General features: G+C 35.9%; 2 protein-coding genes and 1 long non-coding RNA gene across 7 annotated transcripts; 2 read left to right on the forward strand and 1 right to left on the reverse strand.

Annotated features, from left to right (window-relative positions):
• The first annotated feature begins 25357 nt into the window (after positions 1-25357).
• LOC114278580 (uncharacterized) lies at positions 25358-25963 on the forward strand. Its single transcript, XM_028220657.2, has one exon. The coding sequence runs from the start codon at positions 25358-25360 to the stop codon at positions 25961-25963; it is 606 nt and encodes a 201-aa protein (XP_028076458.2).
• A 168-nt stretch (positions 25964-26131) lies between these two features.
• Positions 26132-36588, reverse strand: LOC114278609 (putative protein FAR1-RELATED SEQUENCE 10). 5 transcript variants are annotated; one of them, XM_082887177.1, is made up of 8 exons: positions 36441-36588; positions 34915-36040; positions 34377-34820; positions 33721-34269; positions 31527-31673; positions 31259-31392; positions 26346-26385; positions 26132-26235 (listed from the first exon to the last, which is right to left on the reverse strand). In XM_082887177.1, exons 2-5 carry the CDS (start codon positions 35932-35934, stop codon positions 31641-31643), a joined length of 2046 nt encoding a protein of 681 aa, XP_082743303.1. In that variant the 5' UTR covers positions 35935-36040; positions 36441-36588; the 3' UTR covers positions 26132-26235; positions 26346-26385; positions 31259-31392; positions 31527-31640. The 5 variants fall into 5 exon arrangements, with proteins under 5 accessions (XP_082743303.1, XP_028076484.1, XP_028076486.1 ...); XM_028220683.2 differs by having other exon boundaries at positions 26132-26385; XM_028220685.2 differs by lacking the exons at positions 26132-26235; positions 26346-26385; positions 31259-31392 and adding an exon at positions 32997-33066 and having other exon boundaries at positions 31532-31673.
• Positions 36589-62604: 26016 nt separating this feature from the next.
• LOC145798669 (uncharacterized) lies at positions 62605-70874 on the forward strand. Its single transcript, XR_014340020.1, has 2 exons — positions 62605-64012; positions 69547-70874. It is a non-coding gene; the product is annotated as an uncharacterized LOC145798669 (long non-coding RNA).
• Positions 70875-72089: the final 1215 nt, after the last annotated feature.

A 72089-nucleotide genomic window follows, 5' to 3' on the forward strand; every position in this document is an offset into this window, starting at 1 on the left:
AAAAATGTTGGAGTTCTTGATCACACAAAGGGCATAAAAGTGGATCCTTTTAAGATCAAAGCTATCCTAGAAATGCCTCAACCAAGGATTGAAAATGAGGTAAAAGCTTTCCAGGTAAGATGTAATTCATAAGTCGATTCATTGTAAAATTGGCATCAACCTGCGAGCCATTGTTTAAGCTTCTGAAGAAAGGAACCCTCTTGGGACGAAAGGTGTCAAATGGCTTTCAAGCAAATCAAGCATTACCTGCAAACCCAATCGATTTTGTCACCACTAGAGCCTAGGAGGCCTTTGATTCTGTACTTATTTGTGACCGATTCAACCATGGGGTGTATGCATTGCTGGCACAAAAGTCAGAGGCAAAATTAGAAAAGGGCATCTACTACCTCAGCAAGAAGATGTTGGACTATGGAGCCCGGTACACACCATTAGAGAAAACCAGTCTCACATTGGTGTGGGCCACTAGGAAGTTACGACATTACTTGCTCACCCACTCAGTGGCGTTGGTTTCGAGACTAGTCCTATCAAATATCTCTTTGAAAAACTAGCACTAACTGGTAGGCTAGCACATTGGTTTTTGCTTCTAGCTGAGTTGGACTTGAAGTACGTCACCGGGAAATTAGTAAAGGGTAAGGCAGTGGTAGAATTTCTAACCGATCAACTAGTCAATGGATAAGATGGCTCAGAGTTCTTGTTCTCAAACGAAGAAATCATGCAAGTGGCGGAAGAAGTTTGGAAATTATATTTAGATGGGGTCGCAAACCAAATCGACTATGGGATAAGAGTCCTCCTTATTACCATCAATGAATCCCACGTGCCTCTGTCTTTCAAACTTTTCTTTGAAGTTTCAAATAATTAGGCAAAGTATGAGACATGCATCTCTAGATTAGAAACAGCCCTCAAACTAGGGGCAAGGAAGTTAGATTTTGTCAATGATTCAAAGTTGTAGTCTCACAAACTAAAGGGAATTGGAAGTCAAAAAAAAAAGATGAAAGTATACTACCAAACTCTGGATTATCTGCTACCAAGGATTAAGAAAGTCACATTTACTCACATGGTGAGAGAGAACAATCGATTCGCCGACGCCTTGGCTACTTTAACTTCAATGGTCGATATTCTAAAAGGTATCAAAATGAGACCAATTACCATAGAGCAGAGATATGCACCAGCCTACGAATTGATTGCCAGAGTGGAAGAAGTCCAAGATAGGCACCCTTGGTACTAGGACATCTGAAACTTCATACAAAAAGAGGATTTTCCACAAAAGGCAACAGAGAAAGACAAAAGAGTCATCTGACGCCTAGCTATCCAGTATATCTTATGCGAATGAAGGCTATACAAAATGGGTAATCTGGGAATGCATAAGCTATGTGTAGATGCAAAAGAAAGGGAAAGGATCATGGAATCAGTACATGGTGGAGAGTGTGGGGCTCATGTAAATGGAGTTATGATAGCAAGGAAGATCCTCAGACAGGGGTATTATTGGTATACCATGGAAAGTGATTGCATATAGTTTGTCAAAATGCGCCACAAATTCCAGATTCATGCAAATCTCATGAACGTGCCACCCTCACAGTTGCACAACTTGATCTTGCCTTGGCCTTTCTTAGTATAGGATATTGATGTAATTGGGGCAGTCACGCCAATGGGATCAAATGTGCAAGAGTACATACTAGAGGCCATTGACTATTTTACTAAGTAGGACGAAGTAGCATCTTTCTCGATCCTTAAGCTTCGCATGTGGCCAAATTCATCATAAACAATATCATTTGCAGGTATGGTGTGCCAAATAAAATAGTGTCAGAACATGGTTCCCACTTCAAACGAGAGGTGGTAGACTTGCTTGAAAAAATATGGTGTAACTTTCCATAAGTTATCACCATACCGACCACAAACCAATGGAGCTATTAAAGCCGTAAATAAGAACATCAAAACCATTCTGTGAAAGACAATCGACAGATACAAGGATTGACCAGACACGCTATTATTTGCATTATGGGGGGTATCGAACATCAATTAGAATTTCAACTGAAGAAACTCCCTATCCTCTAGTCTATAGGATGGAAGCTGTCCTATCCATTGAAATTAAGATCTCTTCACTACACATGTTGGTGGAATGTCAAATTGAGGAGGATGAATGGCAAAAGAGTAGGTTCAAGGAATTGATGCTCTTTGACGAGAGAAGGCTACAAGCATTGTACCATGTTCAAGGTGAGGGCCAGGCATTTAACAAAAAGGTGAGGGCCATAAATCTAAAAGAAGGGGATCTAGTGCTAAAAAAAAAAATTGAGCTCCAGTGCGTGACCCAAGAGAGAACTTCAAGCCAAATTGGACAGGGTCGTATATCATCAAAAAGATCATGACTGGAGGGGTAGTTATTCTAATGGATTTGGATGGGATAGAGTTCACACAGCCTGTCAACTTGGACAAATTAAAGAAATATTATCCTTGAGAGAGCTCGTTAGATCGAAAACCTAAAAGGGCGACCTAAGCAAAAGTTAGTGTGATGCCCCAAAATTTAGGAACATCAAATAATATATTAACAAATAAATACAGTGTTTTTTAAATGTTATAAGTGTATGAAACGTCACTACTGAGTCATTTGGTCTATAACTAAGTAAGATTCCAAGAAAGATTAGAGGAGTCAAAATAACCTCCCTTTTAAATCCAATCTTCTTAGATAGCAAAGCTACCTTTTTGACAAATCATAACAAGGTATTAACAGAAGGTCTACATGAGTTGACAGAATGTAAGGATATGTTACAAAAGATATAGATTGATATATAAACAAAATAATAATTACAATAGATATTTCTTTATTACATCAAGAGTTTTGACACTTACAACCTCAAACATGGTTACAAAAGGGACTTGACAAAACTAGTGTCTAATTTTTCTAGGGTAACAATACGTCCTCATATGCTTTAGCTTCGCCTTCGACTGGGTAATAGTCTTCAAGACCTGGCATGACACGCCATGAGCTTTGAATGCCCAGTAAACGCACCGATCTGTATCAATCTGCACCGCACCGATCCACATCAATCTACATCGCTCTATCCACTAATCGCAGTTTAAAGTTTAAAATTTCTAATCTGCCTTTGAAACCATTCCACTCCGTTATAGTTAATACATATATATTTTTTAATCTATAGTAAAATATCAAAGTAAAAATGAATGTGGGAGAGATTTAATACGTGAAATTTATTACAACTTAGTAGTTATATATATATGAAAAATATTATGTAAATTAGTGTTATATATTATGCAAAGACTTGATAATTAGTTAGAATATTTTTCAATCCGCCCAAAATAGCTCAAACCACAATTGGCCAATCTGCCAATCCACTAATCTATTATTCGGTTTATAATTTCACTCTCAAACTGCCCAAACCACACCACGCACACCCCTATGCACACATTCCATGTCCTTTTTTCCCAATCCAATACACAATTACAATTATACAAGTAATAAAGTGTGTTATTCAAGTAAACAAGAAAAGGTTTGTAAAGTTAGATGTTAGTAATCTAGAAATCTCTCAAAGAGATGTCATCCTTCTAACCACAAGAATTGGACTCGAATTATTTGGTATGTGTAGACACCTCATTTTGACCGACCTTAAGACTTGGGCATTTCATTCCGAACACCCAATGATGAAATGTTACACTGTGAGATCTTTTGAACTCTGAGTAAAGAAATCCGGGTTCAAACTCTAAATCCCAATCTTACACCCCATTTTGACCAAAATGTTTTAGGCCTCAAAACCCTATTTTCAAAGCATTTCTCCAACCTGCACTGACCATACAACAGTAGGACAAAAGGCAACTTTTAGACCCGACCATGGGTTATTTGGCCTGTCCATGGGCATTTAGACCTAAGTAGGTCTCATTAGCAATAGACAGTGTATCTGGCGAGATTTCACCAGCTGTCTTTTATTGAAGATATTTTCAACTAAAAAATCTCAAATTTTATAAATAGACCCTCTCCCTTCAGAATTTAGGGTTGAAAAAAAATATCAAAAGGCCTTGAGGTTATTAAGAGCTTAGAGCATACCCTTTCCTTGCAAAGACCTCCATACCACCTTTAGCTATAAATACATAATACATACACCATTAGAGCTTGTTCTTGAAGCTTTTTGCTAAAGTTTCAAACTGTATTTCAAATACTTGAGGGTGTTGGGATTGAAGTTTAATAACTAAGAAGTTGCCTTTCTTTTCAAAAGGTGGAACTTTGCATCCTTTTCATTTCCTTATCTTTTGAGTTGTTTTGGGGCTGAAATATGTGATTAAAGTTACAAAAAGGAGAGGAGTTAGCCACCCTTCCTTAGGCTTGATTGCTAAATGTTCATTATAACTTCTCTTTACTTCTTTTTTTTTCTTTTTGTTTTCTCTTAGTTTTAGCACTGTTTTTTGTGTATTTGTGGACTGTTTAGTATGTTAGTTAATTATGCTTTGAATATTATAGTTGCACTGTTGTAATAGCGTAATAGTCATCGCGGGTATGGTGTGTTTAGGATGTAGCCGCCAATCCATTTGAGTTGATAGCTTTTCTTTTGTTTTTATATTTTTCTTAATAGCGTAATAGTCCTCGCGGGTTTGGTGTGTTTAGGATGTAGCCGCCAATCCGTTTGAATTGATAGCTTTTTTTTCTTATGTATATTGGAACCTTGTAGTCATGGAAGGTTTAGAGCCTAGCCACCCCGCCACAAGTTTGATTAACTAGTTGCAAATCTTTCGATTCCATGATATTGTTGTTTACCTTGAAGCTAGGTGATAGCTTCCGTGTTAAAAGTGTTGAACAACTCTCATTTCGATCATTTTTGGAACATGAAAATGGATGTCTCATCTTTATTCCATGAATAAAATAGGAGTTGTCAATAATTTTGACGAGTTGTGTGTTTAAGCTTTGATAGTTAGCTTGATTTTTGGAGTTTCTCCCTAATTTCCATTGTTGCTCATATAGAGCTCTTTATCAAAACATGTTGAAAACTCTCTTCTAGTTCCATTTTGAAGCATGAAAATGGATGTTTCATTCTTATTCCATGAGTAAGAAGAGGAGTTCGCAACAATTTTTGAGTTGTTAGAGTTTTTTTTATTATAGTCGCTTCTATAATCATCACATACTATCTTGTGATGTTTGACTATTTGCGAAGCAAGTCTACATCTTCCTTAAATTCCTTCATGATAGGAAAATGTAAAAAGAATAGACTTTTTTATTATTATTATGTTTATTAGAGTCTTTCATCCTATTGCTTCTAAGATCATCATGCAACAACCTTGTAATGGTTGATGATTTGAGAAGCTAACCTATTCCCTCCTTGAATATCTCCATGATATGAGGGAGTTGGAAGGATGAACATCCTTTAGAATAACTCTGTCTGCACTGTTATTACCTCACTGCACAAAATAGGATTTTTTTACTGAAAATTAAGCATGGTCATCTTTTATTAGATCCAGTCGAACCTCATTGTGGAATGGTCGGGCTTCAAAGTGGGTAAACAGAGTATTGTTGTTAGCAAAACAGAGCAGTGGCTGAGGGTAAAACAGAACAATTCTTCAAAAGGTAGATAGAGCAGTTTCTGAGGCATGGTGCACATGTGGTTCATGTCCTTTTTTTTTTTTAATATTTGCTGTAATATTTGCAAATGTAATAATTAGGTAATTATTTATTCAGCGATGTAATATTTAGTTAATTAGGACATTCGGACGCTCTTGTAAGAGGGAAAATTTGTAAACACTTGATGAATGTTTTCCAACCCCCATTTCTTTCTCCTTTTTATTTACATGCTTATCATCGTTGTTTATAGCATCATGTTTTTGTTTCCATCATCCACATGCCTCACAATGCATTAAAGTTCGGCTAATCATACTTGATGTTGTTATCATTTTCTACTTGATTATGTGCGCTACCTCATGCTTTGAGTTGCCTCACATGTCATGTTAGTAGCCGAATTTATTAGTCACATTTTGCATGTGTTGCATTAGCCATTTTGCATACTAGGATCATTTATTTTTCTAAATTATCTTCTTTTCTTTAGCTTGCCACGGTTGAGTACTAGGTGAGTATTTTTTACTTTAGCATATCATATGCGTGTGTTTGTATTGCCATGTCAAGCATACTACCATGAGGCTACTTGCTTACTTGAAATATCTCTATGAATGCTTGTGGATGAAGGCTATTTTTCTTAAATTGGAATGACTTTGGTTGTTATACATATGAGCTCATTTTTCCTTTGAGTTGCACATATTCGAAAACTCTTTCAAATTGAATAAAATCAAAGCATTCCGAAATAAGTGACGTGGTCTATACTTGTTTGCCTCACATAGTCATGTTAGTTTATTAATAATCAGAACATAAGTATATAATGTCTATAAAATTCACATCATGATTTAGTAAAGGCCAATCTCTGATTGGGTGAGTGGGGTGCTCAATTCATGACATTCCCCTCTCATACCTAAATTCCAAACCGAGACAACTTTGGTTATTACGAACAAGTGGCCTTCGGCACGAGTCACGGGTTTCCTAATTCTCTCAAAAATATTAGGTGGCGACTTTGAAATCTGGCAATACGGTCCATTTTTTGCATCTTTGGTGATTAATGGATTTTTCTAAAAATTGCCAGATCTGGACTCTTATTTTCTTTTTCTTCACATTGCACTCATGAAAACAGATTCAAAACTACGGGAGTCCGAACTGTAGGGAATCACATCCGAGGAGATTAAACCCCTCCGAGAAACACGAAAATCCAGCTACAGTATGCCCCATTTTTTGCTGCTTTGCAGACCTTACTTCGGGTGCCTACAACAGTTACATATCGCGTAGCGCCAACCGAGGACCTCAAAAGAGACGGTAAAATAAGGGTCTTACCCATAACCTTCTCCAACCTTATCCATTATAAACACTTAGGGTCTGAATATAACTAGTCCATTCAAGGATTTCAAAATAGCCACTTGCGCAAGACTTAACCTACAATTAGGCAACATGTTCCATCAATCTATACGTGAAATGATCACAATCACTATCTCATAAAATTATTTAAGAGATTGAAAACCATTACCACCTTATTAAGTTTCCCGTTAGTTTAGGTGCTTTAATCAAGGTTAGTTCAAGCAATTGAAATAATAATTTCTACACGACAATGGACATTCATGTCATAAGATTAAGGTAGTATAATCACAAACGTATGTAGATGTTATAATAAAGCTTGAACAACCCATAAGAAGCACATTCAAGAAATTAAAAGTATGAAATCATCAACAAAAATAAAATTTCAAATTAGACATAATTTAAAGATCACAAAGCTAAGAGACATTTCCAGATTTTTCCCGAACTCGGCCTTTCTAAAGTTTGTAGATAATTTTATCTAGTTTCTAGATCATATTTCGGAAATGGGTTCGCTTTCCTAGACTTTTAGTTATTAAAGAAATACTCCAGCATTGTCCAGATTCGTCGACTGTTACGAAAATCAAAATTTTTCTTAAACCACTCATTCTTTTTCAATAAAACCATTTTTACATGGAAGATAACACTTTAAGGAAATTTGTTATATTAAAATGAGGTCAAGAGGAGTTTTTTGCATTTTTCTATAATTTTTGAAAGTGAGCTGAAAATACCGATCTTTCTTGCACAAAACTTGAAATAAGAAGAGTAATAGAAAAATAGGGCAACCATGAGTAATTTTCCACTTATATTATGATGAAAACATGACAAATGGTATATAAATAAGTCAAAGTTTTAGAATAAAGGAATGCCTTTGAAAATAATGTGAGAAATTGATAGAAAAAGATAGCCTTGTTTCATTTTAAGGAAGAACTCATTCTTATTTAAACACATGAGCATCATATATAAAATCTGAAATTAATAATTTAAGCCTCTAATATCATGAATTTGAATGAGAAAATAAAAGAGATGGTTGTGTTGTGGCTTACTTGAATGCCTAGTAAGGTATTGCCAAAAATTTCCTTCATTTTTCTCTCCTCTACCACCAAAGTTTTCTCTTCTCTCCTCTCCCTCTCTAACTGTGTGAGAGTGTGTGTGTGTGGTGGTGTTTGATTTGTGAAAAAAATGCAAAGGGGTGGTGGGGTATTTATAGGAAAAATGGTGCGAAACTTCTATAATGCCCATTGGTTGGAAATGAATTGAATAGTTTGGATTTAGTTTGAATTCAATGGAATATAGGATGCTTAGGGACCTTAATTATGTACTTAAACATGATCTAGTTTTGATTAAGTCAATGTAGAACTAAATTGATGCAAGGTACAAACATAATCCCTTGATCAAAATCTTTCCATATTTTATGAGATTTGATCACAAAAGTACCTATATATATAAAAGAAGGGGTGGCTAGCCATAGTACTTGGATTTGGGGGGATTTTCTTTGATTATTTGTGTACAAATTGTAGATTTTTTTGAAGATATTTTATATATATAATTATTTTTTTGAGAACAAAAAGTACAAGTATATATATGTATAATGGTACCAACTTGGGGTCAAAATGAAATTCTAATATATTGTGAGGGCTAAGGCATTAATTTATGAATTGGAACATTTATTTAAGTGTATCAGTTAATTGGATTAGGGTTTGGGAATTTAATTCGGTTTAGGTTTCTTCATTTCGAATTAAACAGCGATTTATTGAACGGGCATAGTGAGAATTAGAAATGTAGGCTTTGGGTAATCAGCCCTTAATTAGGGACTTAATTAATTAATATTAGGGTATTAAAAGTGATTCCTAAGTTATTGGGATTGATTAGGGTTTCATGGTTCCGATCGGGACGCATTCTAAATTCCAGGGTTGAAATTGCAAGTAAACGAGGAATCAAGGGTTTTCATTGAAATAATCCAAAAGTGATGGCCTCAATGGAAATACAAAATTCAGAGGCCTCACAATTAAAGCGTATAAAAAAATTAACAAAAAAAAAAAATGGCTCACAAGATTGAAAACTCGAAATAGCAGTCTTGGCAAAAGTTAGAGTAAAAAAAGAGAGTATCAATACTCGAGTGAACTTGATCCTAAATTACGAATGACTTGATTCCCATCCTAGGGATATGTAGGCAACTACAATCTAAAGTTATCTCATCCAGATCCTGTCTTTTGTTGGCACCAGTCATCAGCATCTAGGACTAGGTCTTCAAATATTAGGGGGATTTTTAGTTGTACAACTCATGGAATCGATTATGAAAACTACCTGATTAGTGAGCTTGTAAAATTATCATTTGGATTATTTTTAATGAGAAGGGTGAGTGATTCGTGTTCCTTTCTATGAACATTTTCAAAACAAAAGGAATTACCCTCATTGCATTGTTTTATTGATAATAATCTCAAACATGACAAGTAAAAGCAAAGAAAACTAAACTCCATTCAAAGAAAGTCTTGAAATGCCAAAAAGAAAGTGGAACTAAAGTTATAAACTAAGGGCACTGCAAGTCAAGTCAAAGTCATTCAGTTTTTGTTTTCTTATATGCTCTCTTGTTGAGTGTCTCGATTTATTGGGTTCCATGCTCTAACCATCAAACTTGTGCATCCAATAGCCTGGAACCAAAATCATCTTTTGCAATTATGGGTGATTTGCTTCATGAAACCATAATGAGTAAACAAGTCAAGCAATACTTGGAGAATCTAATTGCCAAATTGTTACAGAGAAGAGTAGAATAAAATGGGAGGGCATCTCTCGAGTCATGGAAAAAAGTGCTAACCAGGGGCAACGAAGAGCTATGTCTTGAAAATCTGGGAACTCACCCAACCATACCAATCTTCAACTGAGTCCATCGTCACTAGCTGGGCATTGATGTGGTATGAAATCGCCAAGTAACAAGGACGAGCTGCTTGCACCTTCAATTTGTGCATATCTGGGGAAAAGAGAGGAATGTGATGAGTGGAAAAAGCGAGTTGGGGTGCGCAAAATAGAAAATGAGAGATAAAAGAATAGAGAGGTGAAATGTGAGAAACCAAGCGAGATGGGTGGTACCTAAAGTAATAATGAACTCCCACCAAATTTTGCAGTCCTACTAGCACTAACCTCATCAAGCTCCTCCTATCTTTTCAACTGAGGCTAGCTATCCCAATTACTCAGCACCACCAAGAAACAGGTAAGCAATCAAAAACACAGAGCAGTCTACTAGAAGATGATTGAGTTAACCTGCAAGCATACAAGGCATGACAATTTAATTTGTTCACCTTACGGTAGGGCACACAACATTTCAAAAAGCAATAGGGGCATTCCGATATAATTGTTAAAGTCTGTTTTAGGTGGTTAGGGTGTTTGTAAAACTTTCTTTTTGAGTTGTAGTTTTCTTCTAATCATACTTGATTATTGAATCTGGCAGACTCTTTGTACAAGATTTCACAAAGGCGTAAAAGAATATCTTTGAACTCTATTTCATGAATTATGAAAAATCCTTTTTACGAAAAATGGAGCCTCCCCTCCCCCAAGTATCTTACACAATGGTTCCTAAAAAGGGAAAGCGGCAAAAACATTTTGAGTGAGTACAAAATGAACCCTCAGGACATTCACAAGTTCAAAGGCATCAAAAAGGTGGCACACCTGAACCGATCATAATGGAAAAAAGGGCTCATTCTTGTCATCATCATCGCCACTATTTTCCATTATCAAGCGGATCAACTGCATGGGGAATTACTAGGACTTATTCCAAGATAATGAGATAAAGAAAACTTTCCCAAAGTGAAGCCCAAGAATGAAAGTAGTACTACCAAATCATGGGATTGGACAAGATTTCAATACTAAAGGATGTGGACATCTTAATATGGTCAACAAGCTCGAAGAAGAAATACAAAGCCCCAATCATCTAGTAAAAGTCCTACATCACAGGCCATTTTACTCATCCCTTTGGAACATGAATAGAATTGACATGTAAGACTAGTTGATGAAATCATGGAACCTTCTAAATAACAACATTGGTTGGGATGCCAAAAGTAGCCTTGGTATAATTAGCTGGTATTGGGGCCTTTTTTTTTTTTATCACGCATGAAAAAATCAAAAAGATCGAAGAAGGAAAGAGAGCTTACAAAATTTTGGACAAAAAGCTGGACAAGCAAGGCACTTCAGTTATACCAGCTGGCAAAACATTCAATAAAAGAGAAGGTTTCTAAAAGAGATTGGCAATGATTGGAAGATATGTTCAACCTCTCATTTGAGCAGTATGGGAGTGGCAAGTGGATTGGCATAGGAAATCAGGAGCTTCTTGATTCCTTTGGTTCACATGTTGCAAGGAAGACCCACTTGCCTTGTACGTATGGCCAACATATGGCACAGGGGCATCCTAAACTCAAACTCAAGCATTGGCACACCCTTCAAGGCAATCATTTTATTTTGAAGTTTAGTTATGGTATCACGCAACATTGGAACACGAATCATTTGGCACCCGCATGGAAAAATAACCCCTTAACTTCCCTCCAGTTGGGTTGTTAATTAGGAATGGCAAAGTACTTTTCAAAGTTACACTTGGCACCACTAGAGAAAAAGAAAAAAAAAATTTGGCAAACACTTGGACACCACTTGGAAAATTTTGGCAAACACTTGGCATCACTTGAAAAATTTTGATAACACTTGGCACCACTTGGAAAAAAAAAATAAGGGAAAATTTGGAAACAGTTGGCACCAATTTATAAAACCCCATGCCACGTCGATACGAGTACGACATGGTGTTCACTAAACCCCTATACCTTGTCAATACGAGCATAGAATGCCATTTAACTCTCGTGCCTCATCGATACGAGCATGAAAAGATACCTAATAAACCCCAATGTCTCATTGACACAAGCATGGAAAGGCACTCTATAAACCCTCATGCCTCATCAATACAAGCATGGAATGGCATCTGATAAACCCCCATGTCTCAATCGATACAAGCTTGGAATCGCACTGATTCATAAACCCCTATGCCTCATTGATACGAGCATAGAATGACACCCAATAAACTCTCATGCCTCATCGATATGAGCATGAAATGGCACCCGATAAACCCCTATGTCTCGTTGATACAAGGATGGAAAGACACCTAATAAACCCCCATGTCTCATCAATATGAGCATGAAATGGCACCAATTTATAAACCCCCATGCTTCATCGATATGAGCATGGAATGGCACCCGATAAACCCTTATGTCTCGTTGATACAAGGATGGAAAGACACCTAATAAACCCCCCCATGTCTCATCAATATGAGCATGAAATGGCACCAATTTATAAACCCCCATGCTTCATCGATATGAGCATGGAATGGCATCCCTCGTCGATACAAGTATGGAATGGCACTCAATAAACCCTCATGTCTCGTTGATACGAGCATGGAATGACATCTAGCAGACCTCATACCTCGTCTGACATGAGCACATGGAATGGCATACATCGATATCATAATGGCATCATTCTAACTACACTGCGGTGTGTATTATTATTTGAAATGGCTTTCTTTGGAAAATTTGTAGGAGTGACACAACTTATAAAAGAATGGAAAAGAACTTGGCATAAACTTTGGCGCAGTAAGGTGAGTATGGCAGGTATCGCCCTCTCTCCTCCTTTTACATTACATTCTTGGATGAATGTTTAAGTACTTGTTGCACACACCCATTTACATAAGAATTGTTGCACAATCACCCCCAAACTAACTAATATGATTCCTTGCATCAACGATATATAGAAAACTTGCGGGTTCGATCACTTGCATGAATGTTTGGCACTACTTTAAGCCTTAGAGTCATGTCAACTATGTAGGTCTCGGCTCTTTGACATTCACTCCACATCATTTCATGATTGCTTGAATTATGTCAAAGAGGGACAACAATAGACACCCCATTTTGACGGTCCTAAGACTTCGAGCACTTACAAGTCTCCCAATGATGAAACGGTGATTACTTCATCTTTGGAATATTTAAAATTGTTTGCAATTGCTATATGAACCCGTTTTGGCCAAAAATTAACTTTTTGCGAAAACAACCATTTTACCCTTGGACCCGTTTGTAGTCAAAAACCAACTTTTTAACCCCGAGAAAGAGATAAAGGCCTGGTTGTACTTTGATCAAAAATATTTTTTAAAATTAGCGACCGATTTTATCAAAAACATTGATCAAAAAGCAATTCAGGTTTACTTGAGCCACAAGCAAGCTACAGGTTTGGAACCCCGCACTTTTGCATGCATGCACGGCACGTATACCAAGGCAAAACGTGTGTGTGCACATCCAAATATGACATATTTGTTTTTTGTAACTCAATCTTAGTGCATTTTTTTAGGAGGCAGAAGGAAAAAGCGATGAAACCCTAGGAGGGGTTCCAGAACTTTCTTCTCTACCTATATAAGGAGCCCTCCCTCTTCCTTTCAAGGGGTTAAGATTATTGAGCCACTTTAGTGAAGTTTAAGAGCAAAAACACTTTTTTCTCCCCTCTTATTACTTTAGCTCTGAAATTCCCACCCTCATAGCAACTCTAAACACCTAAAAACATCCCGAGGACAAAAACACTTGAACCCTAATTTAGAACCAAAACTTGAAGGCTTGCAAGCAAGGAACTTGGCTTTTCTTACTTTGCTCTTCGTGTTTTCTTTAGTTTATTCAAACCAGAAGGTAAACCGTCTTCATTCATTAATTTCAGTATCTTTTTAGTCTTTATTTCAGTATTCAAGGCATGCTAGTTTATTAGTTCATCATTTCATCATGCAATTTCTTTATTTTATTAGCTTTTTCGCCTTTGTCTGCAAATTAGTATTATATATTATATTAATGTTTGATAATTGGTTAAGAATATTCTTCAATCTTAAAAGTAGTTTGTGTTATATATATTGAACATATTATGCAAATTAGTGTAATATATTATACACATACTTGATAATTAATTAATAATATTTTTCAATTTGCCAATCTGCCCAAACCATGATTTGGTTATTTGCCAATTCGCCATTTGGTTTATAATTTTAATCTCAAACCGTCCGAATCGCACTGCACACATCCTAAGTTGTAAGGACTTAGTGTGGTATGAATAAGATGACCTACAATATCCTACATATATATATATATATATATAGATACTATAGCTCTATTTGGGAAGTGTGGTTTGGACTAAAACAGTCAATAAAGCAAAATTTGTTAAAATAATCAATAATACAAAATGTCACATGCAATAATTATTTTACTTTTTTTCTTACAATCATCAAAATCAACTAAAAATAAAATAAAATAAAAAATATTATTTGAAACGCAACTTTTTCAACAAGCTAAAATAATCAAAAAAAAAAAAACTAAAATAGTTTATTCTCAAACAAGACCTATATATGCATACAAAATAAGGGAGACATAAAACAAATATTTTAGAAGAGCTAAAGTCCATTTAAATGGAAATTAGGGAAACAAAAAAAAAAATGGCAAGCCGGAGTCATTAAAATGGGGAAAAAAAGTTTTTAAATAAAAATAAAACAATAGAATATTTAGGCACTGTTTGGCATGTGTTAAAATAATACATATTATTTTAACATATTATCTTATTTATGTCACAATTATTTTATTTGAGTTATATCACATTTCTATTACATTATTTCAAACACAATTCATATTTCACTTTTTTTTATATATATAAAAAGTCAAAATTTATGTTAATTTAGCACACCTCTTACACTGTATTTAATTAAAAAATTTTAAAAAATAATAATAATAATAATAATAAATAAAATATACTTATATTTTATATAATTTCACGCACTTTTTTTCCTCCTCATTTTCCTTATCAAACACAGTATTAGAAGGATGAAAGCAACATGCTGCGTTATGGTATGGTGGGCTCGGCGAGTCTTCGTTGAACCAATGTTGAAACTTCTCCCGACAAATTAAACTTCAAATGTTGACCCTTATTTTTGGCGCTTCTATTGATTGAACACGGTTTAATAGACTGGTAAAAGCTGTTGCCAGGCCGCCATAACATACCAGGTCTCATCATGCACCAATTATAAATGTATGTTTTCTATTATCTTTTAAAAAACTCAACATTGTTAAATTCAATCCCAATAAAAAAAATGTATCAGGTGACATATATTATCCTGACATCTGATCTTTGCATCCTATACTTAAAATTTAGAATTAATTACAAATATACTTCATAAGTTTTGTTAAAATACGATCCGTTCCCTGTAATTTTGAAACTACATCCTATTTCTTGAAATTTTTAATTTCATAATAAATGATCTATTTTATTAATAAATCATCAAGTCAATTAATATTTTTTAATGATAGTAGAAATTTATTTCAATTAATAATTTAAGTAATTTTATCATTCTATAGGAGAGCAGTTAGCAATTTAATTTTTCAGTTAATTATGTTAAATAAAAATTCTAACAATGGGATATTTGTAATTTTCTAAACCATATGAGATAATTTATATTTTAAACAACCCTTAAAGGGTGTATTTGTAATTTACCCTAAATTTTATGGCAAATTAAAACACGTTATTTGAGATTTGTTTAAAATATAAATTGTTTCTTTTGGTTCTAAAAATTACATTTCGTCCATTCAAATTTTTTAAGTGCTCAAGAGCAACTCCAAGACATTAGAACTGCTATTGTTATAAAATAGCATGTAGTTCACTCTTTTCATTTTTAACGGTGAGTTATCAGAGTTGCTAAATTATACATTTTCTATATCTTCCGTCAAATTTGACACTAATTTTATCTATAATTAAAGTTGTCAGCATAATAATTTTGGAAGGTTGATGGTCGACCGGGGGGATGATCGAGTGGTCGACCAGTTGATGGAAGTTGTAAAAAGTGCTAAGCTGGAATTTTGAAGCCCTTTGGTCGTCCGGTTATGCTAAAACAGGGCAATTTCACCGTTGGAGCAACATTTGCTATTCTATAATTTTTATTGCATTATTCATTGCTAAATTATAGTTTTAACTATCCTTTTTACCAATTGACCGTTGGAGTCGCTCTAACAAATAACTCATTTTATTAATAAATTATTAAATCAATTAATAATTTTTAATGATGTCAGAAATATATTTCAATTAACAATTTTAATAATTTTTTTATTACATAAGAGAGTAGTTTGGAATTTTATTATGTTAATTCTATAAAATAAAAAAATTCTGATAAATGAGTATTTGTAATTTCTAAAATCACATGAGACAATCTGTATTTTAAACAAATATAAGAGATGTATTTATAATTTATCTTAAATTTATTAAGATTGTATTTACATCTTAAATTTATAAAGAAATATATATATATATATATATATATATAAACCAAAAAAATTACCTCTATTAGACTTACATTTTTTTTTTTTTTGGCTCATCACAAATTTTAATATCCAAATAAATTAGTATTGTGACTGGCATGTTGGGAATAAGCTCTTCTCCATACTTTTTTTATAACTTTTTTGTGGATTCCAATCCGGATTCACACTGATGATTCGAACCATATATCTATCGGTCTATCTACGAGAAAAATTAGTTTCATCAAAAAAATATACACATGGATAGATTGCATTTTATTTTATAAAATAAACGACAAATATAGTTGTAAACTTAAATCGTCCGTTTTATAAAATAAAATATAATTTGTTAGTGTAAGTTCGAATTGAGATTTACAAGAAAGATATGAAAAGGTACGGAGAAATGAGATATAGAGGAGGACTCTTTGCACATGTGCGTGGTGATCATGAATAAATTGGTAGCTCCCATCACATAAATGTACTCAATCAGGGCTTATTTGGTAATATCATAAATAAATATTTATTGACTTATTTGAGTTACATTACTTCTATATTTTTTTGTACATTTTTTTTTTATAATAAATAAAATATCAATTTATAAATCATGTCCAAAACAGCCCTTAAATTGAGTAAGATTACATCAACCTACTTTTTATAATATTTTCATACGGCCTAACATGTGATGATTTGGAGTCCATACTCATTGTAAGTGTTGAGAAATATTATAAAAGAAGTGTAGCTGCAAATGTATGAATAAAATTAGACTCCTCCCAAAAGGAGAGAAGGACAATAAAGATGACAATGAAGAATCAACTTTTACAAATCTTGCCATCTTATTGATATATGCTATATTGCAGATGGAGAGAGATTGTTCAGGGTTTAACTAAATTTTTTATGAATTTTCTAATTACGGCATGTATAACTTGCTTTTAACTGAATCGGAAAAAAAAAAATTAAAGTACGCATAAATTGACCCAAATATCTTTTACCATTGAAAAAAGAGAAAAGGAGATAGAAAAACTTGAAAGAAAGGAAACTTTTTTTTTACAGCATCTTTCAAGTCAATTCTTCAATTTTGATTCTGTCTCCCTCATATTATGGCAATTGACCGACTTGGGGTCCAGTCTCCTCTCCAAAAGTAATCCTCTCTCTCTCTCTCTCTCTCTCTCTCTCTCTCTCTCTCTCTCTTCTACAGCTCAAGTGCCCTGGTGTGAACCATGTATGCAGAGTGGTTGAGCCTGTCTCAGATTGGGTGAGCCTTCGACAGAGGATAATGGCTAAATAGTGTTATATAAATTAGAATAAATTACATTTTGCTCCCTTAAGTTTTATGATTTTTTTATTTTAATTTTTAAAATATTTTTTCCTTGACTCTTATGTATTTTTTTCAGTTTATTTTAAATTAATTTCTGCTAAATTTTGGACAAAAAATATCACGTTAAATACATTATATATAAAAATTTAGATAAATTATATTTTGCCTCTTAAAGTTTCATAATTTTTTTACTTTAATCCTTAAAGTATTTTTTTCACTTCAACTCTTAAAGTTTGTACTTTTTCTCAATTTACTTCCAAATTAAAAATTTAAGATTAATTACTTAGAAGTCCTATTGGTAAGGCAACCCACGTCCAGCTTTTGCAGGTGGATTAATTCGAGACCATTTAGGCCATGTTTGTTTGGATAGACTGGATTAAGTTAAATTAGTATTCTCATGACTAATTGTTTTAAGATTATAAATCCCTTTGGATTGTGTATTATATACTATGTTTGGATTGTGTTAGGATTATAAGGAGGGACTAATAGTCCAGACTTTGGCTTAGTCTTTCTATTTTTATCTCACCTCCCTCTGTGGGATTGAATAGTCCATCATATGTGGGATATCATATCCAGATGGATTGTTAGTCCGTATTTCAATTGTTTAACCAAATATCGGATTAATAATTTTATTAGACTATTAGTCCAATTACAAACTCATGTCCAACCAAACAAAACAAATATAGCCTTAGGGTAGTGGGTGACTGATTTTAGCAAGAAAATTGGGGTCACTACAAGTGTGGAGGCAGAATTGTGGACTTTGAGAGATGGCTTAAACCTTTGCAATGGAGCGGAACCTTGTTAATGTTGAGTGAGGTCAACTAATCATATTTATGGAGAAGTTAACAGTTGTATGGACATCCTTGCAAATCAAGGAAATAACCTTCCAGAAGGATTTTTTGTTTACCCGTTTTCTCCTGGTATTTCAGCACAAATGTTTGATGATCCTAGAGGGGTTGTGTACCCTCGAATGATGTATTCTCATACTTGTCTTTAGCTTTATATAATATCTCCCTTTTACCACCCAAAAAAAAAAAAAATGTTCCATTAAGTCCTCATTCCATTTTTTTTTAACTCATAAAGTCTTATTTTTAAAATATTTATGTATCTATAAGTGTTTTACCCTTATTAAAAGGCAAAAATAATTGGGAAGTGTCAATTTATTAACAAAAAATTATTAGGTGTTACAAGTGCACCACATGACAATGTTATCTACCAATCACCAAGTATTATGCATCATGCTTCAATGCAAAATTGTGAGTCCAACCTTTTTTACTAATCACAAACCTAACCATTCTTCAAGATATTTTTTGTTATTCAAGTGGTATAGCTGATGTGACATTTTACTTTTGTGTTTTTTTTTTTTTGGTTTTTTTTTTTTTTTTCAAACTTAAAATTTTCATAACTTTTATTATACACATTTATTTTTAATAAAATTTATATTTTTGGAGTCTACATAATGAGATCTATCAAACAAAATCAATATTGAATATAAAATTTTATAAAACTAAAATATTAGTTTTTTAGTTATACAAAACTAACAATTTCTCAATTTGCAAAATTATTCAGTAAAATTGAAAATTTTCTCAATTTTTTTCAAGTATTAACTGAGAATATTTTTAATTTTTGAGAAATTTCTCAATTTTTTTTTCAATTTTAAAACTAAGTCAGTTTGTCTAGTTTTAAACTAAGAATATTCTTAATTCTAAACTTGAAAAAAAATAAGAAAAAAAATTAGACCAATCAAATAACGTTAGTCAAATAAGCAAAGAGAACTTACTATTAAAAATGGTTTAAATTATAAATTCATAATAAAAATGTATATTTTTATTTTATATAATTTAATATTTAATATTTATCTTATTTGATAGATTTTGTCGTGCTGATTGTAGAAATATAAATTTTATTAAAAAATAAATGTATATTGTAAAAAAATTATGATGATTTGAAATTTTGAAAATCAAAATAAATGTCATGTTACCATACTTTCTTTTTATATAGTTATTGTATTCATATATTATCAATCCGTAATACTATATTACTATTAGATATTTTAATTTTCTAATATGTATCGCTTTAATAATATAGAAATATTTTACTAAGAAAAAATTGTGGAATTATATATTATTCTCCTATCAATTTATGTTTATATACATATATACAAATCTGTCACACAAACAAATAGGGATGGAAGCAAGGTGGTTGCGGCCATGAGACTTTCAATCTGCCATTTGTCTGCCAGATTGGCAGATTGGAGAAAATCAATCCGCATCCGTCCGCCAATCCAGCAGATGTGGATTTAGCGAATTGGCTAATGGATGCGAATCGGTTTGGCGGTTTAAAATTTTATAAATTTTCAATATAATTAAACTTGTGCACTTACTCAAATATATATATATATATATATTACAGTCAATGACTTAAAAAAGTATTACAATCACTGTATGCTTCATCCAAAGAAAGAAAGTTTGAAACTTTAGAATATTACAATCACTGCATGCCTCATTTACATATTACAATCACAACATGCCTCATTCACACAAAGTATTACAATCTGTGGTTCTTAAATATAAAAACAATTCAAACCACCAAAATCATGAACAGAGCAGTAGTAGAGATTGTATGTCTCTGTATTGTTACATTTATATGTGTTTTTGAAAATAAAAACCAACCAGCATATATCATCATTTTTATTTATTATTTTTACAGTTAGATTTAAAAATCAAAAAATATAGATAAATAATACATTTTATTTTTTTCAATTCAAAAAATATATTCAAGTTGAAAACTCTTTTTCAACAAAATATGTTTAATAGAATATTTAAACTCTCTTTCAATTGAAAACACAAACAGAATATCTAAACAAATTAAAACACAAAGTCTTACAAAGTACTAAGGATACTCGCGATTTGGCGATTCGGTTGCGGCCAAAGGAACCTCAAATTCGCCATCCGTCCAAAACTAGGCGGATTGAAAAAAAAATCGATTTGCAATCTTCCACTCGACATCACGCATCTGTCCAAAATGCGACAGATTGGTATATCCGCTGCTCACCCCTATAAACAAGTGTTCTTAATAAACACTTTCAATAACAAATCAAGACTTTGCAAAACGCCTCCATCACGATAATAATTTTATTTTTTTCCCTTCAAAAAAAAAATTACACTATTGAGGGAAAATAAAATTTTGAAATTCATAATAATATGATATCACCTTAAACTCTTACTCATCAAAATATTTTTATTACAATGAGTTATAATGGTGAGTAAGAAGAAAAACAAAAAGATGGTGAAACAAAAATTACAGAAGATTTATTGCAACATGCTCTCCAAGTAAAGTTAGACAAGCTGAAGTATGAATTGTCCTATCTATTGTGAAGTTCAAGAAAAACAATATACTTCATGCACAGATTTTAGTCAGATTACAAGGAACAACAAAATGATGCCCAAATATTATCGTAGCAACTCAATAATGTAGAAAGTAAGTACATCAAATAAAAAGTTTCGATTAATTTTTGTCATATGTTGATTACTAACAGATAGCATAATAAATTATGTAACTTGACTGTTTCATAACAGTGACCATGCAAACAGTTATAATCATTGATCTATAAACATCCTGAAACAATTATGAAATTCCTATATCGATTGAACTATTAAAATACAATATCATTCTATTTTCTTAAAAAAATTATTCAATATTTTCTACATAAATGAAAATATACTAATAAATAATATTATATTTTTCATCATGCAAGATATTTGGTGCACAGGAAATGAGAATCAACAATTCGTGATATATAAAAATATATTACACATTGATATTAATGCATTCTTACACCAATAATATGTAAATAATATGCAATAGTGGGTTCAATAAATTTGTATTATGAGATTAACTATTAAACAAAATTGTGTAATTGTGTAATGAATTTCATACCTTCAATTGTATTACAGGTACGGATTATGAAAAATTGAAGTGTGACGTTGATAGAAAAATATTTGTATAACACTATATATTTAAAGGACTTGTTTATTATTTATTATTTAAGATAAAATTGTGATCCCAACAATCTAATTATAAATTAATATTTATGTTTATAAAATTTCTCATTTATCATTTAAATTCTTCAACCGAGTATGTATTCATTTCTTTCTTAGTTGTATTTTGGATACAGATCAATTTACTTATACAAGTCTTCATATTTTGTATACATATCACATACTAATTTAAGAGACACATATAATTACAGTACTAATAAACAGTTGATAAAAATCACGTATAATTCTAATAGCCAAAAATGATTTGTACTCTGATAGACATGTTGGTGGATAAGCTTCCGTCCATACTATTTTTGTGGGTCTCAATCTGGATCTGCACTAATGATTTGAATCGTCTATATCGTAAACCCTGTAATAATGGTCCATCTATGCAAAAAAAAAAAAAAAAAAATCAGCTCCATCAAAAAACACATTTTATTTTATAAAATTAACGACAAATATAATTACAAATTTAAATCATTTATTTTATAAAATAAAATATGATTGGTTGGTGTAGATCCAAATTCAGGTCAAGAAGAAAGGTATGCAAAAGTATACAGAGATGAGGTATTGAGGGGAACTCTTTCCACCTATGGGTGGTGATCATGAATAAATTGATAGGTCCATCACACTTGTTCCCGTTTGTTTTGAGTTATAGGGAGGGGATTGGGATTCATAATGAGGTGAGATCTATGTGTTTGGTTTGTGTTTGTAGAGTAATTTTTGAGATAAAAAGTACGAAAACTTGTTTGGTTTGTCTTTTTTCAAAAATGGTTTTGGAAAATTGTTTTGGAGAGAGAGTTTTAAAAAAAGTGATTGATTTGATGTGTATGAGAGAGAGAGTGATTTTGAAAAGTAGGTAACCAAACAAAATTTTGAGATTTTTTTTGAAAAAATTTGTTTGGTTTGATTACTCTTAAAAATTTGTTTGTAGAGAATTTTTCCCAAAAATTTTTCTGAAAAACAAACCAAACAAGGCCGATGGAGAGGGGATTTGTAATCTCCTTTGGACTACGAATCCCCTTGGGGAGGGGATTAGAATAGGCCCGTGGGACTTAGTATTAGAAATTAGTCCGTCATACTATTTTTTATTTTTAATTTTTTTTTTACATGTTGGGCATTTTATTTATTTTTTTGAACATTAATGATTAATTTTTTGTATTTTTTGTTAAGTAAAAATCATTGTTTTCTTTTTTCTTGAAATTTTTTATTTTTTTTTTATTTTTTACATGTTGGGCATTTTTTTTTAACATTAATTTTTAATGTTTTTATATTTTTTTATTTGTTTTATTATTTTATATAAAAATAATTTAACAATCCCTACACTAACAACTATCATCAAAACAAACATAATTTTACTTAATGCCCTCACTATTAATCCTCTCACTATGAATCCCCTCCATTCTACCTCTGAAAACAAACGAGGCCTTAAATTGAATAAAATTACCGTCACACACTTACCTTTTTCACAATATTTTCATACCTCTTACTCATAACAAAAATAAGTCCCATGTGATGATGGCCTCGTTTGATAGAACTGTGAGAAAGTAATTATAAATTATAACTTAATAGATTATAACTTACAGCTGTGAACATAAGCTGGTAACGTGTTTGATACAACTGTGAGATTATGGATTTAAGCAGTAGAGTAGTGTTTGGTAAACAAGCTATAAAATAGCTTTTTGTTGTGTAATTGTCATTTTTGCCCTAATGAATATAAAAATTGTAATTCTTTTTCTTCGTATTTTCTTTCTCTTCTTTCTTTTTCTTTTTTTCTTCTCTTCTTTCTTTTTGTTAATTTTGTTTAATTTATTAATTCATTACAATTAATATCAATTAATATCCATGTATTTATATTAATATTGTAATGTCATTACATAATATTTTTCTTTATATTAATTTCAATTAGTTATTTAATAGAAGTTATAATATTCATTTTTTTATTTCATTTAATATGAGTTATTTCATTTTTTTTCTTCAATTTTAATTTTTTTTAAAAATTGTGATTCTGTTTTCATTAAATTTTTTTTCATTACAATTAATAATATAACAATTAGTATTAATTAGTATCAATTAATATAAAAAATAGAAACATTTGATAAAAATGTCATGGTTGCAACAAATTTTTTCCATTATAAATTAATTAGTATCAATTAATGGTAAAATTATTAATTAGTATCAATTAATATTAATAATCAACAATTGTTATTAATTAGTATCAATTAATAATTAATTTATTAATAAATAATACCAATATAAAAATTGCTGATTTTTTTAATTTATTAATTAGTGTCAATTAACATTAATAATTCAATTTTATTATATTTTTTAATTATAAAATAACAATTTTATAATAACAATTTGCTCCTCCTCTTCGTCCGTATGTCACCGGTGGCAAAACGACAACGGCGAAACACGATCCAAACGACGGTGAAATGACGGACCAGAGACAAACAATGGTGGTGAAACAACGACGGCGAAACAGATCGAGATGGCGATGGCAATGGTGATGGCGATGGCGATAGCGATGGTGATGGTTAGGGTTTCAGATTGAGGAGCTAAGTAGATCGAGGAGCAGATCGATGCTTGTGCGATTTCCAGTAGCGAAATAGATCGAGGAGCTATGGTTTCACCGCCTTTGGTTCATGCGAGACACAGAGTGAGAGAGAGAGGGGGGAAAAGAGAGAGGTCTGAGAGAGGATAAGAGAGAAAGCTCTGGTTCGCAGAAAATCGCTCAAAAATCGTCCGAAATCGCTAAACACCTTCGTGTAAGAGACAAAAATGAGTGTGTTTTGGTTTATATACATGGTACACTTGTAATAACTTGAAATTAGGAGGGGCATTTAAGTCATTCAACCCCCTCCCCCAGCTGCGCGCTTAAGTTGAAATCTTAAGCACCCTCTGACCAGCTTTTGAGATAAGCTGAAAAATAGCTTGATTTAAACTATAATCTGGTTAACTTAAATTGCACCAAATACAATATTTTAACTTAAATTAAGTTAAAAGTTGAAATAAGCAACCCTACCAAACACCCATGATGTAAAGATTAAATTGGGTGAAATAAATTGTAAGTGTTCGCTAGAAAATGTTGTAAAAAAATATATAGCAATAAATGTGTGAACAAAATTAGAGAGAGATGGACCATAAAGATGAGGATGAAGAATCAACTTTTGCAAGTCTTGTCACTTATTGATAACAAAAATGTTAGGGTCCTAAAACTTACTCAAAATAGGTGTGTTGTAAAGATTAAATTAATTAAGTGTAAAATTTGTAAGTGAAATAAATTTACATCATTAATTCTTATTTTTAGATAAATTCTAAATAAATAATTTTGGGTTAGTAATCTTGCTGTATTGATAAACGCTGTATGCAGAGGAGAAACTTCAAAGAAAGGAAACTTCTATTCAAAGCATCTTCCAAGCAAATTCTTCAATTTTGATTCTCTCTCCCTCTCATATTATAGCAATTGACCGACTTGGGGGGTCCAATCTCCTCTCTCTCATAATTATGGCAATTGAATTGACTGACCGACTGACTTGGGGGGGTCAGACCCAAGTAAACTTATTCACACATCCTATGCAACTGTAGCTGTTCAAAGACCATGATGTGAATTTGAACCTTACATTTTATTTTATGTTCACATTTTTCTATCTTCATAACTTTTCTCAAACTCGTATATAAAGACACCAAACCAAAGTACTGATCACTAAACACATAGTAAAGTATACATACAACCCTTGAGAGCTCTAAAACCTCCTTTTTTTGGTTAGAGAGAGAGAGAGAGCCAAAGATGGATGAGAATAAGAAACAAAAGCTGCAAACTACTACTAGTAGTCAGTTCAACAAGCACCATCAATTCCTTAAGATGACTTTGAAGTTTCTTGTTTGTGTCTCTCTTTTATCAATCCTACTTTCTTACTCCTCAACCTTGTCTCACCTCTTCTACTACTTCAAATTTCACTTCTCGACTTTAATTTTCCCACTTTTTAGCCAGACTTTTGAGAGAAAGTATATGTTCCTTATTTGCAACGGAATCATTGCTTTTCTCGCCAAAAACTTGAGCTTTGCTAGCTCTTCTTATGAAGATGGTGTGAAGCCATTGTACACAACCGAAGCACAACTCCAACATAAGGAAGCAGCCATGGAAAGTACTCTAGGGACTCTGGAGAAGATAGAAAAACAAGAAAATGAGTCTATGGATATAAAGGTACATGGAAGAGAAAGTCAAGATATGATCACTGAAACTGAAGATGATGAAGAACAAGAAGCAAGTGGGTCATTGATTCCACAATTAAATATGAGTTCAGAAGAACTAAACAGAACATTTGATGAATTCATAAGGAAGATGAAGGAAGAAATCAGGATTGATGCTCTAAGACAACCAATTGCTGTGTAATGTGTGTTCTGAACGATGAATGATCTTCATGGATTCAGTCTTTTTTTTAGGCATGGCATCATTATGTGTTTTTTTCATGATCACTGTAATTTCATGATTACTTGTTAAACCTTTTTTTTCCATAAGAATAGAAGATTACTGGATATTAATTTTGATCTTGTAATATACAGAAATTTCAAACTGCTACACAGAATATAGGGATTTATCTGGAATTGCAGCACAGGTTCTTATTAGCTCACTGTTGTTGAGTTCAAGGTCAAGCACAAATATTCCTGGAGCAAAACAACATTCTGACTATAATAGACATTTGAGGGACACTGAATTAGAGGAAGATACAAAAATTTAATTATACTTTCACAATGATGGCAATTCAAAAACTCACATGATTTTTTAGAGTAATTACCAAGATTTCTGATCATTACCTGCAAAACCATGTTAGAGAAGAAAAAAATCATTTAATTATTCTACTATTTAATGATTTTTAGTTTTTTTAATTATTTTATTATTTTAATCAAGCAGCTAAACTCATTTAGCATAACCTATGACTATAAGACAGGTAAAAGGCACCAAATGACTCTTAAAAAAAAAAAAAGATACCGGTTCATCTCTTAAAAAAAGATACCGGTTCATCTCTAAATGATTGAGGTAATTATAGAACATCATTCACAGTTTGATGCAGGGGTCCTACATCTCCCAACCCAAAAATGTAGTTCAAGAAATACAAGATTTGAGGGCAAACAAACAGAAAGAAATAAAAGAAAATAAACAAATAAAAGATCTGAGTACATGATGTTTTTGTGACAATAATGCAACAAGGGTTTTCCTTTTGTCATCTATAACATAGTACTGTGCCAGACACTGACCATTTATCAGTGAGAATATAAAATTATGTGGTTAGAAATGAGGCTCTCCTTGTCATTAATCTATCATTAGGTCTGGGAACCAGACTTGTACACCTAGATTTTTCAGGATGCGTGGTTGTTTGATGGAGATTAAATTTGTATAGTGTGGAGTCTTAAATTTGAATTATAAGATGATAATTTTAGATAATTTCTGAGTAATTAAATCTGGATTCGTAGTATTGTTATTAATCTATATTGCTTCATTTAAATAATAATTTAATAGATATCATGAAAGGGGTTCTCTACACGAGAGGGACCCTCTTCAGAATGCGATTCAAAATGAATAATAGTCACTCCTATCCAATGAAGTATCAACAATTCAAAATGAGTGTCTATGGGACACTGACACCCCAGGGACACTTATTCACGTGTCGGACATGTCACTTGGCATGTCAATTTTTAAAATTTTCTTTTCCAAGACATGCTTCAAGACACCTTCACAAGCTTCTTTGTTATAATTTTAGCAAGGTGATTTGAGATCAAAGTAAAATATATAAACAAAGAGGAAAGAAAATGAAAAAAAAAGAAATAAAAATACACCCACATATACATTGATATCTCTTATATTTTTTTGCCCTAAATTTATATTCATATACAAAGAAAATAAAAATATGCTGGAAATTGTGTTCATGCATATAATATGATAGTGGTGTTGGTGGTAGATAGTGGCATGTATAGAATATGATAGTGGTGTTGGTGGTAGATAGTGGTATGTATAGAATATGATAGTGGTGTTGGTTGTAGATAGTGGCATGTATAGAATATGATAGTGGTGTTGGTGGTAGATAGTGACATGTATATAATATGATAGTGGTAGATAGTGGTAATATATAATATGTAAGTGGCATATAATGGGTTATGATGATGTTTGTAATATCTCCTATATAAGGAGTGTCATTTGGTCTTGTAAGATAAGAAGTTTTGAATATAACAGAAATATATTCCTTCTTCCTCATATTTTCGGAGTTCTTCTTCTTCATATTTTCTAAGTTGGTATCAGAGCAACAAAAAACACAGCAGCCCTAAAACCGTCATAGCCATGTCGGAAGTCACGTCCGGAACCACTTCAACCCATTATTCCTCAGATGAAATCGCTTCCTAGTATAAACCTGAAGCTCAGGATTTAGATCATTTTGTAGTACTTCTCCCCCTAAACAAGAATCTTCTTGACTAGGCACCATAGAACTTGGTTCTCCTAAGTGATCATTATCAGACATATGTGGTTTTTGTGTAGGATAAATGACATTGGGGAGCGGAATAGAAATATTCCAAAAACGGTCTTCTACTCCACTTGTCTCCCCCTGAAGAGAAGTGTTGGGGAAATAGGATTTTGTTTCCACAAATGACACATCCATACTCACATGAAATTTCTTGTTTTGAGGATCGAAGCACTTATACCCTTTTTTGTTTGAGGAATAACCCAAAAAAACACATTTTATAGCACGGGGGTCAAGTTTTGAACGAAATTGACTGGGAACATGAACATAGGCAGTACATCCAAAAACTTTGGCGGGTAAATCAGAAAACAACCTCGTGTCAGGAAAAAAAGTTTTGAGACAATCAAAAGGTGTTTTGTATGTTAACACCTTTGTAGGCATCCTGTTTATCAAATAAGAGGCTGTTAAAATTGCTTCACCCCATAAATATTTAGGAACATGCATGTAAAACATTATAGCACGTGCTACTTCAAGCAGATGTTTATTTTTTCGTTCTGCAATGCCATTTTGATGAGGGGTATCCCGACATGTAGATTGATGAAAAATTCCTTTTTTTTCCAAAAACTCACCCAACTGCTCATTGAAATATTCTGTTCCATTATCAGAATGTAAAATACCAATTTTGGTTTGAAATTGGTTTTCAATCATATTGTAAAAATTTGTGAATAAATTTTTCACGTCAGATTTTTTATTCATTAAATAAATCCAACATAAGCGGGTATGGTCATCAATAAATGTAACAAACCATCTTTTACCAGAAAGAGTAGTGATTTTAGAAGGGCCCCAAACATCACTATGAATCAAATAAAAAGGTTTTGAAGCCTGGTAAGGTTTTGGCAAATAAGTAGAGCGATGAAATTTTGCAAAAATGCAACTTTCACAATGAAAAGAAGAACAATCAATCCCTTTAAATAATTCTGGAAATAAATGTTTCAGATAAAGAAAACTAGGATGTCCTAGCCTATAGTGCCATAGCATTATTTTTTCTTGAACAGAGATTGAACTGGTACTATTAAAGCTCTGAGCTTTTTTATTACTAACAGGTATTTCATCAAAGTAGTAAAGACCTTCAAGCATCCTAGCACGCCCAATCATCATCCCCGAGTTCTGGTCCTGAAATTCACAATGGGATTCAAAAAATGTAACACGACAATTAGAATCCTTAGATAGTTTACTGACAGACAAAAGGTTACAGGCTAAGTTGGGGACGTGAAGAACAGCATTGAGATTAATTTTCTCAGTTAGTTTAATAAATCCTTTTCCTGCAATAGGTGAAAAACTACCATCGGCTATTCTGATTTTGTCATGACCAGAACAAGGGAAATAGGTACTAAATAAATGGGAAAAACTAGTCATGTGATCGGAGGCACCGGAATCTATGATCCACGGAGAGAAGTTTAGGCAAGAGAAGGCTTTAGGATTTCTACCTGTTTGTGCCAACAAAACACTAGGAGTACCGGTTGAGGAGTTGGATTTTATCAGCTTTAAGAGTTGATCAATCTGCTCTTTGTTGAAGGGACCTGAATCGGCTTCATTAGCGGTAGGAAAGCCACGATTCTTCTCTCCTTGTTTGCTGCTTTTCCAGTTGATAGGTTTGCCATGAATCTTCCAACACGTTTCGCGTGTATGGCGAGGCTTGTTGCAAAAATCACACCAGACCCGTGGCTTATCATCAAACCTGCGCTGGTAATTTGCAGCCTTGTTGGCCGCAGCATCGCTAATTAAAGCAGAAATTTCAATTGATTCACCATTACCTTTTTTCTTAAGCATGACGCTCCTTCGGCTCTCTTCCCTTCTGACTTCGGCAAATACTTCGCCAATGGATGGGAGAGGAGGTCTGCCAATAACTCTTCCTCGCACTTCATCGAACTCAATGTTGAGGCCGGCAAGAAACTTGTAAATACGGCTGTCTTCCACAGTTTTCTTGTGGTGGTTGCAGTCGTCAACCGATTTCCATTCGTATGTGTTGAAGATGTCAAGATCCTGCCACAACCTTTTCAACGAATTGAAATATTTGGTGACGGAATCATCTCCTTGACGAATCTCTCCCAACTTCAAAGTTAATTCGAAAACTTGAGATTGATTTCCTAGGTCAGAATACATCTGACTAACATTATCCCACAATTCTTGTGCAGTAGTATAGCACATGTAATTAGAGCTTATATCCTCCTCCATGGAATTGACCAACCATGTCATAACCATGGAGTTTTCAGCGTCCCAATTGTCGAACAGCGGATCATTAACAGCAGGAGCCTTCTTGTCACCAGTGATGTAACCGATCTTTCCTTGCCCACGGATATACATCCGGACAGATTGTGACCAGCGGAGAAAATTATCACCATTTAGGCGGATGGTGGTGATTTGGACAGAGTGAGAGTTGTTGCCCATGGAATCTGTGAAGTAATGTGGATTAAAAGAATTCTTGAAGAATTAAAGCTTTCTCACCCGACACCTATGAAGGTCTATTGTGACAACAAAGCAGCTATATCTATAGCTCATAATCCAGTTCTACATGATCGCACAAAACATATAGAAGTGGATAAACATTTCATCAAGGAGAAAATCAATGCTGGCATAATCTGTATGACCTACCTTCCAACAGGTGAACAATTAGCTGATGTGCTAACGAAGGGACTACACAAGAAGCAATTTGATAAGCTGACTAGCAAGCTGGCTATGGAAGATATCTTCAAACCAGCTTGAGGGGGAGTGCTGGAAATTGTGTTCATGCATATAATATGATAGTGGTGTTGGTGGTAGATAGTGGCATGTATAGAATATGATAGTGGTGTTGGTGGTAGATAGTGGTATGTATAGAATATGATAGTGGTGTTGGTTGTAGATAGTGGCATGTATAGAATATGATAGTGGTGTTGGTGGTAGATAGTGACATGTATATAATATGATAGTGGTAGATAGTGGTAATATATAATATGTAAGTGGCATATAATGGGTTATGATGATGTTTGTAATATCTCCTATATAAGGAGTGTCATTTGGTCTTGTAAGATAAGAAGTTTTGAATATAACAGAAATATATTCCTTCTTCCTCATATTTTCGGAGTTCTTCTTCTTCATATTTTCTAAGTAAATATATAAAATATTTTTGTTGTCGTATCTCTATCATGTCCGTATCTTATTTTTTTCAAAATCGATGTGTTCCATCATGTCCATACCTGTGTCCGTGCTTCTATGTCTAAAATTATTACCAGCAACTGCAAGTACAATTCTGAAATTGAGATGCAGGAGGGCCTCAGGGAGTGATTGACGATAGGCCTTGTGAGTTTGAGAAAGCCAGTTCTCTATCTGTCTGCAAGTGGAAACGGGGTAGTCAAGCCAAGCTTGTCAATAATTGTTGTATAAAACAGTTAAAACATTCACTGACTAAAAAACAGCTTGAGTTAAAGAGATTGTGATAGTTTTAAACAAGTAGAATTTTTCTACCTTCATTTCTTTTTTTTGCTGTTGAGGCGCGCAAATAATGGGTCTTCGTCATCCAACTTGAGGATCATTTGCATTCAGAGCATCAATAATTCATAGATCAGTTGAATGGAGATATTAACCATGTCTGAATCTTGTGTGCCAAATAACCTGTAAGTTTGCACAATGGATCAAACCAGAAATGCATGATGCTTTACTCCTATGGTTGAGATGAGAAACTAAACATTATAACCAGCCAAAAAAAAAAAAAAATACTCACCTCATATATCTCTTCTTTTCTGAAAAATAGTAAAAAAAAACAGAGAGAGAAGATGCAAACAACAATTATATTCCATTCTAGACCTTGTGTCTGAGAGTATACCTCCCACAGAATCACAACAGCAAATTTGAATCTCATGCCACTGAAACTTTTATTAGCAATCATCCTCATGAATGATAACTAGGAAAATGAAGGGAAATTGCTTGAAGATGCTATAGGGGTGAGGGAGAGGCCATTTTTGATCATTTTCTTCTCTTTCCTTGTTCTTTACTAGATCCAATTGGAGTTTTGATGATCAACTATTTCAGGGGCCCTAGGAAATGTCATTAATTAATTTTTTTTTAAATCTAAATATTCATATGATATAAGCTCACGCAGGGGGGGAAAATCAAGGATTGAAAATTGCGAGATTTCAGCTACTGGTTTGAAACAAATGAGAATTCCTTGGAATAATTTGGCTGCGCAAATCACTATAATTCATAATCAAAAGATGAATAATAATCAGAATGCTTCCACTTTCATTCCATGTATTATCCTTCACATGTCTGTTTGAACATTATAAATATCATTTTCATCAAATTGCACCAGAGATGTATTTGACATTACCAATATTTTTGAAATTTAAATGTGTGACGTGACTACAATAAAATTAAAATTAATTAGGATAAATTACACTGACCACTCCTAAGATTTAAAAAAAAAAAATTACAATAATTACACTGACTCCTCTTTTAGTAAGGCAAAGCTACAGAAACTAATGTAGATACTTTGTAGACATAGGTATAAATAATGGTAAAATATACATATTAATGCAAAACATATGATTGTATAATTTTTCAATCCATATCACTAGCGAATTATTGATGAAAAGAGGGCTAAGTGTGATATGAATAAAAACTTTAAGGGAGCCCAATGTAATTATGCCAAACTTATGGAGCTCAATATATTTTTTCAGACTCAAGGGAGGCTAGTGTAATTTACCAATTAATTAACACCACAGAAAGTAGAAAATAAAATATTAGGACTTGAGTCTTGACCCTATAACAAGATTGAGGCACTTCATGCAAGGAAAATGCAACATTCTAGCAGTTAGGAACCAATTATCTCCAGATAAAGCTTGACTGCAAGTCTGCAAATGTCATAACTTCAAATATTGTAGTAGTAGTAGTAGTAGTAGTAGTAGTATTTGTAGTTAAAAATATACAAAATCTTACCTCATGTGACCATTAATAGAATTTCCATCAGAAAGCTTATACAGCCTCAAAAGAGCATGGTTTAGATCCACTGAAAAGGAAACTAAAACTTCTCATAGAACTGGTCCAGGAAACGAGCAAATAGCTCAATGTAAAGAAGCATGGACACCATGGTTATGCAGCATGATTCAATTTAACTTTTCACCTATTTAAGTTGAAACATACAAATAATCTGTACTGGTCTGAATTCACTACTTAAAAAAGTCTTTTACATGAAAAGAAAATGAAAAGCATTGAAGAACAGATGAATGCAGAAGCCAAAATCCAGAATCCAAGTTGATAATTGCTACACCTTTCGAATGAAGTAAGCTGGTAAAAATGCACTATTTACAGTAAGGGAAAATATACATTAAAAAGACCTCTTCATTCTTCAAAAGCTCAGCTAATTACATTCTATAGAATACACAATCTTAGAAAATTTATTTTATTTTCCTCGACCATATCCTTCGGAACCTTCGGTAACAATTCATCTTGAAGACGTGTTGGTGACCAAATGAAGATCAGTATTCTAAAATGTACCCGTTGATTAGCCCAATATCTAAAACTAGTCTCTGTTTTATAAAAATTTCTATGCTGTGAATTCCTACTCATTTTGGCCCTTTCATCACAATTGTTCTACAAATTAAACAGTGGGTGAAAGAGTCAAATCCATAGCAACTCCATCAGTAGTTGGCATATTTCTCACCTCACTAATGAGCCTTGTAAGTTCTTTTGTGAGTTCTCGATGAACATAATCAGAACGCTCCTTTGTGATTGATGATTCTGTGAACAGAGTTCCAGTAAGGGTATAAAATTCTTGAAACCATTCATCATTGCCATTCTGATTATTCTGATCATCACAAGGAACAAGTGACTTCTCTTGCCGCCACCGACTTGGAAAATACTTCTCAGGAAGTTGAAAGTAGTTTTTCATTAAAAGTACACGAAGAGCGTGTCTGCATAAGATTCCCGAGGACTCAAATTCCTTGCAGGAACAGTGAATTTGTTCGTCTTCTGGTATCCATATAACAAGACGCTCTCCGTCGATCTTCTTGAAGTGGTGTACAATGTGTGATCCATTAGTCATTTCAGAAGTAGCATATTGCATAGCCAGCACCAATTCATGCTGCAATGCATTGAAAGCGAAAGGAGTAAGAATAGTCCGTGCATGCTCTTCAATGGGTAAGCATGTTCTGAAATGCATATACTGCATCTCTTCACGTGTCTGAATTTTAAGAGACGAGGAAATCCCAACCTGTAAAAGATTCCACACAAAAATAATGATTAATACAGATCAAGTATCAGAAAAAATAAAAAATAAAAAATACTAACTAACTAGATTGGAATTTATATAAACAATACCTGCTCCAAAAAACTACGCAAACATGTTTGTGCACTAAAGACCCCTTTCAAGAAAGCATCTACTGACTTAGAATATTCTGTTGTTTCCATTCTCGCTAGAAAGCAACCTTTTTTGTACGGTAATGCCCAAGATGTCCGGAAGGAAAAGAGTAGTGCAATGTGTTTGTCTGAACTAAGTCCATATTGACCAACCATCTGATTCCATCGAAATTCAAAATCCTCAGTGCTGTCCAGATGATATAGCACATCAAACTCAGATCTAAATTCTGTATATCTGGGTCCAAGTGGGAGAGAGAACCAACAGGATAGTTTGGGCAGAATGTAGCAAATAGAAATAACATGCTTAGTATTTGGTAGTTCACTTCTTATAGCATCTCTAAGCCCAGGGTCCAGATCGGTTAGAATTGTCTGCGGACATCTTCCTTTCATAAAATGTACAAAAGTCTGTGTCAAGTAAAAATAAAAATAAAAATCATGAGCTTGGCAGGAGCGAATATCAAAACATATGTAAAACCAAGAAGAGAATTTGGTTAGTAACCTGCAAAGCCCATGCAAAAGAACGCACTGTTTCATCTTGCAACAGAGCACAACCAAAGAAGATAGTTTTACCATGGTTGTCAATGCCAAGCCATGCTCCAAAAAGCATGCCATAGGTGATTGAACAATATGTTGTGTCAAAATAAACTACATCACCAAACATGGTGTATGCATGAATCGAGTCCCCAAATGACCAAGCAATATTCTCAACCTTTTCATTCTCATCCACGGTAACATCATAAACAAAATAAGGATCCCCTTCTTTTGTGGCCCTACACACCTCAAGAAGCTCTAACGTATCGTTTTCTCTTTTCTCAGTCAATAAAACTTCATTCTCTTGAACCACTTTCTTACGATTTTGAACAAAATTTCTAACATCCCTTTCCATAAATGGCAATTGTCCTCCTTGGATTCCCTTTTCTAACTCCAGCACTTTAACTATACGATGAATTGGAAACCCAGCTTTGGAAAGCAAGAGTATTCGCTCTTGATCAGCTTCCTGAATTTTACGGTATGCCGGAAGAAGACGCACTTGATCATCTTCCAATAATTCATGATTATGCACATTACTAAATTGTACGACAAACCATTGAGAGACCCCATCGACAACCTCTTTTGACAAGTACATTTTTGCATCACAACCACACCGAACTGATTTCCGATCCCTATGGTTCTCCCCTGTAGGTTTTTTTCTTGCTGGAGCAAAACCAGATCGATAACATACAAAATCCCTTTTATAAACACCCAATTGTGGGCTCAACCTCGAGCGCTCTTTCCTAATTGAAAACCCATTCTTCCTAGCAAAATTGCCGTAGTACTCAAACGCATCCTCATCACTTTTAAACACCATTCCTACATAAGGTGAAACCATTGCTTCAATTGAGAAATTATCATTTTTTACCAACTTGGAAACTACTGATGCGTCTTCAGCATCTCCCTCATATGTTACAAAACATTTCCAATCCCCACATGGGCATTGCTGCCGATGCATCCATATACTTTTCGACGGCATCGAAACCATTACGACCACTTAATTGAAGTGCATATATATACACAGATGTAATTATATGTGCCCAATACAATTCATTCAAATCCTTGAGTGACCCAAAAGCTGGCAGGAGACAACCCTATAATGGGAAAAAAAAATACATAAATGCATACAGAAATAACATTGAAATGGGTTTTTTCCCAGTTCATTATGCCTACATAATTGTATGTGCCCAATATAATTCATTCAAATCCTGGAGTAACCCAAAAACTGGAAGTGGTCAACCCTATAATGGAAAAATAAATAAATAAAAATAACACATAAATACATACAAAAAGAACACTAAAATGGTTTTTTTTTTTTTTTTTCCAGTTCATATGATCACAAAGTAACCAGATTTCTATGATTAATTCCCTGAATTAACATTTTGGGGTTTAATTTGCAAATATGTATACAGTGTATACAAAGGCGTGTGGAAAGAACAAGAGTAATTAAGCTAGTGAGAGAAACTTAGCGGGAATTCTGAGAGATTAACGTACCAGTGAAGGACGGGGAGGGAGAGAGAGAGAGAGAGAGAGAAGAGAAGTGCTAAAACCCTAATTCCAATTTTCTTTATCTTTCCTCTTCTACAGTTCTAAGTGCCCTGGAGTGAACCATGTGAGAATATAGTGTTATATAAAGTAGAATAAATTACAGTTTCCTCCCCTAAATTTTAGGGAAAATATAGAATATTTCCGGAATACTACGTATTCATATTTCTTAATCAATCATCATTCAATATATCCCATCATAATCTCCAATCACCCAACACAATACCCCACCTACTCACTTTCTCTACCAATTACAATGTTATGGAATATCACGTGTCTATATTCGGAAATTACTAAATAATTACCCTAAATTTTAGGAAAATTTTATGATGCACACCTTTTTTAGGATGTGTATCATTTGCATATTTGGTCACCACCTTGAGTTAATATTACGATTTATTATATTGTTAGTCATGATAAAATTTTCATTATGTTTCAAGAGTTGTTCAATTATATTTCATATGATGTTTAGTTATAACTCAATTTTTTATTTTTATTTTTTTGGTTATGACTCTTATAATATTGAGTTATATTATTTGTGATAATCAAACTCACAAATAACATAACCTGCATATAGTACATACCCTAATATTTTCCTAAATTTATAGTTTTTTATTTAAATTTTTTGAATGTTTTTTACTTTGACTCTTTTTAATATGAGAAATTTATTTATAAATCTCATTTGGAGGACTTATAATTTAATAAGTCCACAAAGTAATCTTGTGTTCCACCTAATCTTATACATTTGAACTTTTATTCCAATAAGTCATTTTTTCCAAATTAGAATTATTATGTGAACTATTTATCCTTATAAGTCTTTAATATATATATAAATTTTACCATAGAGGTAAGAGAGAGAAAATTATTATTGAATATATTTTATTTATGATATATATAAAATATTATATATAAACATTGAAGATTATTATGTTTGAGGGATTCACTTAATCAAAAATCCTTCTTCATCATTATTTTACAATTAAAGTCCAGCCATGAAAAAACATTTGCAAGAGAATGTTAGTTGTACATATAGACCAATGATAGAGATGATGATGGATTCACAATAGAGATGATGATAAATCATCAATGAACAATCATTTTTTTGCCATTGTTATACATAAACTGTAGCCTCTTTGTCAGTTTGTGTAGTCACCGATATTGTATAGTTTATTCGCCGGTATTATACTGACGTTAATTATATATAGATTTTTTTAAAAAGGTGCGTCAATTTATATGAACTATTTGATGATCTTTTATATATTGTTTGATGATTTGTTGTGCATTTGGTTGCTACCATACTTCTTGGTTAAACAATCATTTTTATTGCCATTAAATAATTAAAATAGTCGATTTTTACCCATTTTTCTAATTTTGTTTTGTGTTTTCACATTGCAATATGAATATTCTCATTGGTATGAGTTTAGTTTTTTTTTTTTTTTTTAATTTTTAAAGCTAATTATATGTTAATTATAAACTATGAATATTCCCAATGTATTTTGGTATGAATTTTGTTTTTTAGAAGGTTAGTTATATGTTTATTGTTTTTGTTACTCTACTTGTTGCTTGAACAATCATTTTTGTTACCATTGGACCATCAAAATAGTCGATTTTCACTTTTGTTTTATGTTTTAATGTTGCAGTGTAATTGTTCAAACTGATATGAGTTTAGTTTTTTAAGGGTAGTTATATGTTAATTGTAAACTGTGAATATTCAATTGTGCTAGGAAGCTCGAATTTGAGCCCCCTGAATCCCCCTAATTCAAAAAACGACGTCATTTTTGAATTTTTTTTTTTTTTTTCAGAAGAAGGAAGAAGAGGGGTGAGGAAGAAGAAGGAAGAGGACTGGAGGGGGCCCAACAAATCGGGCTGGAGGCGGGGGCTGCAAGGCAGAGGCAGAGGCAGAGGCGGAGGCGACGACGGGGCTGCGACGATCTGCGACGACGAGGCGACGAGCTGCGACGGCGGCGACGAGGTGACGAGTTGCGACGGCGGGCGACGATCAGGCGACGGCGGGCGACGATCCTCCTCCATCTCTCTCTCTTTCTTCTGCATTTCGGGCTATTCGGGTGGGAAATTTCGAGGGAAAAAACATTTTCCATTTTTTTATATGAGTTTTATTTTTTTGAAAGTTTGTTTATATTTGTTGTTTATTATGAGCATTCACATTGTACTTTTGTATACGTTTTGTTTTTTTGAAGGTTAGTTGTATATTAGTAGTCATACTAGCCCAAACAATAATGTGTAATTTGGTTAGAAACATAGTGTGTACATAGAGATGTAAATGTTTACATTAATTCAGTAATACAAATAGGTAATTGTATCAAATGTTAATGTTCACACACTCGTGCAATATTGAGTGTGTGTATGGTTCCATAAGTAGATGTTATTTATCAGTATGCATTTTTAATGTGAAAGTTTACATTAACATTTAGTGAGAGATTTTCAAAAAGTAGACGATTTAGGATTTTGAGAATGTGAGAAATTTTTTCTGTAAAATAAGAGAGAGTTTTTTTTTCCCTTACAATAAAGAAGAAATTTTCTCCATAGAATAAGGAAGAGATTTTCTCACTGGAATGAAGAGATTCTCCCTAAAATGGTGAGAGATTCTCTTTGTAAAATAAGGAAAGAATTTCTCCATGGAATAAGGAATAATTATTATTTTTTATTGTGTATTAATTTCAAAATAGAAATAAATGCAGAAAGTTAGAATGGCGATTTGGTCATATTACACCAAATAGGACCTAATGAAATAAAAAAGAATATAAGTTAGTTGGAACAAAAGTCTTAAGAAAGAGATTTACTTAAAAAGCTCCCTCTTAATATTTCTATTTTTTCAATTTATTTCAAAATTTATTTTTGTTAAATTGTAGATAAAAACTGTCGCATTGACAACTACATGATATAAGAAATACATTATATAAGAAATTTAGATAAATTATATTTTGCCTCCTAAAGTTTCGCGATTTTTTCACTTTGACCTTTAAAATATATATTTTTTTCATTTTGGCTCTACTTTTTCTTAATTTACTCTCCACATAAATTTGTCAAACTTCAAAATTATTGTTATCTTTTTAAAACCAATTAAGCTTAACCTAGTTGGTCACATGACTCTCCTAAGGGTTCAGTCCTAAAGAGAGGTCATAGGTTCAAGTGGTAAGAATTTGATACTTTACAGGGTGTGGAGGTTAACACTTAACGAAATTTTATGAATATGTCAGTTGAAACAAAAAAAAATTGGTATAAAAATAGCATGAGAGATGTCGGATGCTGACTTTGTATATAATAAAGGAGAAGTTTTAAGACTTACAATTTTATGTTCATAAATTTATCCACAATACTGTGATAAGGAAATTGAGTTTTATACCTATCCTATCATATCATATCATTATGATTAAATTATGATATTATTATCCTTTTTGAATATCTCAAACATTTTTCATAATAGATTATATGATATAATGTTGACTTTTTTCTTTTTAATTTTTTTCCTCGATTTCATGTAATGTAATGTATAATAATTTTTGGATTGTTGTTGTGGCTTGAAACGGTAATATAAGATATCGTTAATGCATGAAATTACCATCCAATCAGGAATTATCCATCAGGGCTGGCTGGACCTCCAAATTTTGTCCAAAAAATAGGATTTCAAAATAATTTTCATCTTAAGTTATATTTAGTTAATTATTTCAGTCTTAAATTATATTTGACTTATTAAAATAAATTTAAATGGGGTAATCATTCCATCATAATGTTATTCTCACATTTGATTTACTAAAAAATATTAGAAATGAAATTATCATTCGCCATTGTGAGGAAATAGTAATTTTATAAAGAGACTAAGTGTTGGTGAAAATACTAGAAAAAATTATATTTTATTGATAAATGAAGCAACGAAAATGAGATACAAATAAATCAGGCTGAGGCACGGATATCTCGTTTTCTTTAAGGAGATCAAACTCACTGCAGTATGAAGAACCCAAATACCGATGCAGCAGTCACAAAACTATGACTTGTCCCCTCCAGGATACAATAGCCCGACCACTTGTCGTATGGTTCAAGCCAACTCTGCACAAGATGGTGAACCCAAAGCTCCACCAAGAAAAACATCATTCTTTGCTAGTAATCTCTATTGTATAGAAAATAGTTGATGTGTGTTCGTTTTGAAAAAAGTAGATGAGAGGGACTATTTATAGGCCACTAGGACCTTACAAGTTACACCAAAAATAAAGATGATCATTAAACTAGAGTAAATGGAATAACGCCAAAAACTAACTCACCACCAAGTTCATGGATTCTAATTACTCTTCATTCATGAACAAGATAAAGGGTTACCAAAGTCATGAAACTCCATTCATGAACAAGATAAGAGGTTACCAAAGTAATGAAACTTCATTCATGAACAAGATATATCAATAAATAAATAAAAGATATTAAAATGAACCAACAATCCCCCGCTCATTTTAATGTCAAACAAGGACAAGAGAGATTACCAAACAAAGATAGACTAGTATGCATCATGAAGGTGTGCTCTGCATTGAACCTTCATTAGTGAAACAACAACCTCTACTCCAGAGTCAGTAGTGGTCTCAGACTTGAACTATGACTTCTTAGAGGAAATAAAGTATTACTACTCACACATAATAGTCCAGGTGTTAACATGAACTTTAATAGCCAGCACATTACGACCTTGTGCTAATCCCAGTTTTCATAAGCATATTTGAGAACAAGCCTTGTTCTCATAGAAAGCGGCCCCACTTTCATGCTCACATAGGTGAAATCTGTCAAGGATGTTCCTGTAATTGACACACCCCACTCAACAAGAGCTACAGAATTTCATTAAGAGTATAAAAACTCAACCCTCCAACATTACAAGACAAATGCACTTACATCATAGGGATGGATAACAAAATATTAAAAAGTGCATTTTTACAACCACCATATGATTCATTCTTCCCATTGAACTTAGTTACAGAATCTCTGGTCCCTAGGTTGGTTATCCTCATACATGGTTTATGATTTTATAGGCTTTAAACCCATCCCCCTCGATGTATTCCAGACCCTATCTCTCGCCAAGGCCTTGGTTAACGGATCCGCAAGATTATCACAAGATTTTACATAATTTACAGTTATGATGCCATTATCAAATAGGATCTCACATTACTGTGTTTCCTTCGAATAGGTTTGGATTTACCATTATAAAAATGGTTGTTCACTCTACCAATAGCAGCAGTGCTATCACAACGAATTAACACAGGAGGAATTGGTTTTTCCCAAAAAGGAATTTCATGTAACAAATCTCTCAACCAATTCGCTTCCTTACATGTTGAAGCTAACGCTATAAGCTCAGCTTCTATTGTAGAATTAACAATTATAGTCTGTTTTTTAGACTTCCAACATATAGCACTATCACCCAAGGTAAAAATAAAACCCGAGGTAGAGAGAGAATTACCCGACAAAGTGTTCCAATCGGCATCACTATATCCCTCAAGTACCACAGGATACTTGTTATAAAACAAACCATAATTTTTTATACCAGATAAATATCTCATAATTCTTCACATGGCTAACCAATGATCTTGACTTGGTTTGCTAGTAAACCTGCTAAGTATTCCAACAGCATATGCAATGTCAGGTCTAGTACAGTCAGTAGCATATCTCAAACTACCAATCATGCTAGCATATTCCTTTTGATTAATCACTTCTTTTTCATTTGTAACAATAGATAAATGTACGCTTGCATCAAAAGGAGTAGCAACATGTTTACAGTCTAGAAAGTTATATTTCTTTAAAATTTTCTTAACATAATGCGACTAATCAAGAAAAATGTCATCCTTAGTCTTGGTAATTTTAATTCCCAAAATAAAATTGGTTTCACCAAGATCTTTCATATCAAATTGGCTATTAAGCATATTTTTAGTCTCATTTATGATATGCAAATTAGAGCCAAAGATAAGTAGATCATCCACATATAGGCTAATAATCACATGCGCATTCTCACAAGTTTTATAATATATGCACTTATCACATTCATTAGTCTTATAGTCATTCTCAAGCATGCAAGAATCAAATTTCTCATGCCACTGTTTAGGAGCTTGTTTTAAACCATAAAGGGATTTAGTTAGCTTACACACCTTGCCTTCTTGGCCAGGCTCCATAAAGCTTTCAGGTTGGTCCATGTAAACCTCCTCATCTAGATCTCCATTTAAAAATGTTGTTTTTACATCCATTTGATGAATTTTTAAATCATGAATTGCAGCCACTACAATCAACAGTCTAATGGATGTAACTCTAGTAACCGAAGAAAAAGTATCAAAGAAATCAAGATCAACTTGTTGCTTAAAACCTTTAGCGACATGCCTCGCTTTTGTGACAACCCTCACCACTGATTACTGCTAAACTGTGACTGAACATGATAAGTAACTGATTAGGATGAAATCCTAAACTGATTGCATGAATGTGTTATGTTAAATGCATTTCTATCCGTTTGTCATTGATTTATCTATTCATGTTTTAAGTTTTGAACTGTAAATTGAAGGCTTTATTGGCGGCCGAATCCGGAACTAATTAGTGTTTTATGCTAATTAGAATTTATGTGATTTTATGATATGTTTAGTTGAAATTTGATTTGGTATGATTTAATTGGATTAAATAATGTTAAATTACATTAGTTGGCTTATGTACCAAATTGCCATTAGTGGACAATGCTAGGCCATCTATTAGTCTTGATTCACACACATTTTTTCAGCCCTTTTCTTGAACCAAAACCGACTAGAGAGAGAGAGAGAGAGAGAGAGAGAGTTAGGAGAGCTTTGGTTTCATCAAGATTTGCTTGGAAAATTAGAAGAATTGAAGAGAAGATTGCATAATTGAGCTTCTAGACTTGAAATTGAGGACATAAGGTAGGATATTCATCTTCTTGATTATGAATTCTAGTTGTACCTTGCATGGTTAATGAGTCTTTAGTGATCTAAGTCTAGAATTGGTTCTAACATGTTGAATTGAAGCTTAAATCATGCATGCATGTATACATTGTTGAGTTTTGAGGTTGTTTTCATAGAATCCTCACATGCATGTCTATATTCTAGCTATTGTCCATGAATTCATCATGTTTTTGAGTGAATTGACTCATTTGATCATGTATTGGAAGCTTTGATTTCAATTAAACACATGCATGTCTTATGTTCATCATGTTCTTGAAGTTTTGTTGAAATTGTGTTTTATTTGAACTACCTTTGGGCTTTGATTTTACAAATTGATCTTTGAAACATGTCATATTATGAGTTTTAAAGTGTTTTCCAGAAAATTAGCCCAAAAAGATCGAATTTGATTCTTCATATGTTGAGTTTCATGCTTCGAGACAAATCTGGAAATTCCAGATTTTGGATCCACGCTCAAGCGAGGAACTTCACGCTCGAGCGTACACTCTGAGTTCATGCAGTCCGTTCGAGCGGGTAAAGTAACGCTCGAGCGTGAAATACGTGTATCCAGTACTTTACATGTGTTTACAGTCCGCTCGAGCAAGGGAATGCACGCTCGAGCGAGGACTTGTGTCTCACGCTCGAGCGGGGGTCGAGCGCCCGTCGAGCGTGAATTTCATGCATCTAGTACTTTTACAGTCCGCTCGAGCGAGGAAAGTTATGCTCAAGCAGAGATCTTTTGTCTGCATGTCCGCTCGAACGTAGAAAGTCACACTCGAGCGTAGCTCCTTTGTCTGCATGTCCGCTCGAGTGTAGAAAGCCACGATCGAGCGAGACCCCTGTTTTCTGAAAATTCTAAAAAGTGTTTTAAAGTGCATCTTTGCATCCTCATTCCATCCTAGGCATTCCTAGGCCTAGTTTAAGGCATCTTAATGAGGATAATGCTTTAGAACCACACCGAGTCAAGATAGAGACTAAGTTATTGTTTCCCAAACGTGCAACTTAGTGTGTGTTCATCCTGTAACTGTGTAGGGTTGGCATTCGAAGATGCTCACTAGCCTGTCTGTAACCCAGTGAATAATAATGTTGTAAAGATATATTCAATCATGAATATTTTCTGAATGATCAACTGTACTGCTTTCTGAAATGATATTCTTACTGAATGAATGCTTGTCCTAATTGCGAACTGTATTCGTGGCATCCATAGCAATTTACTGTTACTGTACTGTACTGCTACTGTCACAGAGATCTCTGTTGGTTCCCATGTTTGGAACCAATACTGTTTACTGATATGATGGCCATCAACTGACTGTTCGGTCTGTTAAGACCTACTGTATTGCTTGCTATTGGATGTACCACTTATGACTGCTATGATCGAATAACCGATATACTGTTCAAATGACTATTTTCAATACTGGAAGGACATTCATTCTTAACCTCTTTACGCATATGTTATTCACTGGGCTTTAGCTTACTGTTTATATATATATATATATATATATATGTAGGTGTCCAGGAACCGGATCAGAGCTAGGAGGATTGGTTTAAACTCCCTTTTTGTCAAGCCAACCAACGTGCCTCACTGCGAGATTCCAAGTGTGTTCAAGCTTAGGCTTTTTGAGGTGTCTCAGTTCACCCTTCTGTCTTTGTTTTCTAATACTGTATAGACTTGTACTGTACTGTTATGGTAGAGATTTGGTCCCTAACCTGAATGCCTGTATATAATGTATGTACATATTGCTTTTGTTCCGAATGTGAATGTGTTATGAAAAGTCTTTTTGCATACAGACTGTCACAGCTCATTGGATATCTTTTATTACTGTTTTGGCTTCCGCCAGCCCCTGTACTCTGTATTACTGTTATTACTGTTAAGCAGGCCTTCGGTAATCACAAATTACTAGCCGGTTACGGTGCTAAACCCATAGGGGCGGGTTTGGGTCGTGACATCTTTATATTTATCTATAGTTCCTGTTAATCATATTATTTAATTTTGATGATGTCTAAAATATATTAGTTAATATACATATTATTTGACACAAATTATTATCTTTTTAAAATATATATATTTGTTAAATATTATTTAAATAAAATAATATTATCTTTTTAAAATATCTATGTTAAATATTATTTTAAATATTTTCAAAAACTTTACTATTCACTTTTTGAAAAATAGGGTTAATTACTTTTCATCTTTTGACAAATCGATTAATTATATTATTTTGACAAAAATGATTGATTGGTTGTATTATTTTGACAAATTTGATATTTATGGGTTGTCTTATTTTGACAAAATTAATATGGAGTGGTAAAATATATTTAGTTTAAAATCTCTACAACATATACAATATTTTAAAGAAGACATATATTTTCAGATCCATCATAAATATAATTTATAGAGATTTTTCTGTATGCAAAATTTTGATCAGAACTTATATAACATTATATGCAGAATACATCACGTGCGCTATTAAATTTTTTACATTACATTGATTATATCATATCACACTACACTACATTGATTATATCATATTATAATTAAACAAGAAGAAAAAGATGGAGTTATATATATATATATATATGTGTGTATATATATATATATATATTATAAACTAGATGGAGAAAATTATTTGTTTGTTTGAAAGTTGTGAACTTTGTATTAAATTGTCTACAAAAATGGTGGCTCCATGTTTGAAATAACAAAAAGAAAAAATCAGTCTTATTTTTTATCTTTTGCTGACTATTCAAAATCAAGGAGTGTGCTTATGTAAGCGATGACATCAAGAGTGTGCTTATGTAAGCCATGACATCAGGAGCGTGCTTATGTAAGCCATGACGTCAGGAGCGTGCTTATGTAAGCCATGACGTCAGTAAGAAGCGTCCAACGGGTATAATTTTGTGTATAAATAGAAGTGTTGTGTGTGGAGAAAATTATCAAGCACTTGAAGAGAAAATATTTCTGTGAGCTCCAAAATTCTGAGTATTCTGCTCTTTCACTTTCAGATCTAAGTCTAGCTTTTGCTCTTACACTTTCATATCTACTCTTTGTGAGAGAATTATTGTAAAAGTGGGTTCAATTACCACTTATTCTTATTCCTTATTTTTGTGAGAGATTTTGTAAGGGTAAGGCATTTATTGTTGAGTGAGGCTCAATAGATAAGAGTAAGTCCTGTGCCAAATCCACAAGCTTGGTGGTGTATTTATTCAATTGATAGTAAAGAAATTCTCAAGGAGGTTCCTTGGGGAGTGGACGTAGGCCTAGCGTGCCGAACCACTATAAATCGCAGTGTTTGATTTTCTCTCTCTATCTCTTCTACTTTTATATTGATAATTATTATTCTGTTTTTTTTTATTTATTAAAATTCTGAATATTGTGTTATTTTTAATATTGTGAAATTTTTTATAACCCAATTCACCCCCCTCTTGGGTTGCCTATCTGGGATAACAGTTCCATTCGGTTTAAGTTTTTTACGAAGGACCCATTTACACCTAATAGTTTTACAACTTGGAGGTAAATCCACTAGCTTCCATGTTTTATTTGAAAGTAGTGAATCTATCTCATCATTTATAGTCTCTCTCTAGAAAATAGCATCAGGTGATGAAAAAGCTTCTTGTACCGTAAGAGGAATTTCTTCTACATTGTAAAAATAATAGTCAGGGCCAAAATCTTTTTCAACTCTAGCTCGTTTACTCCTCCTTGGTTGGATTTAAGAATTTTTTTGTTCTTGAAAAACTTGAGAAGGAGTAGAAGAGCTAGGCATGGATAAAATATTTTCAGAAATTATTTGACCCTCACTATTTTTAGATTTGAAAGGAAATTTATTTTCATGAAAAATAGCATCACCTGATTCAAAAATAATATTATTTTCCATATCACAAAATCTATAAGTTGTACTATGCAACGCATACCCAAGAAAAGCACAGGTGGTAGCTCGTTGACCCAATTTAGGTCGTTTAGGATCTTCAAGCTTCACAAAAGCTAAATAACCCCAAACCCTCAAATAACCTAGATTTGGTTTATGCCCTCGCCACAACTCATAAGGGACAATTTTAGTCTTTTTGTGTGGCACTCTATTTATCACATGGTAAGCTGTCAAAATAGCCTCGCCCAAAGATTTGAGGGAGCACCTAAATCGATAAGCATAGCATTCGTCAAGTCAATTAATGTTTTATTTTTTCTTTCAGCTACGCCATTAGATGAAAGTGAATATGGTGGAGTAGTCTTATGAATAATTCTCAATGACTGAACAAAAGAGTTGAATCCTAGAGATTCATACTCCCGGCCTATTACTTCTAATTCTTTTAATCTTTTTACCGAAATGATTTTCCACTTCAAGAATGAATTCTTTAAATTTCTCAAAAGTATCACTTTTATTTTTTAATAAATATACGTTTGTGTATTTTGAAAAATCATCAATAAAAGTGATAAAATATCGATTACCACCTCGAGTTAAAATTCCTTCAAACTCACACAAATCAGTATGAAATAATTCTAGCAATTTGGTATTTTTTTCAACACTTTTATAAGGTCTCTTGGTAATTTTTGCTTTACTGCAAACTTCACATTTCTCAAAAAATTTTGTCACTTTAGGAATTAATCCTAAACTACTCATGATTCCCACATATTTACTGTTAATATGACACAAGCGAACATGCCAAAAATTAATAGAAGACAACATGTAAACCGAATTAGTAGATGGTTTATTAATCTCAACATTCAATTTGAACATCCCATTACAAGCATAACCCTTACCCACAAAAATACCCTTCTTGGTAATCACATATTGATCAGATTTCATAGTTTGCTTAAAACCAGCCTTATTTAACAAATAACTTGACATCAAATTCTTCCTCATGGACGGTGTATAAAGCACATCTTTTAAAGTAAGCACACGTCCAGAGGTGAATTTAAGGTTAACCTCACCACTCCCAAGTATCTTAGTTTGACTAGAGTCACCAAGCATAATTGTTTTCTCATCATCAAAGGGAGTATACACCTTGAACCAAGCTTGATCATGACAAATATGTCTATTGGCACCAGAATCTGCCCACCAACCACCCACATTATTAACCATGCAAATGTCTATAATCATCGCCACAAATAGCTCCTCGATATCATTAGCCTTTGGGGCAGGTGCACATTTTCGGAATTTACAAGTTCGAGCAATATGCCCACTTTTGCCACAGACAAAGCATGTAAAATCTTGTGGAGGTGATAGACCTTGGTTCTTATTTGAATTAATCCATTTATTGTGAGGTTTACCATAATTCTTCATATTCTTTTTATAATGCTTCAAATAAGCATTCTTGGAATTGTGACATTTGGGTAAGTTATTATTTGTTGAAGCAAAGTTTACCTTTGTGGTAGAATTGTCATTACCCGCTTGTGTTATTAATGCATCTTGGCCTCTAGCCTCCTCTTCTACTCGGATGCGAGTGACCAACGCCTCTAAGGAAGTTTGCTTTTGTTTGTGGCGCATGCTCTTTTGGAATTCTCTCCACGATGACAGTAGCTTGTCAACAAGTCCTGCAACTACCAAGTTGTTACCAATCTTGATGCCTTCAGATCTTACTTTTGCAACTATCATTTGGAAATCTTGTGCTTGCTCCACAACAGATTTTCCATCTACCATTTGGAAGTGAAAAAATCAGCTAGCTGCATACTGTTTTGCTCCTGCCTCTTCAGTATCATACTTAGTCTATAAAGCTTTCCAAATTTTCTTTGCGGAAGTATAAGTGGTGTCATAGTAATCATAAAATTGATCAGCAAGGCAATTTAAGAGATAAAAGCGACATTTATACTCATCTGTATTATAGGAAGTCACTTTTGCTTCATGTGCCTCATAGTCTTCATCATTTATCTCCTCGGTTGGGATTTTGTTTGGGTTCTTCTCGGTAAGAACATATGCAACTTTCAAAAGGCTGAGGTAAAAAAGAACTTTTCCTTTCCACATTTTAAAATGAACTCCCTTGAACTTGAAAGGCTTGTTGAGATCTCCAATTCCATCATTGGTTTTTTCTAGCACTTGTTCCATGTTTGATCTCCTTAAAATTGTTGGTGAAAATACCAGAAAAAATTATACTTCGTTGATAAATGATGCAAAGAAAATGAGATACAAATAGATCAGGCTGAGGCACGGATATCTCGTTTTCTTTAAGGAGATCAAGCCCAGTGCGGTAGGAAGAACCCAAATACCGATGCAGCAGTCACAAAACTATGACTTGTCCCCTCCAGGATACAACAGCCTGACCACTTGTCGTATGGTTAAGGCCAACTCTGCACAAGATGGTGAACCCAAAGCTCCACCAAGAAAAACACGCTTCTTTGCTAGTAATCTCTCTTGTATAGAAAATAGTTTGTGTGTGTTCGTTTTGAAAAAAGTAGATGAGAGGGACTATTTATAGGCCACTAGGACCTTACAAGTTACACCAAAAATAAAGATGATCATTAAACTAGAGTAAATGGTGCAACTCCAAAAACTAACTTACCACCAAGTTCATGAATTCTAATTACTCTCTATTCATGAACATGATAAAGGGTTACCAAAGTCATGAAACTCCACTCATGAATAAGATAAGAGGTTACCAAAGTAATAAAACTCCATTCATGAACAAGATATATCAATAAATAAATAAAAAATATTAAAATAGACCAACACTAAGGAATGTCTATTCAATTCAATTCAATTTTATTTTAGTGAACTAAACACTATAGTATAGTATTAGTATTTTAAAAATAAAGGTTTAAACAAACAATTGAATTGGTAAATTATTTAAAAATAATGAATGATTGTTTGCCAAATATATGAATTATTTATAGAATATTGTTTGACTATACGAGTTACAATTGCTTCTCGAGAAATAATTTTATTTAGGTTGAAGTTAATCAAATTTTATAATTTAATTTACTATGTCAAGAAAAAGTATGAATAAATTAATAGTGTTTTTTAAAATTTTCTCAATAATTACATTTTATTTCAATAATTATGTGTACTATATGCAACAAATTTATAAAAAGTATAAAAAAAATAAAAATAAATTGAAGATTATTACTGTTTTACCAATATATATTTTAAAATATGTATGACAGTTAGGGCTCCATCTTCTAAGTTCATAGCAAATGTAGAGGTATGATAGATAGAATTGACCCTGGCTATCTATATAAGCAAGGTTGACTCTGGCTATCTATATAAGTAAATGTAGTATTTTCTCAAAAGGCTCTAAAAGTTCATTCCTAAATTTTCATAATTTTAAAATTTTCTCTTTCCTACATAACCCTTTTTGATTGTTTTTTTTTTTTGCTCCCTTTGTTTTCAGAGGTATGATAGATAGAATTGTTAGTGTGGAGATTGTTAGTAAAGAGATTGTTAGTGTGAGGATTAAGAAAAATTATATTTATTTGTGATATATTTTAGTGAGAGAATTAACTATATGAAATACCATAAATACCCTTTTATATTTTTGATATATTTTAATATTAAAAATTGTATTTTATAAATATATTTTTTTTGTACTATAGTATTTTAATATATATATATATATATATAATGACATAATAATCACAAAAAAATCACACATACAAAATATAGCTTGTTATCTTTGTGAAATGGAGGGCAAAGTTGTCTTTTCCCCTCCAATTCTCCAATCTCATGGGATTAGAATACCAAACCCACCTCCCTCGAGGGATTATTAGTCCTCTCCTTGGAGGTTTTAATAGTCCTAAGGGATTATTATTCCTAAGAGTTTTGTTCCAACCAAACATAATTTTTATGGGACCTATGGGACTATTAGTCTAATCCCATGGCCTTTGGACTAAAACAAACAGGCCTTAATATATCCATTTTTTTTCCCTTCATTTTCTAATTGTTTGATTCATTTTTTTTTCTTTTTTCTTTTTTTTTTTGGTTTTTTGATCAAGCAAATTAGAAAGGAAAGCAAGGGACTAACTAACAGCCAAACAGACGGCTAAGACAGGAGGGTTAGAAACCCAATCAACAGGCAAGCCTCTTTGCATAGCTTTAGCAGTCCGATAAGCCACCTTGTTGACTCCTCTAGGACACTAAGAAAATGAGAAAAGCTCGTCCCTAGCCAAGCTTCTGATGTCGAAAATAATGGCAACAACCTCCCAAGGTGGATCAGATTTAGACACACACAAAATTATGACAGTCTTGTTATCACCGTTGATCTCAATAGGAGAGAGGTTGTGGGCGCGAGCCACATAACAAGCTGATCGAATGGCCCACGCTTCCCCTTGGAAAGAAGAAGAGATGTGGACTCATTGAGTAAAGCCATCCAAAAGTTGTCCGTGAGAGTTTCGAATTACTGCTGCCACCACAGCTTTATCAGGACCAATTCCCATAGCTACATTACAGTTGATCTTTAAAACTCCTACTGGAGAGGGTTGCCAATTAGGTTGAGGTGCCGAAAACCTCTTTGGCCGTGTGGAACCGATGCTTGGGGAGGGTATCACCAGTAGTGCTCGAAACCATTCCTCTGTATCAATCTGGAATCGAAATAAAATAGAAGCTGGATTCGTCCGAACATGGTTAAAGACACTCATTCCTTCCCTTCCAAATCAACCATCATAACCAACCAACTTGCCCCAGAATTTGAAACGCAATAGCTTGAGTCCCCAATTAATCTACCAATGCACAGGTCCATTGTGACACTGACGGAACCTCCTCAATTTGTACTCCAAAATTCAAAAAGCTCCCAAACCAAATAACTCGCACCTAGCCACAACCAAAAAGAAGATGTGTTACTATTTCTGGTGCTGTCCAACAAATAGGGCAGTGGTTCGATTGTGCGCACTTTCTTCTAAAGAGGTTATCTTTAGTAACTAAGGAGTTATGGCAAGCCTCCACTAGAAGTGGCAGATTTTTGGTGGGACTGGGAGATGCCAAATAAGTTTCCACACTGTTTCTAGAACTTGAAAAGATGAGGAAGCACGAAAGGAGGCCCTTTGACCTTTCTTCTGGACCTTTAAATGACAGCCCGACTTAACTGTAAAATATCCTTTTGCCTCCATGTGCCAAATGATATCATCGGCTCTCCCTTCCACTGAAATTGGGATAAACCTGATAGTAGTGACTTGTTCCGCTGAAAAGAACTGATTAATTGTTGGAAAATGCCACTCTCTCCGACTATTAATCAAGTCTTCGGCCCTCTAGATGTTACATCCCACATTTTGTACCGTTCCAATCTTAAAACCAAGAAGGCTAGGGACCCATTTATCATTTCAAATAGAAATAGACGAACCATTCTATACTTGCCATCTTAGACCTTCCTCCAAGAGGCTTCTTCTTTGCATTAAACTAGCTCGAGCCCATGATGCTCTTCGGCTTCTTGATGCATACAAAAAATCAGTGGTAGTATATACCCTTCAGAATACAGTCGCAAAAGGAATTGGGCTTTTTCAACAATCGCCATCCTTGTCGGGCCAAAAATGCCAAGTTAAAGGCATTAAAATCACAAAAGCCCAAGCCTCCTTTACATTTTGAGAGTGTTAAAACCTCCCAATTGGCCCAGTGAATTCCGTTACTCTCCGGATCCCCTCCCCACCAGAAATTACAAATATAGGAGTTCAATTTGTCACAAAAATGTTTTGGAAAGGCAAAGCAAGCCATGGTGTACAATGGGAATGTGTCACGACCCAAACCCGGCCCTATGGGTTTAGCACCGTAACCGGCCAGTAATCCGAGATTACCGAAGGCCTGCTGAACAGTAATACAGTGAAACAGAGTACAGGGCCTGGCGGAAGCCAATACAGTAAATAAATAGTGTCCATTGAGCTGTGACAGTCTGTATGCAAAAAGGCTTTTCATACATTATACAAAAACAGTACAGAACAGTATACACAATATTCACATCCACTTAACTAGGGACTCAACCCCACATAACAGTACAGAAAACATTCCGTCTGTACAACACAGTATACAAAATTAACAGTCACACAGTACAGGGACCTAATCCCTGTATAACAGTACAGTAAACAGTCAGTCTATACAAAACAGTGAAACAGTACAAAAAGGGGGAAATTCTAAAACACCCCTAAGCCTTAACAGTAGGCTCGGAACCTTGCAGTGAGGCACAAAGGCTGGCTTGACAAAACTGGAGTAACCCTGACGCCTCTAGCTGCGGTCTGGTGCCTGTACACCTACATATATATATGAGCAGTGAGCTAAAGCCCAGTGAATAACATAAAGCGTAAAGGGGTTTAGAATGAATGTCCTTACAGTAATGAAAACAGTTCATTTCAATCAGTAATTCAGTTGCTCAGTACAGTAAACAGTCATATGTGGTACATCCATTAGCATAACAGTAACAGTAGGTCTTAAAAGACCGAACAGTAATGATGGCCATCAGTCAGTAAACAGTAGTGGTTCCACAAGGAAACCGACAGAGATCTCTGTGACAGTAACAGTAACAGTAAACCGTGGATACTAAGGATGCCACAGTACAGTTCAGAAATAAAGGACATACATTCATTCAGTAAATAATACCAGTTCAGTATTCAGAAGATAATCAGTTGAACATATCTTTACACAATTGTTACTCACAGAGTTCTGGGCTACAGTATGCTAGAGCGTGTCTCCCCAGTTGCCAACCCTACACAGTTCACAGGTTGAACACACTAAGCTACACAGTTGGGAAATCTCATAACTTAATCCCTAATTTGCCTTGGTGTGTTCTACAATGATATCCTCATCAAGGTGCCTTAAACTAGGCCTAAGAATGCCTAGGATGGGATGAGGATGCAAAAATACACTTAGAAAACATTTCGCAAAGTTTGCTGAAAATAGGAGCCTCGCTCGAGCGAGACTTTCTACGCTCGAGCGTAAGTCCAAAATCAAAGGCTTCGCTCGAGCGAGGAATCCTTCGCTCGAGCGGTCTGCAAAACAGTAAAAGTACTGGATGCTGAAATTTTACGCGCGATGGTCGCTCGATGGTCGCTCGAGCGGAGCCCTGGACAAAGGTGCTCGCTCGAGCGGGGAATCCTTCGCTCGAGCGAGGAAGCCAAATCTGGAATTTCCAGATTTGCCTCCCAAGCTCAAACCAAGCATTCAACCACTCCAAACTCGACCTCTTGGGCCCAAATTCTGGAAAACATCATTAAATTCAATGTATAACAAGTTTCAAAGCTCAATTTATGAATTCAAGCCCCAAAGGTGAGTCAATTAGAACCATATTCAAACCCATTTTCAAGAATATGAAGAACATGCAAACATGCAAGGATTTAAACCAAATCAAAGCTTCAAAGCTTGTTCAAATGAGCTCATTCTTTTCAAAACAAGATGAAAACATGGTCTACTCTTACAACATGGACACGCATGTAACCATTTACCATGAATTCAACTCAAAACTCATTAATTCAACCATGCATGCAAGAAATGAGCTTCAATTCACCATTAATGACCCAAATCATGACTTAGTTCTACAATGAAGCATGAACCATGCAAGAACTAGTTCAATAGCATCAATAAGAAGATAAGATCCTTACCTAGAGCTTGAATTAGAAGACTAGGAGCTCAAATATGCAATCTATACTTCAATTCCTTCAATTCTCCAAGCAAAACCCAAGGTAGAATTCAATTCCTCTCACTCTCTCTCCTCTCTTCCCTCTTGGTCGGCAATGAGAAGGAAAATGGCTGAGGAAATGTTGTTCTTGGCTCAAGTATGTGTGTGAGATAGTGGCCCACTCAATGGCAAAACGGTAATTAAGTCCAACTCTTCAATTGGCTTATTTTAATCTAATTTAATCATACCTAATCAATTTTCAGATACTTATACCATAAAATCACATTAAATATGAGGGTCACGTAACATCAATCGGTTTCTAGTTCGGCCGCCGATAAGGCCTTCAAATAGCAGTTTAAACATATAAACATGAACAGATAATCAGACAATTAAACAGATAGAATGCAATTAACTAACATATACTCAGTCAATTCAGTTTCAATTTCAGTCAGTTATCAGTTCCATTTCGCAGTAATCAATGATTAACGGTAATCATTCAGTCATTAATCAGTAAACAGTATGAGGGTTGTTACAGTCTCCCCTCCTTATAAAGAGTTTAGTCCTCTAAACTCGAGTTACCTTCATTCTGGAAGAAAACAGGATTCAGTGGAAACAGTTCAGGATATCGTTTGGCCATGTCATCTTCCCTTTCCCAAGTGGCATACACACCACCATGGTTCTGCCAGTCAACTTTCACTAACGGGATCTCTTTGTTCCTCAGTTTCTTGATCCGTCGGTTTACAATCTGTATAGGCCGTTCCTCGTAAGTGTAGTCATCACTCAACACTACGTGGGTAGGCTCTATTACATGGAAGGGATCCCGGAGATAGTCTCTCAACATAGAAATGTGGAAGACGTTATGCATGTGTTCCATTTCAGGAGGGAGCGCAACTTGATACGCCACCGGATTAATTTTCTCAATAATCTCATAAGGTCCGACGTATCTCGGTGCTAACTTGCCTTTGACTCCAAAACGAGTCTGGCCTTTCATTGGTGTCACTTTCACAAAAACGTGATCACCCACTTCATACTCTCTGTCCCGTCTTCTGACATCTGCATAACTTTTCTGTCTACTCTGTGCAGTTTTCAATCTTTGCTGTATCAGTTTCACTTTTTCAGTTGTTTCATATACAATCTCGGGCCCAAGCAAAGGCCCATCTCCAACTTCTGCCCAGCAAATTGGAGATCTACATTTTCTGCCATACAATGCCTCAAAAGGCGCCATACCAATACTCGAATGGTAGCTGTTGTTGTAGGCGAATTCAGCTAAGGGCAAATGGCTTTCCCAGTCTCCCTGAAAATCAAGGACACACATTCTCAGTAGATCCTCCAGAGTTTGGATGGTCCTTTCAGATTGGCCATCTGTCTGAGGATGATAGGCACTACTCAGCCTCAATTCAGTACCCAATGCAGTCTGTAGGCTTTGCCAAAACCTCGATGTAAACTTCGAATCCCTGTCAGAAACAATAAACACAGGCACTCCATGCAGTCTAACAATTTCATCAATATAGATGACAGCCAATTTGTCCGCATTATAAATCGTCTTGACAGGTAAGAAGTGAGCAGATTTGGTTAGTCTATCAACAATAACCCAAATTGAATCCATACCTTTTCTGGAGCGAGGTAACCCAACGATAAAATCCATCGTGATGTGCTCCCATTTCCATTCCGGTATGGGTAAGGGTTGCAGTAATCCGACAGGTCGTTGATGTTCAGCTTTGACCTGTTGGCAATGAAGACATTTGGATACAAAATCAGCAATTTCTTTCTTCATTCCCGGCCACCAGAAATTCTGTTTCAGATCTTGGTACATTTTCGTATTCCCCGGATGGATAGACAATTTCGAATTGTGGCCTTCTTGCAGAACTCTTCTTTTCAGTTCAGTATCATTCGGTACACACAGTCTTTCTTGAAATTTCAGTACATTATTCTCAAATTTGAATCCCGGTCTCGGTTTAGATTCTCTTTCCTCGATGATTTTCTTCAAGAAATCATCCAATCGCTGTTTCTCTTTAATTTCCTCAATCAGTGCCGGTTGAGCAGAAATAGCAGCTAAGGTTCCACCTCGTTCTCTCAAAACAATTTCTATTTCAGATTTTTCAAGGTCACAAAGCAACTCTTTCTGTCCGGTAAGCAAACATGCTAAGTTTCCGATCGATTTCCGGCTCAATGCATCGGCAACGGTATTGGCTTTTCCCAGATGATACAGTATCTGTAGGTCATAATCTTTAATCAGTTCCAGCCATCTCCGCTGTCTCATGTTCAGTTCTTTCTGTGTGAAGAAATACTTTAAGCTCTTGTGGTCGGTGTACACTTCACATGTCACCCCATACAGATAGTGACGCCAGATTTTCAGTGCAAATACTACTGCAGCAAGTTCCAGATCATGGGTTGGGTAGTTCTTTTCATGTGGTCTCAGTTGTCGGGAAGCATAAGCTATAACCTTCCCATTCTGCATTAAAACACATCCCAAACCCTTATGAGAAGCATCACTAAATACAGTATAACCATCCGTACCTGAGGGTAAAGTCAAAACTGGTGCAGTCACAAGTCGAGTTTTCAACTCCTGGAAAGCAGATTCTCTTTGGTCGGTCCAGTCAAATGATGTCCCCTTTTGAGTTAACTGAGTCAATGGTAGAGCAATTTTGGAGAAATCTTTGACAAATCTTCTGTAATATCCAGCCAATCCCAAAAAGCTTCGGACTTCAGTCACATTTGTTGGTCTAGGCCAGTTCACCACAGCTTCAATTTTCTGCGGATCAACAGAAATTCCATCTTTGCTAACAACATGCCCCAAAAACATAACATGGTCAAGCCAAAATTCACATTTAGACAGTTTAGCATACAGTTTCTGTTCTCTTAAGGTTTGCAGGGCAAGTCTCAGATGATGTTCATGTTGTTCTATACTTTTGGAGTAAATCAATATGTCATCGATAAATACAACAATAAAGTCATCAAGGTACGGTTTAAAAACTCTGTTCATGAGGTCCATAAAAGCAGCTGGTGCGTTCGTGACTCCAAAAGGCATAACTAGAAATTCATAATGTCCATACCTTGTTCTAAAAGCAGTTTTATCAATGTCTTCCGGTTTAACCTTCAGTTGATGATACCCCGATCTGAGATCAATCTTAGAAAACACTTGTGCACCCTGTAACTGATCAAATAAATCATCAATGCGTGGCAAAGGGTATTTGTTCTTTACAGTTACCTTATTCAGTTCACGGTAGTCAATGCACAGTCTCAGTGAGCCATCTTTCTTCTTGACAAACAAAATAGGAGCACCCCATGGCGAAGTGCTAGGTCTGATGAACTTTTTATCTAACAGTTCTTGCAATTGCACTTTCAGTTCCTTCAGTTCAGTTGGAGCCATTCTGTAAGGAGCTTTAGAAACTGGTTGTGTTCCGGGAATCACATCAACGGTAAATTCAATCTCCCTATCAGTCAAATCTCCTGGAAGATTATCTGGAAAAACATCTGGAAATTCCCTGACTATAGGAATACAATTCACATCAGTTTTAACACTATCATCAGTAGACACAGTCAGTACAGAACACAGATATCCTTTACACCCCTTTCTAATTAATTTAACAGCTTTCACTGACGAAATCAAATACGGAGGAGGTACTACTCCACTCCCATTAAACACAAATTCAGGCAAACCAGGTGGACGGAAAACAACTTGCTTGGTCACACAGTCAATAGTGGCATGATATTTTTGTAACCAATCCATCCCCAATATTACGTCAAAATGATCAATGTTCAATGGCAGTAAATCAATAAACAGATGCATATCCCCAACAATAATTTCACATGCGGGGTACATATAAGCACATGTCATGGATCCCCCTACGGGTGATGATACGGCTAGCAGATAGTTCATGGGTTCTAAGGGTCTATCCAATTTCCGTGAAAAAGCATATGATACATAAGAATGCGTAGACCCCGAATCAATCAGTACATATGCATTTTGAGTACAGATAGAGAGAATACCTGACACAACGGTCTCGGTATTCTGCACATCTCCCGGTACTAGTGCGAACACTCGGCCTTGCCTCATAGGCTCTTTCCCGGTAGCTTTAGGGTTAGGCTTTGGTGGAGCATTTGATACTGCTGCGCTTGGTGCAGCTTTACCACTGGCTTGTGGAGCAGAGGGGCAGTCTTTAACCATGTGGCCCACCTTGCCACACCTGTAGCAGGCTCCAGATATTCTGTAGCAAACCCCTTTGTGCTTCTTGCCACATTCAGAACAGGGTGGTATGAAACCACTCCCTTGGCTGGGGCTAGTTGCCAACCCCGTATTCTGTTTCTTGTTGGCTGGGTTGTGCTTGCCTTTCTTAAATTTGAAACTCTGCCTTTTTCCATGCCATTCAGTCGTTGGTGTTTCAGATTGTTTCACTGCTGCAATGTTCGACTCGGCCATCAATGCCCGGTCGAGAACACCCACAAAAGTCGGTAATTTCAAAACATTTATCCGGTCAAGTATTGCCACATTAAGGCCACCTTCAAATTTTCTGGCCTTCTTATATTCAGTATCCACCATGTGCGGTGCATAACGGGCAAGTTCAGTAAATTTGGTTTCATATTCTGCAACGGACATTGTGCCCTGCTTCAGCTGTTCAAATTCGGTCACTTTTCTATCCCTGACACACTGAGGGAAGTACTTTTCAAAGAAGGACTCCTTGAACTGAGCCCAAGTCATAACAGTGTTTGTTTCACGGATTAACATCCACCACCTTCTAGCTTCTTCTTGTAAGGTGAAGGTAGCTAACAGTACTTTATTCGCTTCAGAGCACGGGAACACCTCAAATAATTTCTCTGTCTCAAGCACCCACGCTTCAGCTTTTAACGGTTCAAGGCCTCCCTGGAAGGATGGCGGTTTCATCTTACTGAATTTATGGGTGAGAGCAATAATATCCCCATCATCCGCATTCGCATTAGGTTCCGGCTGTACCGGAGGAGGAGGAGGAGGAGGGGGCTGTTGGTTCTGTTGTTGTTCCAGTCTAGCAGTTATCAGTTCTATCATTCTTTCCATTCTTTCCATTCTTGCCTCAGTAGATGAGGACTCAGGTTCATTTGCATTGTCCATTTCACTATAAGCAGTTATAACAGTTTTAAACATAAGCAATCATTTGTTTCATAGTTTAACACATTAACAGATATTCAGTCATAACATAGCCACACACTTTTCAAGTTCATGAGATGTCCTAATTACTTTTTCTAGGACCCCCTATAGCTCATTTGGACACGTGTGTGCGGTATAACTCGTGGTAAGTATCGCTCTGATACCACTCTGTCACGACCCAAACCCGGCCCTATGGGTTTAGCACCGTAACCGGCCAGTAATCCGAGATTACCGAAGGCCTGCTGAACAGTAATACAGTGAAACAGAGTACAGGGCCTGGCGGAAGCCAATACAGTAAATAAATAGTGTCCATTGAGCTGTGACAGTCTGTATGCAAAAAGGCTTTTCATACATTATACAAAAACAGTACAGAACAGTATACACAATATTCACATCCACTTAACTAGGGACTCAACCCCACATAACAGTACAGAAAACATTCCGTCTGTACAACACAGTATACAAAATTAACAGTCACACAGTACAGGGACCTAATCCCTGTATAACAGTACAGTAAACAGTCAGTCTATACAAAACAGTGAAACAGTACAAAAAGGGGGAAATTCTAAAACACCCCTAAGCCTTAACAGTAGGCTCGGAACCTCGCAGTGAGGCACAAAGGCTGGCTTGACAAAACTGGAGTAACCCTGACGCCTCTAGCTGCGGTCTGGTGCCTGTACACCTACATATATATATGAGCAGTGAGCTAAAGCCCAGTGAATAACATAAAGCGTAAAGGGGTTTAGAATGAATGTCCTTACAGTAATGAAAACAGTTCATTTCAATCAGTAATTCAGTTGCTCAGTACAGTAAACAGTCATATGTGGTACATCCATTAGCATAACAGTAACAGTAGGTCTTAAAAGACCGAACAGTAATGATGGCCATCAGTCAGTAAACAGTAGTGGTTCCACAAGGAAACCGACAGAGATCTCTGTGACAGTAACAGTAACAGTAAACCGTGGATACTAAGGATGCCACAGTACAGTTCAGAAATAAAGGACATACATTCATTCAGTAAATAATACCAGTTCAGTATTCAGAAGATAATCAGTTGAACATATCTTTACACAATTGTTACTCACAGAGTTCTGGGCTACAGTATGCTAGAGCGTGTCTCCCCAGTTGCCAACCCTACACAGTTCACAGGTTGAACACACTAAGCTACACAGTTGGGAAATCTCATAACTTAATCCCTAATTTGCCTTGGTGTGTTCTACAATGATATCCTCATCAAGGTGCCTTAAACTAGGCCTAAGAATGCCTAGGATGGGATGAGGATGCAAAAATACACTTAGAAAACATTTCGCAAAGTTTGCTGAAAATAGGAGCCTCGCTCGAGCGAGACTTTCTACGCTCGAGCGTAAGTCCAAAATCAAAGGCTTCGCTCGAGCGAGGAATCCTTCGCTCGAGCGGTCTGCAAAACAGTAAAAGTACTGGATGCTGAAATTTTACGCGCGATGGTCGCTCGATGGTCGCTCGAGCGGAGCCCTGGACAAAGGTGCTCGCTCGAGCGGGGAATCCTTCGCTCGAGCGAGGAAGCCAAATCTGGAATTTCCAGATTTGCCTCCCAAGCTCAAACCAAGCATTCAACCACTCCAAACTCGACCTCTTGGGCCCAAATTCTGGAAAACATCATTAAATTCAATGTATAACAAGTTTCAAAGCTCAATTTATGAATTCAAGCCCCAAAGGTGAGTCAATTAGAACCATATTCAAACCCATTTTCAAGAATATGAAGAACATGCAAACATGCAAGGATTTAAACCAAATCAAAGCTTCAAAGCTTGTTCAAATGAGCTCATTCTTTTCAAAACAAGATGAAAACATGGTCTACTCTTACAACATGGACACGCATGTAACCATTTACCATGAATTCAACTCAAAACTCATTAATTCAACCATGCATGCAAGAAATGAGCTTCAATTCACCATTAATGACCCAAATCATGACTTAGTTCTACAATGAAGCATGAACCATGCAAGAACTAGTTCAATAGCATCAATAAGAAGATAAGATCCTTACCTAGAGCTTGAATTAGAAGACTAGGAGCTCAAATATGCAATCTATACTTCAATTCCTTCAATTCTCCAAGCAAAACCCAAGGTAGAATTCAATTCCTCTCACTCTCTCTCCTCTCTTCCCTCTTGGTCGGCAATGAGAAGGAAAATGGCTGAGGAAATGTTGTTCTTGGCTCAAGTATGTGTGTGAGATAGTGGCCACTCAATGGCAAAACGGTAATTAAGTCCAACTCTTCAATTGGCTTATTTTAATCTAATTTAATCATACCTAATCAATTTTCAGATACTTATACCATAAAATCACATTAAATATGAGGGTCACGTAACATCAATCGGTTTCTAGTTCGGCCGCCGATAAGGCCTTCAAATAGCAGTTTAAACATATAAACATGAACAGATAATCAGACAATTAAACAGATAGAATGCAATTAACTAACATATACTCAGTCAATTCAGTTTCAATTTCAGTCAGTTATCAGTTCCATTTCGCAGTAATCAATGATTAACGGTAATCATTCAGTCATTAATCAGTAAACAGTATGAGGGTTGTTACAGAATGCTTGTGCAACTACCTTGGGAAGGACCTCATGACCTGCGAGAGAAAGAAGTTTAGATTTCCACCGTTGGAGCTTGGAAAACATTTTTTCAATGAGGAAACTGTAAGGTTCAGCCTTTGATTTTCCCCAAGAAGATGGCAGTCCTAGATAATTGACATTTGAAGGTGCTCTGTTGATGCCAGTTAGTTGACAAATCTCCTCTTGACTTTCTTGGGGGACATTTGAAGCAAAAATTATATTGGATTTGTCAAAGTTGATAAGTTGCCCCGAAGCCTCACAGTATGTGTGGAGTATGGCCAAACTTTTTGCACTCTCTTGAGGATTCGCTCGAAGAAACAAAAGACCATCATCGGCAAATAAAAGGTGTGAGAGGGTTGGGCAATGTCTGGCAAGCTTTTCTCCGGAAAATTCACGAGATCTCAACCTGGCACTGAGAAGTCGAGAAAGCACATTTGACACCAAAAGAAAGATGTAGGGCGAGAGTGGATCCCCTTGGCATAACCCTCGCGACAGAGTTATAGCTACCATTTTAGCCCCATTAACAACAATCCCAAATCGAACTGTGGTCACACACTCCTTTATCCATTGGATCCATATAGAGTGAAATCCCATCCTTGCCAATATTGCCAACAAAAAATCCCATTGAATTCTGTCATAGGCCTTATTGAAGTCCAACTTAATTGCCAACGTCGGTGTGCCCATTCTCCGGATTTTTAGGGAATGGAAAGCTTCATGAGCAACCAGAACGTTGTCTTGAATCAATCATCCTGGAACAAAGGCAGACTGTTGCGGTGAAATGAGCTTACCCAAGACTCGTTTCAAGCAATTGGCCAAAATCTTCGTAATTATCTCAAGGCTGAAGTTGCACAAACTAATCGGCCGAAGGTGCGACAGTTTTTCAGGGTGTGTTACTTTAGGGATCAAAACCAAATTTGTTTGGTTCAATTCCTTCAATAGATAGCCACCATTAAAAAAACTCCGAACAACACCATAGATCTGAGAACTCACGCCCTCCCAGTATTTTTGATAAAAGAGGCCTAGAAAGCCATCCGACCCTGGAGATTTTAATGGTCCCAACTGGAACACTGCCTCTTTGATCTCTGCATCAGTAACCTATTGGATAAGAAAATTGTTCATCTCCCATGTTACCAAAGGCTCCACCACTGATAAAGCCGACTCCATGTCTTTAACTCTAGCATCTGAAAACAAATATTCAAAATACTCGCGTATATGGCTATCTAACTTAGTATCAGACTCTACCCACGTACCATCATCCTTCTAGAGCTTAAGGATTTGATTCCGTTGTTGTCTTTGGATAACAGAGGCATAAAAAAATGAAGAATTTATGTCTCCATATTGCAGCCATCTAATGCGAGATCTTTGGTGTAGGTGTTGCGGATCGGGGGCACACCAGGGAACTCAAACAAGCAATAACACACAAGATTTAACGTGGTTCGGCAAGTCGCCTACATCCACGGGCAGCGGATTCACTATATTGAACAAAAATGGTAAGAATTACAACACTCTCTGTAATTCTCTCTCTCTCTTTGCTCTCTAAGCTCACACCTCTCTGTTATCTCAGATGTACCTCTCAACTCTCCTTAGCTTCTCTATATATAGAGATTACAAATGCAAGAGAAAGTCTTTGAAATGAGCTGGCTGCCAGCCCATTGTTGTGCTTTCGGTGGCTTTCCAGATTGATGCTTCACATGGCTTCTCATGGCCTCATGGCCAACTCACATGGCCTCATGGCTTCCCCACCATGTAGCTGGCTGCCACTTTCCATCACATGGCCAGAATCTGTAGCCAATATTCAACAAATCTCCACCTTGGCGAGGATTCTCTTATCCAACATAGTGATCGATCAACACTGCCATGCACCCGAAGGTGCTCAGTTCCGAGAGATGTTGACCAAGTCCAAACAATGTTGGAACTTGATCCCAGAAACTACCTTTGTGAGCATATCGGCCGGATTATCTGCAGTACCAATCTTTTGAAGCAGAATATCCCCTTCATTCACAATTTCTCGGATGAAATGGAAACGAACATCAATGTGCTTGGTGCGGGCATGATGAACCTGGTTCTTTGCCAAACAAATGGCACTCTGACTGTCACAAAACACCTCAACGTGCTTCTGAACAATTCCCAAGTCTTCAATCAACCCATGTAGCCAAATAGCTTCCTTAAAGGCTTCCGTCACTGCCATGTACTCTGTCTCTGTAGTAGACAAAGCCACCGTTGACTGAAGCGTTGACCTCCAACTTACCGGCCCTTTAGCAAGCGTAAATAAATACCCTGTTGTTGACCGGCGTTTGTCTAAGTCACCAGCATAATCTGAGTCCACATATCCTTCCAAATTCTGCCCGAGTCGGTTATCTCTCTTGAACTTCAATTCTAGATTGACCGTGCCATGTATGTACCTTAGGATCCATTTCACTGCCTGCCAGTGATCTTTTCCTGGATCATGCATATACCTGCTTACCATACTCATAGCATGCGAGATGTCAGGCCGTGTACAAACCATAGCATACATTAATGCACCAACTGCATTTGCATATGGAACCTGTGCCATATGCTTCTGTTCTTCTTCTGTGCGTGGAGACAACGAAGCACTAAGCTTGAAATGAGGGGCCAATGGTGTACTTACAGCTTTGGTTTTCCCATTGATGCCAAATCTGTCTAATACCTTTTTCAGATACTGGGTTTGTGTCAGACAAACCGTGCCCTTCTTCCTGTCTCTCTTGATCTCCATGCCAAGAACTTTCTTTGCTTCTCCCAAATCCTTCATTTCAAACTCCCTTGCTAACTGTGCCTTGAGTTTGTCAATCTCCACCTTGCTCGTAGATGCAATCAGCATATCATCTACATATAAGAGCAAATAGATGAAGGAACCGTCGGGAAGCTTACGGAAATATACACAATGATCAAATTGACTTCTTGTGTATTCTGTCTCCATCATGAACCGATCAAATCGGTTGTACCACTATCTCGGGGATTGCTTCAATCCGTACAACGATTTGTTCAGCTTACAGGCCCAATTCTCTTTTCCAGCAATTTTGAAACCATCTGGCTGGGACATGTATATCTCCTCTTCAAGATCTCCATGTAAGAAGGCAGTTTTGACGTCGAGTTGGGCGAGCTCGAGATCAAACTGTGCAACCAAAGCTAACAAGATACGAATAGACGTGTGCTTCACAACAGGTGAGAATACCTCATTGTAGTCTATTCCTTCCTTCTGAGCATAGCCTTTAGCTACCAATCTAGCTTTGAATCTGATGTTGTCTCTGCCTGGAATGCCTTCCTTCTTGGTGTAAACCCACTTACACCCAATTGCTTTCTTGCCTTTTGGAAGTTGCACCAACTCCCAAGTCTGGTTCTTGTGAAGTGACCCGATCTCTTCATCCATAGCCTCCTTCCATTTGACACTTTCTGCATTATGCACGGCTTCTTTGAAAGTGTAAGGAACATTGTCTTCAATGATTGGAAGTGCATAGGCTACCATATCGGTCATCCAACTGGGTTGCTTAGTAACCCTTTTTCCTTTCCTGATTGCAATGGGTTCTGATTGTTGCGGAGCCTCTGGATCTTCATTTTCATCTGAACTCTCTTCAGAGCTATCCTCTGAGACTTCTTCAGGATGATTGATTGGCTGACTAGTCTTTGCTGGAGTCTCAAAGTCCACCTGCACTGACTTCTTCAATGCTTCCTCATTCTGTTGAGGATCTGGTTGCTTCAGCAATGCAGACTCATCAAAGGTAACGTCTCTTCTGATGAGAACTTTCTTTGATTCAGGGCACCACAGTCTGTATCCCTTGACACCATCACCGAAGCCCAAGAAGATGGCTTTCTTGGCTCTTGGATCCAACTTAGATTCTGTAACATGAAAATATGCTGAACATCCAAAGATACGTAACTGATCATAATTAGTAACTGGGACTCCTGACCATACCTCCATGGGAGTCTTCCCATCTAATGCTGCAGTAGGTAGTCTGTTGACAAGATGACGAGCATAGTTCAATGCCTCGCCCAAAAACGCCTTGCTCAATCCAGACTGTGACAGCATACACCGGACTTTCTCCACCAAAGTGCGGTTCATGCGTTTTGCAACTCCATTCTGCTGTGGTGTTCCAGGAACTGTGAAATGTCTCACTATCCCTGCATTCTGGCAAACCTCAAAGAAGGGATCTGATGTATATTCTCCACCATTGTCAGATCTGAGCTTCTTGATCCGTCTGCCTGTCTGGGTCTCAATCATCTTTTTCCACGTAAGAAAGATGTCTAAGACTTCATCTTTGTGTTTCATTGTATAAATCCAAACTCTTCTAGAGAAATCATCAATGAACGACACAAAGTAGTGTTTACCTCCCAACGAAGCATTCTTGGAAGGACCCCATACGTCGGTGTGGACGTAGGCTAGAATCCCTTTGGTACGGTGAATTGCAGTACCAAACTTGATTCTTGTTTGCTTGCCCAATACACAATGCTCGCAGAACTCAAGCTTCCCCATCTTGGCGCTTTTCAACAGGCCTTGCTTTACCAACCCTTGTAAAGCCTTCTCACCGACATGCCCTAGGCGCATGTGCCAAAGTTTGGAAGTGTCTGATGCATCATCTTCTGAGCTGGAACTGGTGGAGACAGCCACTCTCCCTGTGACTGTAGAGCCATCTAGGAAATATAAATTTCCCTATCGAGTACCCTTCATTGCAACCAATGCTCCTCGAACAACTTTAAGGACTCCACCTTTCATGGTTACTCTGTAACCTTTGGAGTCTAAAACTCCCACTGAGATGAGATTCTTGGTTAGATCTGGTACATACCGTACATCTTCAAGAATTCTGATTGTTCCATCATGGATCTTCAGTTTAATTGTTCCAATCCCCTTTGTCTGGCAAGCTTGGTTGTTGCCCATCAGCACAACTTCTCCATCGAACTCTCGTAAGCTCGAGAACCACTGCTTGTTAGGACACATATGGAATGAACATCCGGAATCTATTATCCATTCATCAGACTGGCCATATAATGAAACTGTGAAGGCTCCTCCTTCATCATTATCTCCATCTCGTGCAATATTCACCTTCTCTTCTGTCTTGTCTTTATTTGGACAATCTTTTGCCCAATGCCCCTTCTGGCAACAAGCTGCACACTCGTCTTTTGTAAGACGTCTTTTGTCTGAAGGTTTCCCCCTGGATTTTGAGCGAGACTTTCCTCGCCCTGTATTTCTTCTGTTATTTGTTCTGCCTCTGACTGTTAATGCCTCGGATGTTGAGTCCCTGTTTGCAGACTTATCTTTCCTTCTGAACTCATTGTTCACCAAGGCGTTTGCAACATCAATATACTTGATCTTCTCTTTACCGTACAGTAAAGTAGTAGTGAGATGATCATACGAGTCAGGCAAGGAATTTAACAATAACAGTGCTTTGTCTTCATCACCAACTTGATCATCCAAATTCTTCAAATCCGTAATAATTTTGTTGAAGTTATTTAGGTGTTCGTTCATCGAAATACCTTTAATGTAGTCGAAACGAAACAACCTCTTCCTCAAGTAGAGCCGGTTCTCAATGCTCTTTGTCATGAACTTATCTTCCAGCACCTTCCAAAGCTTCTTCGCAATATCATATTCTGTAAAGGCATACTTCTCCTCTTTTGCAAGGCAAAGTCGGATGGAACTGCAGGCCAGGAGATTCACCCTCTCCCATTCTATCTCGTCCAGGTCATCTGGTTTGTCTCCCAGAGTGAAGTGCAGGTTCATTTGGACAAGCATATCCTTAACTTCGCATCTCCACATGCCGAAGTTGCTGCTTCCATCGAACTTCTCTACCTCGAACTTGGCATGGGACACCGGGGCTCAATGCCTAGAAGTGCTTGTACTGGCTGAATTACTTACGGACTCAGTTGATCTAGATTCTGCCATTTTTTAGAAACTTCAATTCAAAAAAAAAAAACTGACCGTACAGATGTGTCCGGAATACTCCAAATAGTTGGGAAGCACTATTGAATCGTCAAAAACGGACTCCGAATGGCTCCGATCTGGAAAAAACACTTTGGACGGGTCAGATCTGCAGAATCTGGTGCGCTGAGATGCACCGGATAATTTCTCCGGTCAACGGCTCGGTCAACGGCGCAGGCGGCGCGGTCAACGCGGCTTGACGGCTGGTCAACTCGGCTTGACGGCGCAGTCAACTCGGCTTGACGGCTGGTCAACGCGGCTTGGTCAGCGGCTCAGGCTGACTGGGCAGGGCACGTGTCCGACACGTGGCTAACACGTGGCTGACTAGGTCGTCTTCTTCACTGAGCGGCGCATGGGGCGCGTGTGGCGCGTGGGTTTCACGCGCAATCTTCTCCTGGCGCGTGACGGCGCGTCGAAGTTCCTCTGGGCTCTGTTTTTGCTGTTCTGGGCTCCTCTCTGGGAGTTCTTCCTCCTGGTATGGTCAAAAGTGGATTTTGAGCACTTCAAAATCTGGGCACTTTCGGGAAAAATTTGATTTTTCGCAACCCGAGCTCTGATACCAATTGTTGCGGATCGGGGGCACACCAGGGAACTCAAACAAGCAATAACACACAAGATTTAACGTGGTTCGGCAAGTCGCCTACGTCCACGGGCAGCAAATTCACTATATTGAACAAAAATGGTAAGAATTACAACACTCTCTGTAATTCTCTCTCTCTCTTTGCTCTCTAAGCTCACACCTCTCTGTTATCTCAGCTGTACCTCTCAACTCTCCTTAGCTTCTCTATATATAGAGATTACAAATGCAAGAGAAAGTCTTTGAAATGAGCTGGCTGCCAGCCCATTGTTGTGCTTTCGGTGGCTTTCCAGATTGATGCTTCACATGGCTTCTTATGGCCTCATGGCTTCCCCACCATGTAGCTGACTGCCACTTTCCATCACATGGCCAGAATCTGTAGCCAATATTCAACAGTAGGTACATTTCCTCTCTTCTAAGCAACACTTTTATGTCCCTCTTTAGTTGATTCTGATGGTGCATATTTGCCTCGGTTGGAGGTTGTGCCTGGACCGCATCAAGTTCGGATTTTAGGAGGGCTAGTTGAATTTTATTATTCCCGAACACTTCTCGACTCCAAATTCGCAGATCATTCTTACATGCTTTGAGCTTTTGAACAAGTTTGAACATGGGAGACCCCGTAACAAATTGTGCCCAACCACTTCGATTAATATCACCACAGTCTGAATGTGTTGTCCACATTGTTTCGAATTTAAACTGTCTAGGGACACTTTTTAAAGGCAAATCACAACATAAGATAATATGGCAGTGATCAAAACCAATGAAAGATTCGTGAAATACCTGGGCTTGAGAATAGAGGACTCACCAATCTACAGAGGTAACATCTCAATCTAACCTCTCTCGAACATTGTGTTTGCCCATTTGATTATTTAACCAGGTATAGGTAGCCCCTTTGAATTCCAGGTCCATCAACTTGCACTCAGATAGTAGCTCTTGAAACTTCTGCACTTGACTCATCCGAACGTCCACTCCCCCTTGTTTTTCCCGAATGGATCCTATTTCATTAAAGTCCCCTACACAAAGCCAATGGTATTGATTTCCTGCAGTAATTTTCTTAAATGATTCCCAGAACTTGTTACGCACATTCCGTTGAGATGGAGCATAGATAAAAGATGTTGCCCACTGAGTGGGGTGATTAAATAAAGTAACAACACATTGAATATGATTCTTTGTTTTCTGTCTGACATCTAGCTGGAGGCTGTCATCCCACCATAAAGCTAAACCACCTAAATTCCCTTCCGGCTTAACATAATAGGAATTGACAAAATTAAAGCGTCATCTTAGTCTCTCAAGTTTGGAAAATTTATTCTTCGTCTCCATGAGGAAGACCAAGTTGGGGTGATAGGTTATACATAACCCTTGGAGGTTCTGGACTGCCAGAGGTCATCCCATCCCCTGACAGTTCCAGCTGAGAGTCAACATCGAGCGTGTGGCTGTTGAGGGCCAGCCACCAAAGCTCGCTCATTCGAAGAATTCCCTTCTGCCCCAGGATAAGTGTTGGGAACTAGCGAACAAAAATTCTTCCATTTCCATCTGAATTCGCCCCACCTCCAAAGGGAATTGGGTTGATATCCCATCCTCACACGGAACCATATCAACTGTCACATCCACCAGCTTGTGCACCTCTGGTCGGCCCCTTTTTCTCTCTTTTTTTCTTCGAGGTAAAGGAACCAAACTATGACTTGGTTCCAGAGAAGAAGCCAAAGGAGAGTGTGTTGTTTGGCACCAAGGAAGGGCTGGGTTCTCTGTTCTCTCCATTCGTTTAAGAAGCTTCCAACATCTTGTTATCTCATCCTCTTCTTGGGCCTTTCTTTTCAGAGGTAGGCTATTAAAACAACAATGGTGGAGGCCACAATTTTTGTGGCTTAAATGGCTCGAAATAGCCAAAACGACATCATTTTGACAATTTTGAGCCATTTGAGCCACAAAAATTGTGACTCTCAAACATTTTTTCTACTAAAAACTGCAACCATACACCCGTCTAAATATAGAGTCCTTTGCCCTCTAAAGTTGGGGCTATTAGATAGGCTAAGCTCCTCAATTCCAATGGGGCAAAGAGCCACCTATGAAATGGGCCCATGTGCTACAGACTGTTCCAATAGGCTCCCTGGGTCAGTAACAAAATAGGAAGGCCCACTACTATGTTCATGCACACTATAGGTAGGCCCATGAATGCAACCTTCCTCTCAAATCTCTTATGTATGTGGCCCACACTACGGATCAGTTACGCTGTGTTTGGTTGGGGGATTGCAGGAGGGATTTGGAAAGGGAAAGGGAAAAGTTAGGTAAAATGTAAGTAAAATATACCTACATTTCACCTAGTTTCACACACCTTTTCTCTTTCTCTTTCTAAATCCCTCTCAAAATTCCTCAATCAAACACAGTATTAAGGCATCCTAGCACCAGAATTTGGCTTTCCCACCACATCAGGTGCACCCCATTAGCCATCTGTCTCTCTGCTATGCTGTCACTCCAAGGATGATCCTTCCGTATCTGGTGCCAGAGTACTCCTCCCAGGTCGTGCTTCAATTCCACTACCGCACACAGACACCTCAGTACCTCTTGCCACTTCTCATACTATAACCCCACGCGCCACCCTTGGAAAGCCCTCCCCCAGAAAGTTCTTCAACCTGGCCTCCGCCTCATCCACTTGCCGGCGATAGTGGTCGATCGGAAACCCCGTGCTTGGAGCTGTGCCAGTTCTCATGTCCGGCCCAAACCCAGCGTCTTTACTCTCTACTCTGGATACAAACTTACACAAGTTATTAACATGACCAATGTGATCACAATCATAGCAGAAATCAGCCAGCTTCTCATATTTGAATGAGATCCATGAATCTACAGCCCTTCCTTGAGAGTCGCCCTTGCGCTTTAGGAAAAAACCTTTAGGAAGAGGTTGGGTGACATCAATCTTCGTTCAGATACGAAGAAAACTCCGGTAG

Source organism: Camellia sinensis, chromosome 9 (genome assembly GCF_055761805.1).
Source record: "Camellia sinensis isolate YWXY chromosome 9, ASM5576180v1, whole genome shotgun sequence".
Taxonomy (NCBI): domain Eukaryota; kingdom Viridiplantae; phylum Streptophyta; class Magnoliopsida; order Ericales; family Theaceae; genus Camellia; species Camellia sinensis.

Bases quoted from the DNA above. Each gene is read 5' to 3' on its own strand.
- LOC114278580 (XM_028220657.2), top strand. From the start codon at position 25,358: ATGGATGAGAATAAGAAACAAAAGCTGCAAACTACTACTAGTAGTCAG.
- LOC114278609 (XM_028220680.2), bottom strand. From the start codon at position 35,934: ATGGTTTCGATGCCGTCGAAAAGTATATGGATGCATCGGCAGCAATGC. The intron at 34,821-34,914 runs GTTACTAACCAA...TACTTGACACAG, and splicing joins CTTTTGCATGGGCTTTGCAG to ACTTTTGTACATTTTATGAA. The intron at 34,270-34,376 runs GTATTGTTTATA...AATCTTTTACAG, and splicing joins TGCGTAGTTTTTTGGAGCAG to GTTGGGATTTCCTCGTCTCT.